General features: G+C 25.5%; 3 protein-coding genes across 3 annotated transcripts; 2 read left to right on the top strand and 1 right to left on the bottom strand.

Annotated features, from left to right (window-relative positions):
• The first annotated feature begins 20,634 nt into the window (after positions 1–20,634).
• Positions 20,635–26,873, top strand: LOC145836955 (uncharacterized). Its single transcript, XM_082944724.1, has 9 exons — positions 20,635–21,232; positions 21,436–21,572; positions 21,880–21,952; positions 22,134–22,210; positions 22,651–22,781; positions 24,779–24,894; positions 25,623–25,804; positions 26,102–26,251; positions 26,703–26,873. The coding sequence occupies exons 1-9, from the start codon at positions 20,662–20,664 to the stop codon at positions 26,871–26,873; spliced, it is 1,608 nt and encodes a 535-aa protein (XP_082800850.1). The 5' UTR covers positions 20,635–20,661.
• A 9,541-nt stretch (positions 26,874–36,414) lies between these two features.
• On the top strand, positions 36,415–46,041 carry LOC145835946 (uncharacterized). Its single transcript, XM_082943717.1, has 20 exons — positions 36,415–36,479; positions 36,766–36,798; positions 37,059–37,115; positions 37,779–37,886; positions 38,060–38,137; positions 38,355–38,471; positions 38,655–38,726; positions 39,594–39,704; positions 39,936–40,010; positions 40,077–40,196; positions 40,774–40,959; positions 41,195–41,260; positions 41,672–41,779; positions 42,034–42,111; positions 42,388–42,504; positions 42,824–42,895; positions 43,455–43,562; positions 43,862–43,936; positions 44,652–44,792; positions 45,964–46,041. Exons 1-20 carry the CDS (start codon positions 36,416–36,418, stop codon positions 45,972–45,974), a joined length of 1,797 nt encoding a protein of 598 aa, XP_082799843.1. The 5' UTR covers position 36,415; the 3' UTR covers positions 45,975–46,041.
• A 1,315-nt stretch (positions 46,042–47,356) lies between these two features.
• On the bottom strand, positions 47,357–59,683 carry LOC145836050 (organic cation transporter-like protein). Its single transcript, XM_082943842.1, has 14 exons — positions 59,505–59,683; positions 58,834–58,937; positions 58,280–58,438; positions 56,889–56,992; positions 56,131–56,285; positions 55,630–55,699; positions 55,116–55,235; positions 54,136–54,262; positions 52,821–52,967; positions 51,625–51,781; positions 50,431–50,539; positions 49,993–50,092; positions 48,627–48,748; positions 47,357–47,863 (listed from the first exon to the last, which is right to left on the bottom strand). The coding sequence occupies exons 1-14, from the start codon at positions 59,644–59,646 to the stop codon at positions 47,791–47,793; spliced, it is 1,689 nt and encodes a 562-aa protein (XP_082799968.1). The 5' UTR covers positions 59,647–59,683; the 3' UTR covers positions 47,357–47,790.
• Between the last annotated feature and the right edge of the window lie 3,564 nt (positions 59,684–63,247).

The raw sequence follows: 63,247 nt of genomic DNA, 5'->3' as shown, positions 1-63,247 counted from the left end.
TTAAAAACTTTTTTAAAGAAACTTTGTTGGCAGTAATGAAAAACTTTTGTTTATTTCTTCAATGACAACAAAAAGTCCTATTTAGGAAATGCATTAAGGTTATAAAGTCGCATTATTCAAATTATGACTTTAATCAATATGTTAAGATGAGAGCACTAATAGAAAAACTATTGCTCATCTGAGAATTTTTATTAGAGATGCTTTTTTAACTTTGACACTTTAGTATAATTTCTTGGTTTAGTTCAAACACGAAGCACAACAATCGGTGAAATTTTACAAGTAAATGTGCAATGCACCAAAAGTTTTTAGAAGTACAATTCCTTCTCTTATTTTTAGTATAAAGTTTAATTAAAGTTTAAAAAGTGTCTTATAAAGTATATCAATATTAAAAAACACTGTTAACCTATTTTAATAAATTTTTAATAAAGAAATGTTTATTTGCTAAATTTTTTGTGTCAAATCGAAAGTTCACTACTTTACATGTAAAAATTGTTTGAAACTCCAGGCTTTTTCAAAAATTCTCAAATTCAAGTTTTTTTCCAAAATTTTTAAGCATAAATTTTCAAGTTCAAAGCTTGAACTTGATATATTATAACATATATTATAACTGAAACTAACACTTTGGGTTGAGCAAAACCTACATCATAAGTTTAATTTGCCACACTTTTAAGCAAAAAAGCCAGCCTGAATTAACAAAAACATTCCTGATATTTTTGTATACAAAAAACAATTCTAGCCAAAAACTTATAAAATGACTTAGTTGGCCTGAGATTTGAAGTCTTCAAATAGTGAGAGTCTGAGTGTGTGTCAATGTTTATAAACTATCCCTAAGTCTAGTTTATATTAAATAGGTAGCTCCAAAAAACAGCAAATGTGTGTATTGATATGCAAAGCATAAAAGTTAACTTAGTTTGACAAAATCAATGTTTGAAAAATCAAAATGTATACCTAACAAAAACTATATTAGTTTATGTCATATATATTGCTCTAATTGTGTCTGTACAAATTTAGATATTACATGTAGAAAAAACAAACTTAGAAAATTATGCATAAACTAAACTTAAACTAACTAAAGTATTTTATAAAAAGTGGTTTAAAATATGAGCATTTTGTTAAGTTGGTTTGCATATAAATTAGTGCAAAGAAAACTTCTAAAAAATTAAAATGTGTCAAAACAAAACTTAAATAAACCTTTTTTTCTTATTACTATGTTATTTTAAATGTTTTTACACTAAAACATAACATTTACAAATAAAAAATATATAAAAGAAACTTAGGTATAAAAAATATTGGAAAGAATATCTAAGCTATAAAGAAATGACACTTTATTTAATTACTGTGCATTACTTTTGATCAAAATGGAAAACATTTGCATTTAGTTTATTTGATAAATTGGTATAATATAACTAACTTATTAAATTCAAGCGCTCTTTTTTCAGAAAATTACTTGCTGTTGTAAAATAGTAGTTATTATGAAACTCAGAAAAATATCCTGTTAGAATGCTAATCTGTCTTTTTCACATTTTTAAATTAAAGTAGTAACTTCTTCTAATTATTTTTAAATGTTATACAGAGACTTAAAACCAAACTAAACAAATTAAATCGAATTACCGAAAAAATTTTTACTTGAAATATATTTTTGCTCAGCGGGCCACTTTTACATGCTCGCGGGCCACAAAATTTTCTTTCGCGGGCCGCATTCCATTCAAAAAAATAACGTGCTCGCGGGCCGCAGATTTACCCTTCGCGGGCCGCAATTGGCCCGCGGGCCGCAGTTTGCCGACCCCTGATTTAGAGCTTAAGTTAAATTTAACCACTAAATTCTTGTCGTTTATAAATTTAAATAAGCTTTATTGTTGTTAATCTTGACAAGTTATTTTACTGATAAAAAAGTTATAGTTTTTGTACAATTAAAAAAGGAAAATACCTATTTAAACTTTGGGTGATGATAATCGTAAACTAAAATATATAAATTAATTAAATAAGTGTGAACTTTTGTTTAAACTCTGTGTTGTTTCAAAAAAAAAAAGTGAAAAATAATGAAAATAATAACAATTTTTGTTTGATTTAACGAAGGAAGTACTTAATAACTTTGTGTTGATAATCTTCTTCAATTGCACTTAAGTAGGAAAAGGTTAAGTGGCTATGAAACGATTAAACAAACTAAAATATATTATTTATACAAGCAAATAATAATATTTGTGCAAACAATATAATATTTGCTCATAATTACGTAAAATAAAAAAAATCTACCAACGCATTTTCTTGCTTTGAAAAACAAAGTGTTATCTAACAAATATATTTAATAACAATAAATGCTTATAATTATAAACTTTTTGACACCAAATTGTTGAAATAACACATTGTTTTACTTTTTACATTTATTTTTAAGAAATTTAGTCCAATTTTTGTTATAAGTAGTTGATTTTGTATGTTATTGTATTCTATGTTTTAAGATTAAATCGAAAACTATTTAGTAAACAATTTTAAAATAAACCAGTATAGCTTCTCAAAATAAAAAGTCAACTGGTAATTCAAAACAAATTGGTTATAAATCATATGATGTACAAAATTTCTACTAAACGCTTTGACGAAATAAATAAACTGTTTTACAACTAAACAAAAAATTATTTGCACCAAAAGACTGTTTTGCAAATATATTTGCTGAAAGATGACTTTTAAATTATTAAATTTCACAAAAAGCAAAAATTTCAAAAAGAAAAAGCTGTTTTGTTCATCAACTGTTTTTTTTTGTCAAGTTCAAGTAGATTATGAAAACAAATAACCAGCTAAATTTAAATAGAAACTTTCTCTGAATTAGAAAGTGGTTAAATAATTAAATACAGATTGTTTTTTCAACTCAAACTTTATTCTATTTTCTTTTATGCAAAATTTTAAGTAGAAATTATTTCAGACATAATAAATTAGTTTTCAAATATTTAAACTCATAAATTCTTTGTTTTCAAATTTCATATTATGTCATGCTATTTCAAATTCAACAAAGAAACCAAGTAAATTGTAAACAGTAACTGTTTGCGACAAATAAAATAAATAATCAAAATAGAGATATGTTGTCCTTTTTTCAAGTTCAAACTGAAATAATATTATGATAACAAAACCAGTCATATTGTGAATGGCAACTGTTATTTGCGTTTTAAGCATATTGTGCCTTCATTTGTTGAATAAACATTGTATTGGGAGAATATTAGTATTTTAATAAGTGAAAAATATTGACACGTACAAAAGTTTAATATGAGTGAATTATGTTTTGTTCATTTTAGTAAGTCAATGTACTGAAAGAGAAAATTAATGTTTAGAAAATAACTTTAAAACATTTACATAAAATAAAAAGTATTAACTTCGTTGTGACAATTGTGAAAATATAAGCAACTTTTCTGCATTAGTTTTAAAAAGAGATAATTTTATAGGAAGATTTTTGCAAAGGCAAATAAAAAATTAGTTTAATAATTCAATGTAATTTTATTCAATTTTAAAAAAATTTTCTAAACTAAAATATACTCACATATTTTTTAGTAAAATAAAGTTTGTTATTAAAACTATACTTGTTTTCATACAGCTCAAAATAAAAAACACAAATTAAAAAGAAATTACCTCATTTACTAAACGAGCTGAACTTATATTCTCAACTTAATCTAAACAATTTGAAATAATTGATTTCTGAAAAACACGTTGAAAAAATCATATTGCATTCATAAATTCACGAAATATGTTTATGTGGTTGAAATATTTGAATGCTGCATTTTATTACAAAACAGCTGAAGTTAATTAAATATTCATTAAGTAAAACAAATTTATTAAATTTCGTATTCTTTATTTAAAAAAATTGAGTCAATTCGCTTTACATCTAAATTTAATAAAAATTTTACATTGCATTTACTTAACATGACCACTTTTTTGGTTAAATTTAATTTTTACAGTCTCAAGAATCGTTTTGAGTTTTTAATAAAATGACCAACGAAACAGCAAATGTCATTTAATTTAAACATAATCACTTTATGTCGTATGCCAAGGTTTAAAAAGCTTTTATTTTATTATGTGCATAGAGCAACACAGTATAAATTATTAATAAAATTTTTTTGTTGTGAATCTTGAAAATTTAATGCAATAATAAGGTTCGTTTTAAGAAATGTAAAATAAAGTTACTATTAAGTTAATATAAAATATTTAAATTTTTTATTTGGATACAGCATTTTTAATTTTTTTTATACTAATCTTAAGATATTCAAAAGTTTTGCAAGTATGTTTAGATGAAAATAATTTAATAGGACTATTTTTAATTTTTTTTATGTCACAACAGCTTAACTATTAACTACGAACCGTCTAGTCTTTTTTTTATTGAAACCGAAACGTAAACAAAACTTATAAAACTTTTTTAATGCTAAATTAACATCATTTACAAAGCATTTACATCTATTGCAATTGCTACTAAAAAAATTATAACTATGTCTATGTTTTTCAAAATAACAAAAAAATTCTAGAAAAAAAAGTTATTATCCTACGTTTCAAGCGATTGTTTTTGACAAAAAGAAAAACTTAAGAAGTAAAAAAATCCTTCATCAAGTTTTTGAATGTGGTTATTTTAATAAATATTTAATTTAGCCTGCTTCAGTCAAAATTTTATAAATTCGAAAAAGTTTTCATAACTTATCAAAATATTCGTTTAAACTTTTTTAGTTATGCAATTTTATTTGAATCATTGAAAATTGTCTTTATATAGGTTTTTCTTAATGGTTCACTTACACTAATATGCATATTGGTTATACTATACAGCTATAAACGTTTTATTTCTAAACTGCAGGTATAAAAAGTAATATTTTTGTTGTGATTTTACTATTTATAAGATTTAGTTAAAGTCAATGGGTACGTATTAACTATAAAACTTTGTTCAAGTAAATTTTTAAAACAAACGGAACAGATAGTGAAGAGTAAAGAATTTACAAAAGGTCAGTTTGCATGATGCTTGAATCGAAGTGCTTACCAGACATCCATTCATCCGGTAAGTAAGAAAGATCACAAAGTTTTTGGTTTTTATCAAAGATTAAAAACTTAAATGATTCTTAATTTCACTTTCTGTAAGATTTTTTTATACATAAAATCACGACTTCCTTATATGAATATAATAAAATTTGACTTTTGTACATTACATACTTTAGTTTTGAAAACTATCAAAAAATCTTTTAGGCTAGAAACATTTTTAAAAACAAAAATTGACAAAAAAGTAAACTGATAATAAAACCGCAAGTAAGTAAATAAGTTTTTCTTTTTTTATTAACAAACACAACCTAAACTACCATAGATACTAAAAATTGTGCAAAAATCCAAAAAACAATACACACTCATCTTTCATCTATTTTTTTTACAAAATAAGCTCAGAAAAATGGATTTTTCAACTGACAGCTTTCGACAATCTAAAAATTTCTCACTTCAAACGAGACGTCATTTCTCAACTATGACGTCAAAATTTCACGCCTTCACACGTCACAAAGCCGACATTTGTTTACTTTATGAGAAAACAGAGGTTTATTAAAATGTTCTGAACAAAAATGAAGTTTGCAGAAATTAAAACTTCAGTGGCGCGTAATCACTGGAGCGTTACGGATTATTTTTTTTTATTTCTCTCGTTTTTCGGTTCTCTCGTTTTCAGCAGCGATGCAGTAATTTTGTTTTTCGATGATTTGCAATTAGATAAACTTCAGACGGGAGTAATTCTGAAGTGTTTTCGAGAAAAATAAAAGTCAGTCTGGGAATTTTAAACTGTTTTGATTTCATGCTAAATTGACTGCAGTAGAAGTTTTTTGCTGTGGTAACAAAGTCTGAGTTTATTGTTTTAAGCTGATTACGTTATACGATGACAAAACTTCTTTCTACCTGGATAAAGTTAAGATATAAACAAAAAATATCTTAAAGCTAAATGACATATTAATAAAAGTTAGCACTCGGAAATGTTAAGCTATATATTATTAAGCTAAAAATTTTTAGTTGACTTGTTATTATAAAGTAGTTTAAACAACTGTGCAAAACTTTATCGACTGTAAAACTTTTAACTACAACAACATAAAACAACCAAACAAAATATTATAACAAAAAATTTTATACTAAAAAATTTCTCACTAATTCAGTAAACATCATAATAGCTTTGCGTGCACTTCAATATGTTCGTCTTGTACAACTGGTTTTAACTTCTTTTTTTACGACAACAAAAGACTTAAAGCTACGACAAAAAATTCTACAATAGAATTATGTCCATAACGCGATTAAGAAGCATTTATCTTTTGTTATTCATTTGATCACAGCTGTTTTTAATACGAATGTTTTATTGTTCTGTTTAATGAGGAAGTATTTAACGTTTTAACAAAAAAAGCAGTTTTTGTTTTTAACTTTAATTCCAAAATAAAAGTTAATTAACAATATAACAAAAGATGAGACTTTTACAAAAGCAAAAAAAAAAAGTTTCTTCAAAATTGCTGTTTCCAAAAAAATAAAAATAAAAAAACTAATTATTATCTTAAGAAATGTAAAATTAAAACTTCACAAACCAAGCCTTATTTTTGCACCTTGAGAAAACTTTATGCATACAATTAGTAATATTTTGAATCAAAACAGATAAAACAGCTTCGAAATAGCCTGAGGGAGTTTTTGTTTATAAACCCGATAAAAAGCGTAACCGTAGCAACGATATTTCGCACAAAATTTGTATCAGCAATTATATTAAATATATAATATAATATATGCAATAAGATTATGTTTTATTTTGTTTTTTATAAATTTGCAAACAAACTAATTTTGTTATAAAACTTAAAGTTGTCTTAAATTTTTTTCTTGTGTAGTTTATTAACTACAACTAGCTGTTTGTTTTTTATTTAATAATCAATGCTTTAAAAAATATTTGTTTTTGCAAGGCTAGTGACAAACTTGAAAAACTTTAATTTCTTTCATCTGGACAAACAGGTTCTGCGTTACATTTCTAAGATAAAACTAACACAACTTAAAAATAAACTACCTACATATAAAATTGTTAATGTACGTTAATCTCCGTATAAAAATACAAAGAGAAAACATAATTAATTTAAATTTAAAAAGTGATCGTCTTTTTTTTAAAGAAGAATAATCTAGTATTTCTTTTTAATGCATTTCATGGGTAAAATCTTGTGTTAAATCATTAATATGTTAGTTTTATAAGTACGAACAGAATCTAATTAAATCACTCTTCAGTGACATACAGCGGTTACTTATTATAAATTTTACGAACAAAAGAACGTAAGATCTAACGCTTAAAACATAAAAACTATTATAGCAAGTTGTTTTGCTATTAAATTTGTTTCAAAATTGTTAGTTTTAAAACTGTAAGTCTGCCAAACCAGTATCAATAAAAAATTGCTTTTTAAGTTTAACAAAATTAGTTTCAGAAAAGTTTTTAAGTATTACTATTTATACGTTCCAAATTGAAGTATTTTTGTAAATAATTTTGTTAACTGTTTTCCATCGAATAGTCTTAACTTTAAATAATACCAAAACCACTTTTTAAACTTTTACAATTACGTTAATTACCTTCAGTCACATAATACATCGCGATGCATTAAACGGTAAAATGCTACCTATATTTTTGAGTTTCATATTTTTTAAGTCAGCCTTTTTCATCATAGAGTTTAATATTTTTCCGTTAAAAGCTAATATTTTAAGATCAACAAAAAGTATATTGATTAAGTTTTTGTTAATCTTTTTCACCTGACATTGTGCTTAGCATTTGAATTAAATAAAAGTCTTTAAATTTTGATGATTTTAAGTTTTAGCCTTCGATAACTTGATCTAACTCAATGTTTTTTATACAATACTATAATAGTATAATTGATTTCTTATTTATATACCAACCGTGACTTAACTAAATTCGACGAAATTTTACTGTATCTTAATACTAAAACTTTATAAAAATACTGTTTATTTATTTTTATATTATAAAAAACCTTAACGCGCTAAAAAAAAACTATATTTTTACGTTTTATACCTTAAGTTTGTCTGAATATTTATTTTTTGTTACTAATCAACTATCTTAAAAGTTTTCGACATTCAAACATAATTGGTAACAACTTTACTAAGGAAGTTTAAATCAGTTGTATTAATAAACTTACAAAAGTATAATATTTGCACCAGTGGTTTGAATAAGTTTAATAATAAAAACATAAGTCACTATTCAATATACTAATAGTTAAAATTTTTGATGTTTATTTTGCTTAAAGTTTAAATAAAAACAATCGTCATTTTTCCTACTCAGATTGCTTGTTTAAAATAAATCATTAAATGTTTTTGATATTTTTCTTATAAACAGAATAATTCATAATAATTTATTAATATTTTTAAACATTTATCTGACAGCAATGACAGGCAACAGAGCGAACAAGCTCGATACCAACGAAACCACGAAACTTGCGGATTTACTTTCACCTGAGCTTTTTTGGTTACTTGCAGTCTGGTCCGCGATTTTCGGTCCCTGCTTCTTTTCCTTTATAATAGGCTTCTGGTTCGCACTCTTCTTTGTCGCTTTCGACTTTTTGATGGTCGTGGTGGCCTTGTTACTAGGCTGTCCGGAGTTCTTAACAGTACCAGTCTTTTTCTTTGGAAGGACTGATAGTTCAACTTTCTTAGGTGGCTCGTTTTTTCGATTATTTGCGGTTTTCGGTCCCTGATTCTTTTCCTTTATAATAGGCTTCTGGTTCGCACTCTTCTCGGGCGCCTTTGAGTTTTTGGTGGTGGTAGCGATCTTGATGGTCGTGGTGGCCTTGTTACTAGGTTGTCCGGAGTTCTTAACAGTACCAGTCTTTTTCTTTGGAAGGACTGATAGTTCAACTTTCTTAGGTGGCTCGTTTTTTCGATTATTTGCGGTTTTCGGTCCCTGATTCTTTTCCTTTATAATAGGCTTCTGGTTCGCACTCTTCTCGGGCGCCTTTGAGTTTTTGGTGGTGGTAGCGATCTTGATGGTCGTGGTGGCCTTGTTACCAGGCTGTCCGAAGTTCTTAACAGTGTCAGTCTCTTTTGTTGGAGGGACCGGTTCTTCCTCTGCCGGCATTTTTTCAAGTCTTCCGTCAACCATAGAAAAATCCTCTTCGTTACAATTCCCGTAGTTGCAGCACTTACATTCGGCTTTTCTGAGAAATAAAAAAATGTAAAGCTGAACGGTTTTGCTCGGAAAAATAAGTTAAAAAAATATATTAAGCCTAAAAAAACAGCCAAGTACATTTATGCACAGAAAATATGAATTACATTTCTTCGTATGAGGTGACACTGGACTCGCCCGGAATAACTTGATCGGAATCGGGATCCAACAACGCCTTGCAGTTCTTGCATTTTGATTCTTTCACACAGCTTCCGTACACAAAACTTTCGTCTGTTTTGAAAAAAATTCACATGTTAAATAAGCTTAAAAATGAAGTTTTACATACGAATTTATGTGATCCTTCTAAATGAGTTTAAATGAACTCAGTAAAGTCTAAAAGATTGATTAGAAGTTTAAGAATTAGCTAGTTTTATTACTTGCTGGGTACAAAATAAATTCTCAAAAGTATTTTGTTTCTAAAAGGGTTGTGTTTTAGTTAAATACCTGAAGAAACTTAGAAACCTTTAAAAGGTTTCTAAAAACAAACTTTACCAACATTTAGTCCCATCTTCCAATGTAAGGTTAGTGCCTTGGATTTTTATGCAGCGTGATTCTCCCCCCGCGCAGTCTACTGTGACGTTTGTATGCACCTGTTTTTCATCTTTGAACATCTTTTGACAGGTCTTTTCCGCATTTAAAGAGTCCGCTAGTAGGAAAGTAACAATCGCGATGAATATCGTTTTGCTCATGTTTGTCTTAGATGGTGGCTATAAAACACACTGTAAAATAATTTGATACTTGTTGACATTTAATTAAAAAAATATTTCTTTAGTAATTCGTTACTTTATAGAGCTCTAGTATACATCAAATTTATTCAACTACTAAGTAACTTCACTTAGCTTTAAGTTTATTGGTAATGTACAAATTTTTTCACCGATTGATTTATTTTAAGTTTTAAGTATCTGCTTTTTATTTTTAGTCTATATATTTCAATGAAAATTAACTTGTTAAACTAAACTTAATTGCTTGTTTTAATAAAGTATAACACTTAGCTTGAATCGTGTATTAACTTTTGTTCATTTACAAACTTTACGCTATAACTCAACAGTTTTTATCATTTCTCTTTCATAAACAAACAACGAGAAAAAATAAATTAAAATCTGCTGTCTTTTAGTTAAAACCTTGTAGCTACTACTATAAAACTACCCATTGTTTTAAATTATAAAACAAAACGAGTTCTGTATGTTTTTTGAACTAAACCTAACAACATCTAGCTCACATTAAAGCTTTATTGTTATATATTCTTTATCGACGAAGCATCAAAAATTTTTTTATTTACTACATCATTTTTTGACCAAAAGTTTTAGCAAATAAACACGTATACAAAATTTCGAGTTATATACAGCTTTTTCGATTTATCGCAAAATTAACAAAGTAATTTTCTACCTAATTAACAATCAGGAAATAACCATAGACTTCCTTGTAAATATTAATAAAAACACTTATCAAAGTATGTTTTAACAAATACCAAATAATGTAAATGTTTATTTAATTATATAAGTTTGTTAAAACTTTATGCAAACTAAATTAACCCTTTTAAGTTTCGAATAACAAAGTTTACTTAAGTCTATTTTAAAAAACTTTCATAAAATATTTTTCATTTTGTTTTGAAACGTGTACAACTATTTTTTCAATTATTACAAGTTGCAATTATTGTTTAAGCTTAGACAAGTTTTAAAAAACATGGCATTTACTACTTTTAAATTTATACATACAATTACTTTAAATAAACAGTTAGTTTAAGTCTTTGTAAACTTAAATTGTGTTTATTAGACTTAAAAATATTTATTTTTAACCTTTGAAACTAAATGGAGTTTTTTAATGCAGTTTTAGAACTTTAAGTTATTGTGAAAATTGTTGTAGTTAGTATATTGCAATGCGCAAATTTTGTTACCACAAAAAATAAAAAAAATCTTTATATGAACCAGCGTTAAGCTAAATTTTATTATTATGTATAAAAAAAAAAACGGTATATAACAATTTAAATTAAACTTTGACTGCAATAAAAAAAGTAACATATTATTTCAAAGTTATTAACTTTTTTTAAAATTTTTAGAAGTAAAAACTAGGGTTACATGTGAATTCAAACTCAGTTAATTCCAATTCCGACAATTGAAAAAAACATATAAAGGGCCACAACTTAAAATGTAAAACATACTTAAAAAAAAACTTATTAATAAATCAAATTGAAAAACATTGTTAAAGAATATACTTTAGTCTAAAATTTACTATATTTCAGTACTTATTTTAGCCATGTCTAAAATAATACTTTAAGTTCTGCAAAAATTCAAAGTAATAAATAAGTATACGATAGTATAAAAAGTAATTTAAATTTGTTTTTATAAAGAGACAACTGAAAATATTAAAATGTTGTCGAAATTTGAGTTTTCGAAATTAAACTGTTCGAATTTGAACAGTCGTCCACCCAAAATTTAGTTATGATGAGCTATATTTTCTAACTGACAAAAAATTGTTTAAAGCATTAGATTGTAACTTTATCACACTTTGTTAAAACCTAGGTTTTTTACCACTTTGAAAACTTAAAAAAATGTTGTTCTATGCTTTTAATTTCATAAATTTAATAATACAATATGTTTCCTAATTCTGTTGCTTTTATCTATGGTTTTTTTAAACATAATAAAAAAATTCTAACAACGTTGAATATTTTTCGGCTATTTTTTTGTACAATTTTACTATAGCTCTTACTAGTTTCTACTTTTAAATGTAAAACATTTCATTCATTTTTTTTTACCTTACTTAATTTTAAAAACTAAAAACGATAATGTAAGCTATATTCTAAGATAACAATAAAATTTCAATTTGTTTTCTTTGTTCAAAAATAAAAGTCTTTGTATATTCATTATTATAAAAATAACAACAGTTGAATTAAAGCTTAATGTTTCTTTATAAAAAAATATTTTGAAGTATAAAACTTTAAAAGCATCAATTTTACAATTTTAATGTCCTGTACAAGACGTTAAAAAGTATCCGTAGTGAGCGACTCGATAATCAAATAGTTGTTTGTGTACCAAGTCTTAGGATCAAATATTTAGAGCGTATTTGTAAAAACATTAATAACTAAAACTTTATTTATAATGAAAAAAGAGTTGAAATATGTGACTGATTGATTCTAAACAAGGGTGGGCAATGTACGGCCAGTTTTTCAAAACTAAGCTCAAATATGGCGTGTGAGAGGCAAAAAACCTGACCTGCGGAAACCAAATGTCGTATTTTTCGATCAGGCCTAGGTTTCAATTTATTTTCAAGACAAAAGAAGAAAGTTTAGAGAAGTTGTGGCAGTTAAATATATTAATTGCGATTTGTAAATGCAAACTACCTAACTAGTACAAAAACTTGAAGTTAAAACAAAATTTTTATAACTCAACATTGAAAAGTTAAAGCTTGCCATTTAAAAAACCTCGTAGTAAAAATAAGTTTCATTTTGTAAAGAACTTTGATACTGCATTATCGTCTAGACTTCTTATTATTAAGAAAAAAAATTAAAAATAAGAGTTTTATTTATAAAGTTATTAATTAAACTATTTAGAAAAAAACGTTTTCATAAAACTTTGTGCTTACATTTCTTAAGCTGACTAGAGTTTAAAACTAGTGATCTACCAAGTCTAAAAATTTTGGATTTGGCCGAATCCGAATCTCAATTTTGAATTTTGGATCCGGCTGAGTCCGAGTGCGAATCCGAATATTGCGATAAATTTTATTGCTTTTGAATCCTTAATGTCCCAGAGTTTCATAGACTTAAAAACATCAAGGCTAGTTTGTCCGATAGATTCAAGCTTTATTTTCTTCGGAGGTTCGGGTGCAGTACAACTTCTATCTTTGTCTATAGATACACTTTGAGACTTTTTATAACTCTTCGCTGTGTTGAGTTTTAAAATGCTTGTGCATGGAAGAGGTAGTATAAGACTCAGACTTGCTACTTCCTCTTTTTGTCGTAGCTCCGCAGATATTGCACACTGCAATGGAGTTATCTTCCTAACTTATAGTAAAATATTGCCAGAATATTAAAGACATTATTAATACTGTAATATAAAAAAACTATATAGTAATAATATAATAGTATTGTAAAATTAAAGTACACTGAATATTAGTCTAAATAGTAATTTAGTTTCTCTCTTGTGTAAACTATACTTTGATAAAGCTGTTAATATAGGTCGTAATACTTTTCTTCTTAAAATATGTTTTCATTTCAATAAAACATTTATGGATACTAAAAAAAAACGAACTTTAAACTACTGTGCAAAACATGGTACTATAAAATACAAACCAATATATTATTAAGCTGATGCTATTAAAAAGCTCAAGCTTTTTTATACTAACCAAGTGAGTCAAACTTGTTTTATGAAATTAACAACTTAATACATTGTATTTTAGCATTTGTATGTATTTACATTCCTAACAAAAATAAAAATAATCAAATATCAGCATAATAACATAGAGCTAAAAGTATGCGTAAATCTGCGTCAATATATTTTGTTCTTTTCTTATTTTTACGATTAAATTTATTTATATTTTTTTGGTATAAATGTTTGACTTTAAGTATAAACAAAATGTTGTTTCTAAACTCTACTAGCAGAATCTCCAAAATGGAAAAATTAACAAAATAAGCTTTGTAAAACTGTGAGAAAACAAAAAAAATAAATTTATCATAAACAAACTACCAACAACATTTACATTATTCAGGTTTGTCACTCTTTAAGTCAAAAAACTGCCTTGAGTGACCTTAAACTGTCCTGAGTCCTTAAACTGTCCGGTTTTTCAAACCCTTAGAAAAAATTTAACATATTGTTTCCAACAATAAAAATCAAGTTCTTAACAAAATTGGTTATAAAACAAAGTATTGAAACTAAATCAACTAAATCTCATTCGAAATGTATCAAAAACTAGCCTAAAATTTTAAAGTCTTAAAACTGCCCTATGATATTTATCAAAAGTTAAAACTATCCTAAGTTGCCCTGAATCTCCAAGAGATTTTAAAAGTCTTAGAATACCCTATGTTTTCCTGAGTACCCTGAATATTTGGCTACCCTTAAATTCAAAAAACTTTCAAAAGTTACTCACAATATTACGCTAGCTATATTAACATTAAAACAAGTCATTTACCTCGATTTTCAAACTAGATAGTTTATTCTTTATGTTTGAAAAAAAGAAGTAAGGAACTTTAATTTGAAAATATATATATATTAAGAAATTAATTAATAACGTTCTTTAAAGTGTTGGCCACGTTAAACAAGTTTACGTTTTTAAAACAAAATAAAATTCATTATTTTTCATTAACTTAAGACGATAAAAATAAGTATTATAAATAAACTATTAAAGTTTTTTTACAAAGACTTTTAAATGTGATGCTTAATCAATAATTTTTGACTTAATTTAATTGGTTATCAAATATATTTGATACTTAGCTAGTTTTTTATGAAATCAACAAAATATAAACCTTAAATCATTATTTTTTTGTTTGCTACTGTAAAAAAGTTTAAAGTTAAATTTTGATTAAAATAGCTTTAAAAAGTTCATTATTTTTTAATGATTGTCACCCACCTACGTTAGATATATATTAGTTAAATGGCAACAGGTCACAAAAGCTTTTTTTGTACAAGCTTTAAATGTAATTAAGTATATTTAATTATACTTTTAAGCTTTTTTCTTTAAGACCTTGTCTTTAAACAAATACACTACTAGTTATCCAATTCATTTCAAAATTGGACATAAGTCTCGGTTTGTGCAAAAGTGACGCTTATGCATTTCTGACTATTTTGTATTGTGTTGTGTTTCAGTTGAAAATGAAATTTGTTTTAATTTTGCTAACATTAACCACTGCATCGTCACGCTATTAGAGCAGGTTTTTGAAAATTTTACAAATAGTACTGTTAAGCATGGCTGTATCTTGTGTTATAAAATATAGACCTGTTTACTTTTCTAATATTTAAACTTTTAGTTGGTAAAAGTTGTTGAAAAGTAGCACTTGTCTGTGAAATTTAACTTTTAAAAATAAACTTAAGAAGAATATTTTGTCTTAGTGTTAATCTCAGCAATTTACTTGAGTATTTTCTTTTTGAAGCAATTAATAATACAATAATTTATAGTTAACAAAAATTTTTACTACGGTTATATAATTTCAGTTGTTTTTTACAAAGTAAGGTTGTAATAAACCTTAAGTATGTTAATGAGTGTGGTTAAGTATTTTTTGGTCAATATCAATTAATATTAGCTATGCAAAAATCTGTTAAGTTATTAATGATTAATAGTTATCTACATTAATATCAAACTAACGCTATGTTTGTTTGATACAATGATTAAGTATACACAATTTTTTTTCAATAATTAACGAATATTTTATTTAATAAAACTTCAATCATCAAACAGATAATGTATTGGGTATCACAAAACCATAAGCTTCTAAATAAAAAGAAAACAAATTCAGAAAAAAAAATTTACAAATTTTACCAATTAACTTTTTTTGCTACTAGTTTTTTTAAACTTTAATTTTGTTACTGTAGTTTAAGATTTTATTGTTGTTTAATCTCAATGTCTGAAATTTGAAGTCGACTACATAATTTTTTTAAGGATTAAATTTATTTTTACTACACAATTTTTTGAAAGTAAAAGATTAATTTGCATAAAACCTTCAACATGACAAGAATAAGTATAAAACTCTTAGTATTTACCATCTAAGTCAATATAACTTATAGTTTACAGACTTTCTTATCAAAAACGTATAACAAACTAAATTAATAAACTGTTATGATATTTCGAGTAAAAACTGGTGTTTTATCTACAAATTGAATCGACAAAATGCAGTATATCGATCCAATTAGAGATATATCAAATGTTTAAATGACGAAAATTCGTAAAGTTACAAAACTTTTAAATAATTAAACAACTCTTTACCATCTAAACTTGTTAACCTTCCAGAAATTTTGATTTATGATATTGTAATTAATTCAATTATTAATCTAAGTAAATGTTCTTACAACTTTGATACTTAATAACATTTCCTGAAGCAAAAACATGTATATTGGTCTATAAAAAAATTTCACAAAAGATTAGCTAAAAGTTTCTTAGTAAAGTTTCAAGCTTAAAGACGATCAACGGTATTTACAGTTTAATCTTAATCTAAATGATTATAAATGTAGAATGTGGGTAGCTGTTTAAATTGCACGAGTGCACAAAATTGCACTAGTGCACAAAATTGCACGAAGATACTTTTAGACGAGAGGATAAAATTGCACGGAGATACTTTTGCACGAAAGGTCACTTTTGCACGAAGACACTTATGCACGAGCAGACATTTTTGCACGGAGACAATATTACACGGGTTAATTTTTTTTTGTATTTTTAGTTTTTTTTATCAACTTAATTTTTTTTTATTTAGTTTTTTTTTTCTTATCACTGTTACCCTAATCCTTACCCTCGGTCGGTAAGTTTTTATTTTTGTTAAAAAGATTTTTATTTACTATCACTCTTACCCCTAACCCTTAATCTCGTTCGGTAGTTTTTTTTAACTAGTTATTTTTTTTTATTGTTATAGTTTTTATTATTTTGTTTTTGTTTTTATTTTTACTCTTACTGTTACCCCTAACCCTTACTCTCGATCAGTAACTTTTTTTCTTTTTTGTTTTATTAAATTAATTTATAGTTTTTTATTTCTGTTCATTTTTTAGTACTTTTTTCTGTATTTTATACTTTCGTGCAAAATAGACCCTTGGTGCACAATTGTCTTCGTGCAATTTTGTTCCCTCGTGCAACTTTGTGCCCTCGTGCAAATTTGGCTTCGTGCAATTTTGTGCACTCGTGCAGTTTTGTTTGCGTGCAATTTAGTCCCCTCGTGCAATTTGTGCACTCGTGCAATTTTGTTCGCGTGCAATTTAGTCCCCTCGTGCATTTTAGTAACCTCGTGCAATTTTGTCTTCGTGCAACTTTGTTCGCGTGCAATTTAGTCCCCTCGTGCATTTAAGTAACCTCGTGCAAATTTGTCTTGGTGCAATTTTGACCCGTCCCCGTGCATGTATCATGCAAACAAACTTTGTAAGTTATTTGATTTTATTAGAAATAAATTATTTTTACACAACTTTACTGTTTTTTAAAACTTTTGTTTGAAAACTGCATCTAATCTATATTTTAAACTATCTAATATAAAAGTTATCAGAAACAAGTTCAGAACTAAATTGTTTGTTTAAAACTTTTTAATGTAAATGGTTTGTATTGCTTAAGTAGCATAAAAGATGTCAGTCTTTAAAGTATTAGGAAAACTAAGAAATAATAGTTTAACGAACTATACATATAAATTTTTTTTCAATTAAAGGTTACTAAAATCTTAACTTTTTAACTTTCAATTGTAGCTGAAAAAATTTTAAGAATTCTTAGTTGTGTAAATTTATTTATATATTACTGATTTTAGTATTTAAAAACTATAACAGCAGAATTTAGTTGTTTTTAACTAGAAAACAAATATCATAATATTTTGCAAAACTAAGTGTCTTTTTAAATAGTTTATTGTATGGCTTTGTTAAGTTTTGTTAAGAACTATAAATAAAATTGATACAAAAACTCTTTGATTTTATCTTTTAAACTTTTAACCTCAGAAAAACATAAATCAAATAAATAAAAGCGTGTAACAAACATTCAATTGGAAAATTTAAAATTACAAACACTTAAGAAAAAACATACCACAAAATATAAATAATCTTTTTTAATTATTGCTTTCATTTACGAAAACTTTTTGTTTGTGATATATTAATTAAAAGACAGTTATATAACATAGAACATTTTTTACTTAATGCTCAAAAACTTCAAGTTAAGCATTTAATAACGAAACTTGTATACTTAACAATAAGTGTTGTTTTAGTTTATATAAAACTAAAAGTTTTTAATAAAGAATTTAGAAAAAAAAGTTACGACTTTACTACTTTACTTAAAACATACAATAACATTTAAGCTTACAATAATATTTATTAAAAAGTTTAATTATTTACCTTAAAGTTTTTTTTCCTAAAGTTTTTATAACGTTTTGTAAATAATCTTTAAAATTTTTGAGTTATATATATTTTTTTATCAATAATAGTAATAATAGTAACTTACCGAAGATATTTTTTTATGTACTTTTCAGATAAAGCTTAAGCTATTTAAGACTACAATAAACTTATTTTTTGTTTGAAATTATCGTTTAATCAAAATATTATATAATTTGCAAATACAATTTTATAACGTTATAAATTTAAAAAATCAATAAATACAGATAAGCGAAAAAGAACTTCTGTTAACACTTAAGTTTAAATAATAAACTTCATAAAGTAAACACTGAAAGTTATTTCAAATGTTCAGTCAACAAACCTAATCTTAATTGATAAACTGAAATTCTATCATTGACATAAACTCATCAGTTTTTAGACAGTAGAATAATGGTAGAATAAACCCTTATAAGATAATCCTGTTTAAAAAGTTTTTTTGTTTAAAAGCTATAATTCCAAAGATGCCACTTGGCTTTGATACAATTGAAATCTAATTTATTTAAAAAATTGTGTACTCGATAAAATTCTTTTAAGTGTATATATAATGGCTTCACTAAGAGACTTTAAAAAAGATTAATTATGTTTTTAATAAAATTTGCGCTTAAAAGTTATCGCAAGCACTTTTTAACGACCGCATTCCAAACTTGTTTTAAAGTCAGAATATGTCGAAATATCTGCCTTTTTCTGTATTTCTCTTTTAACTTTAATTTTTCGTCTTATACCGTTTATGGTTTTCATAATCTAGTTGTGTTTAATTAAAACAAAGCATTTTGAAATTATCAAACTTGATAAAAAAAATTTTAAACTTAGTTAAATTTTGTGTTTGTTCAGATGTACTTGATTGTAAAAGTGTTTTTTTTTTGTTCATCAAGTTTTTCAAAAATTTCTTACTTTTTGTTGTTTAAACTTAGAGAATCAAAATACTTAGTTTTTGATATGAAATAATCAAAATAAATTAGATTAGCTTGAAACAAAAATATGCTTAACTTTAAAAACTTTATTGTTCTTTGAACCACAATCTTTTCAAAAATCTATAAATGATATATCTTATTTGACCATAGAAAAAAACAAAACTTACGTAATAAGATTTTAAAACATTAAGTATTTAACGATTTTTTGTTGAAGAGAAAGAAAAATAAATCAAAGGTTTGCTGTATGAAAAATAGTTTTAATACAATTGTTTGTATACTGTTTAAGTTATAAGTTATATCTACTAAAAGTTATTGTATTTTTATCTTTAAAAGTTTGGTTTACAATAAAAAGATTATAGTTTTTATATTTTTATAGTTTAGTATTTTGTTTACTTTGTTTAATTGATGTAAATAAGAAAAACTAGAGCAGTGTTAAAATATTCAGTTTGTTGCGTTATATAACTTTATTCGTTAAATTTATCTCAATGTTTTTTCATTTATATAAGTTTCTTACTTATAAGTTTCAACATATGGCCTTTAAAATAAACTTTTCAATTTAATATATTTTCTTAGCTTTTTCAAACACATCGTATTAAGATTTGTAAAACAAACTTATTCATTTAAATTCAGTCGTATTAATTGTATCTATATTTAAAGTTAATAAAAAATTCACAAATATTACTAGTAGTGGTTTTTATGGCAAATTTCTTGTAGTTATCAAAAGTATACGCTCTTACTATTTGTTTAATTAAAGAAAAATCCTCTGTTGTTTAATATCAAAGAACGTGTTTAAAACGAATAGTATAATAAAAAGTGTATAAAATGTTTTTTTTTAAATGTAATATTCAAACTAAAAGCATTATTTTTATTAGAACTTTCCATATATACTTTGAAATGGTTTTAAAAAAATAAAAAACAGTTTCATAAGTATACTAACTAAGGTTATATTTAATTTTGTTATTTCTACTATTTAAGTTACTTAAATGTTGTAAATAAAACTTAAAAATACAAAAGTATTTTATTTGGTTGTTAGTTTTATTGACATTATACGAAAAAACAGTTTAACGCACTCTAACAACTTTAATTAAAAGTCATTGCTAAATGAATCTGCGAACAAGTACAAAGTCTACTATGTATTTGATTGGTTAAATCTTATTTTGATTTAAAATCAACCAAAATTAAGTTTTATTTTTGCTTAATTTAAACTTATTAAAATCAAAATCATAACTAGAAATATTACTGAAATAAAAAAATTTTGTATACTCATTTTGCTACTGTGATAGTTTCATCATCACTTTAATAAAAAAACTATAAAAAAATAGTATTTGGTCCTAGTTTAAAATATTTGGTCTTATGACCTGGTGCACGAAGAACCTTTCGGTTATCGAGTCGCACACCACGGATACCTTTTAACGTCTTTACCTTACAATATAACTTAAATCAATAACATTCTTAAATCGAAAATATAGTTTTTTTAATTTGTTTACTTAACATATTTTTGATTTAAAACAGAAATGTTAATTTATTCAAATATTTCAAACCACATGACTTGATGAACGGCCGAAACAGACCTCTGCCGAAAGTTCCTGCGCAACCAAGCTCAAAAGTTCCCGCGAAACCACGATCAGCAGCTCCTTTGAAAGTGAGGAGGAACTTTCCAGCGAACACGAGAGGTAAAGTTCCTGCGAGATCGCAAACAAGAAATCAACAGGAACTTCCGTCGAAAAAACACGCAACGCATGGTGCACGCAAAACAAAAACTCCCCATCATAAAAACATCGGCGGGAAAACCCCCTTAAATGAAAATGTTAGCTCAAACTCTCACGCCAGAAAACCGAATAAAATTTCCCCTGCACCGAAACCCGCCAAAACTTCCCCGCTGCGGCAGTACATCGCCAGCCGCCGGTCAATGGGTCGCTGCCAGGCGGTGCTGGCCTTCCTGGCCGTGTGCGGGGTCGCCACCCTGGTCCTCACCCTCGTCTTCTACGCCCGCGCCCGCAAGCTCAAGCTGGAGGAGAAGATAAAGGTGCAGCAGTCGACGACGGCGTCGCCGCTAGGTGGCAGGAGCGAGCAGGAGTGCAGCGAGGTTCTGATGAGCGACCCGGATGTGGTTACTTACAGGGGTGAGCTGACGTAACAATAAAATATACAAGTCAAACAATGGCAAATAAAAATAATTGAGTTTGAATGAGAACTTAATGTATAAACTGTACGGGGCGCTTGAGTGAATTTTTTGTATTCATTGAGTAAACAAATTTTATGCATGATATTATAAAAAACTGGTAATAAAAGCTTGTACTAGTGTTAATTGTTGTTTTTATTTCAGGAAAACTGGGCAAGAGCAAGATATCGACGAGGTTCGAACCGTCAGGAGCGACAAGGAACGCTCATTGGCTGGTTGGGCATGAGAGGAAGGATGCGGATACCGTGAGGAAGATCAAAATTGAGGCGTGTCAGGATAAGGTTGGTTCCTTAATTATCCGGTCCTCACTTATCCGGCTCCTCTTTAATTAGCATTTATTACAGATAATAACAACAGTTCCATTAAATACAGTTAATATAAGTTGCTCGAAAGTTTTTCTACCGTATAATCATATAGATTTGCTTGCTAATCACAACTTCTATGTTTATAACTCATACAAGTAATTTATATAGTCTGGACTACACTTATACATCTGAAAAGGTATAAAAACATGAATGAAATATTTAACGTGAATGTTTAAGTCTTGTATAATCACCTGACTCATAGTAATTAATATTTTAATAAAAGGTTCCACTCATTGTGTTCGATATGCGGCCAGCGGAAGGATTTGAACTGAACAATCAAATGGAAAAGTACGAAGGTGTGATAAGATTAATTTAATTAATATTTGTTTATTAAGATCCAGTAACAAGTTTGTTTGTAGATATTTATACTTGAATTTTTTATTATACTTTGTAGCTTTGTGGTTTTGATTTAAAAAATAAAAAGCACACTACAAAAACAAGTTTGTTAAAGATTAGTAACAACTTGTATTTTTATAGGTTACAAACCCAAGTCTAATGTTACATCATGGAGAAATTACGACATAAAACTTTCCAAAATCTTAAAAGAAATTAAAGTTTGTTTTTTTTTTATTGAAATTTAGTTTCAAGTTTTTCAATGATTGCTTCAAAGTATTTTCGAGTTGCTGAGTAAAAAGTTTTTAAACTTGACAAACTGTTTCATACGAATTGTCTAAAAATATGTGTAAATAGATTGATAAATTGTCTTATTAAAAGAAAAAAGCTTGCTTATTCAATAAATTTCGAGTTCATCCGTAAAAATAATGCTTAATATTTAAACGCTTTTACAAAAATTAAGTTTTAGTTACATTAAGTTTTTATAAACTTAAACTTTAAGAGAAAATAAACTAAAGAAACCTTGTAAAAAACAAACAAATTACAGACTATTTTGAATTAAACGAAAAAACTTTTTTTATTCATTCAAAAATAGTGTAGCTAACATACAAATTTTTATATATGTAATCTCTTTAAATTAAATATTGTTATAAAAATCTAGGACATTTCTTCAATAATCGTAATGGAGCCAGCATTGCTAGCGTATGCAGTGGATATGAGAAATATGCAGTTTAAATGGAAAAATGACAAATATATTGATGAATTTCTACAAAGAGTATCAAATATTGTGTTGTTAGTTTTATATTTATTGATTTAAATTATGTATTACCTTTTAATGACTCATTTTTGTTCTGAAAGACAACTACATAATATTATAATAAAATTTTGTCAAAGTTTAAACTTTAGTTTTAACGATAACAACGTTTGTTAATAAATAAATACTACTTTTGAAATATTTCACATAAAATTACAATTCAAAAAAACTGTTATAACAGTTAACTAACATTACAATATCTTAATTATCATAAGTTTAAAAAGTTAACTTAATTTGTTTTAGTCATCTCATAAACACTTTTTCATATAACAAAGCTGTTGAATGTATAACAACAACTAAATTAATTAAGAATTTTAAAACGATATATCAAGCTTCGTATATTCACTTAAAGCTATTGCTTTTTGTATTTTAGACTATCTTCGGCAGTTTAAGTATTAATAATATGTTTTTGAAATAGAAATAATAGCGTTTAATAATATTATTTGAAGTTATTGTTTATCGTTTTGTTAAACAATGCATGATCTTAATATAAAAAGTATCTCTAGTTAGTTTCTTTAGCTATATAACTATCTGGTTAAAATGTCAAAATTAAAACTGGATATTTAGAACTATTAAAATTTTTGAAAACTATGGTTACTACTTTCCTTTGGAAAAAGTTTTTTTGGGCCTTAAGTTTTTATACTAAGTATTTCTAAACAAAATGGTATTATAACAAAATTTTCAGCTAAGCCAATTAAGAACTTTATTTTTACATCAAACCACTTATTTGTATATTTATCAAACTAAAATGTTTTAAATGTTTGAAACTAATAAATACATACCATAATGTAAACATCAATTAATCTTCATAAACATTATGTTTAATTAAAACAAGTTTATCTTATGAGGTATACCATAGAAAATATATAATTTTGTGGGTAAAACGTTTGAGGCGCTTTTTTGATTCATTGCAGGTTTTTAACCTCAGTCTAGCTTAGAAATTCTTTTTTTTTTTGATCTTTTGCAGATAGATACTTAAATAATGTTTTTAGTATACTTTTTCATGAGTAGTCATGTCATACTTTTTTAAACTCGTATTTTAAATGGTCACTCGAATAACTATATCAGTTTGTTAAATTTGATAAAATGTTTAAAAACGTATAAAAAATTATAATTACTACGGCAAACTTAAAATATTTTATTTATTTTAAATCTTTAACAAAAACAACTGATTGAAGTAGTTTAAACTGTCTGTTTGTGTTAAAACTCGTTTTATAGCCGCTAAAAGTCTTGAGGTTTCAGGTTTGTTATTTTTAATTAAAGTAGTGTTTATTTTCTCATGGAATTTTTCACCATAATTAGTCTTGATTTTCTTACTTGTTTTGACTTGTAAAAGTTTTCAATAGTTTTTAATGTTTAATCTAAACACAGTAATTTTTTATAAAACTTTTAGTTTCTCACATAAATTATTGCTTTTTCTGCTCAATGAGAAAGTAGTTTATCAGTTCATGCTACATTTAACCTAAAAATTTTTGGTATATTTTTATATTATAGTGACGATTTATAGAAAATTTTACAAAGGAAAATGAGCAAGCTTTGGTTTACATACTTTATGCTTTGCATTTAGTCTCTATGTCTTACTGTTTAGTTTTACAAAAGTCTAAAACCTTTTGACTCAGAAAACTCCTTTTGTTAATATGATTTATGCCTTGTTATTCTTCTTTTTATTGAGCTTCAACTTTTAAGCGTTTTATGATAAAGTGATCTTTCAAGTAGTAATTAGAGAAAGTCTCGAAGTACATTTTTATATTGGTTTTATTTAATTGTCACAACTTTCGATATGATCTACAAACTTTTCATACAAAAAATTGAGCAAGTATTTGTTGTTTTCATATTTTTAGTCTAAATTTTACTGTCTAAGTTTACGACAATTTATTTTCAAAAAGTATTTTTGACACCGTATATCAAGCAAGTCTAGGTTATGTATTTACTTGTTTGTTTATTACAACATTTCTTATTTTGTGAATGTTTTCAGTAAACTGAGCAAATCATGGGTTTATATCGACGTCGGCAACCCATATATGGTCGAAGAAGACAGGTCCTACGTCACCAGACTTTCCACGCAACTGATGAGGGTACCTGGTATCAGAGGTAACAAAACAATCAGTTTTTTTATTAATATTCTGATGTACAAAATTTTCAACATGCTAGTTTTTGAAAAGCTTATTTGTGTTGTGTGAAACTCAAAAACTTGAAATAGAAATAATACTTTGTGAAATTTATTAAAACTTTATATAAGATTGACTGGTGAAAGCTTACCTGTCCTGAGAAGTTTGTTTGTTTTTTAATTAGTTTTGTGTATTATAAATATATTTAAAAAAATAAATCTACAAAAATTATAATAAGCATTCACCGAGCGCCATCTTTAAGTTTGTTACGTCACAATGTAACCTTCAGACGTTTCAAACATGAAAAGCGTGTTTAGTCGCGACATTTTTCAATCAAGTCAAACACGAATTCTGTCAATGACGTCACAAAGTGTTGTAATTGCTTTTAAAACAAGTTTTGTAATATACTAGTCTTCTATAAAGTTGTTCTAAATTCTCAAAAATAAAGTTTTAGTAAGCAAGTACACTAATTTTCTTTAAATTCGTAGAAGGAATTAACAACAATTAAGTTATTAGGCCTTTATTATACTTTTATTACTACTTTAAACTTTTTTATATAAGAATTCACAATGTTGAAATCTGTAAACATTTAAATTATTATCCTGATTTTATAAGTATAGCATCAAGCATTATATAAAAACTGCAGTTTTTCTTAAATTGTTGCATATTTCGACTTAATTTCTTTTGCACAAACAACAATTTATTTCGAAGGGTTTTCAATAAACACGATGAGCTACGCGAACGCGACCTACACCGAATACGTGGCCAGGTCCGTGTACTGCAGGACGGGTCTGCACTACATAGTGGACACCAGCAGGAACAGGGGTGGTTTCAGCAAGCAGGCCGTCCACCAAATCGACAACTGCCTGTACGACCCTCCCAATATTGAACAGGTTTGTTTGATGTTCTTTGGTATTTTGTTATAAGTTTGCAAACTGTTTGAATTTATTTACGAAGTTTATTATATTATTAAAACATGCATATTTTCCACGAATAGAAGCTAGATTGCATGAAAATTTTTCTGTTAATATAAATTATATTGCATGAAAACTTTTCGTGCTTAAAAGTTATATAAAGCTGTATTTTATATTGAAGTTTAAAATAACAAACATGGCAATGTACAATTATAAATACAAATTAACATTTTACCTAAACTGAGTTATATCTAATTAGATTTAATTTCTTTTTAGGGGATAGTACCGGGTTGGACTTGGGGCAGCAGGCGGAACCCGCAAATACCACCCCAACCCACCAAAGCCCTGACGACCGAGGACGCCACCAAGCGGATGAAAAGAAACGTCAGGGCTTGCACCAAATCCAAGACCACCAACATTGCACAGGTGAAATTAAGTACCTAATGTAAACTACTTAGGCCAAGACTATTAATACTGCGTAAACTTTTAAAAAATTATCAACTTTTATTTAAACACTTTAAGTGTATATTAGGTAATAACTTACAAAGGTTGCTTACTGATACAGGATGTTAATTTTTTTCTCAACTGTTTTAAAACTTTGCTAAAGTCTAAAATTAAACTCAGCTTAGCCAAAATTGATAGTAGATAACATTTTTTTTCAATATTTTGCAAAGTTTGCTACGTTCACGCTAAGACGTCAATGATCAGGCTGAAGTAACTTAAATCAGTACTCAGCCTTAAATTAATTAAAAACTTTAAGTTTTCCGAGACTAAATTGATTTTTAAAAAACTTTTATTTTCCAAGACTAAATTGATTTTTTTTAAACTTTTATTTTCCAAGAGTAAATTGATTTTTTTTTTAATTTTATTTTTCAAGGACGCCAACGTCTGGGTGGGGACGCCGGGTCTTAGCGACGGTCGGCTTTTCGCTTACGGGGAATACCACCCGTGTCTGTTACGTCACAGTACACCGTGCGACGACTCGTGCCCCATGATAAAGTACCACGGGTTCGCCAACGACCACTACTGCCAGTGCATTGATTTCTAAATTAAAAAATTTAAATTTTTATGAAAAAAGTAAGCCGATTAAGAAAAAACAAATCTGATTTTGATTTTTACTTCGAGTTATTTTTTGAACAATTTTTAATTTGTTGAACTGCTTTTTCAAGAGCAAGTTTTTTGAAAATAATGTTTGTTTATTAATTATTGCAGTTTTTAGTAGAATAAAAAATACTTTTCGGCACAAGAAGTAACATAAATAAATATATAGAAATTTTTTAAATATAGTTAATAAAATATTTCATTGCATGCTAAGATTCTTTATTATAAAAAGCTTTTATTTTTTGTACTAAAATTAATTTAAAACTATTTAATAAAACTCAAACTTTACTAAATTGCTATGAAAAAAATTATTTAAATTGTTTCAAAAATATTAATGGTGTTTAAATACATATAAGTTATGTTAAAAAGACACTATTTGTTATTTACCATGTTATTAAATTATATGTTCTGAACTTAATAAGTATGTAATACTTATTTCAATCATATTTACTTGAAACTGTTTTTTGTTTTACAACAAGTTCTTCTATATTTAAAACATTTCATTTCTTTTTAATCATTGTTCTAGTCTTTATTGAAACTTCCCTGTTTTGTAAAAATTAAAAACACTTTTGCACTTTTAAAGTACTGTCACACTAATTTTTGTTTATAAAACAGTACTTATTTATACAACACTGTTTACTGTATACTTTTGTATTTGTTTTTGTTGCAATAAACAAACTTCAATTAGTCTTTTTTTTTAACCAAAGAAATGTGTAAACTCAATAAACTATATTTAAAAGTTAAAACCATAAAGAAATTCAATAATATTTAAAAAAATCTTAAGTTATACCAATTTTAACTTAAGTTTTTTTTAAACTTTTACCAAAACCAACTACTTTTAATGAAAATTTTTGACGGTATTAAACTTTCTATCTAAACAGTTTAATTTTTGATAAACTCTTATGAACTTTGTTAGTCAGAAAAATGACCACATTAGTTTTATATCGTACGACTTTATTAATGTTTTTTTATTATACCGTGTGACTTATACCACGAGAAGTTTTATTGCTCCAAGCTACACGAGCAATGTTTTGTCCAATAAAAACGTTACTAAGAAAACAAGTGAAAATAATTATTTATTAAAGCATAACTAAATGCTGTAAACATATGAGCAAATTATGTTTGTACTAAAAAGTATTGCTTTTCTTTTAAGTTTTTTAGTTTTAATCGTTATGTTAAACTTAATTTGTAATTTAGAGTAAAAAAGTAATATGTTTAAAAACTATCAGTAATTTAGAAAACAGCTGTAAGAAGTTTAGATTGTTTTTCAGTCAACAAACTTCCTTCTTTTGTTGTATAAAAAAAATTATTCTATTAAAAGTATTTGTATGTGTCATTTTACAACTATAGCTTTATAATAATGAATTATAAAATTTTCAAAAGTTAAAAATAAGCTTAAAAACAAAGTAGACTGACTTTAAGCTCAAAGTTAACAAGGATTTTAGTATAAAAGTTAATCTTAAATGTGTAACAGTTAAGTTGTAAGTATAATTTTACAGCTTCAACTTTATAATAATTAATTACACCATTCAAGGAAAACATTAATCATGAAATCGTGTCGAATTAATCGGGTGTGTGAATATTTCAAATATTAAATTGTGGTATAACATCGTTTGACTGACATTTACTTTAAAGCTGTTGTGTATACAAACACGCTTAAAAGTGTTTTTACAGATAAAACTAAAACTTGAAATTAAGAGAGTCACGTAAATTACATTAAAATTTTCTCTGATTTAAAATTGAATTAGAGATGGTTAATCTAAATACTTATTTTCTTATGTTAGGTTTTTCTAAGAAAACTTATGGAAAAATAACAAACAGACTATCTTGTTTTTAGTCATAAACTTAACAGCATTTTTTTAAAAAAACATCTACCTTTGGTTATTGTTTAAATTTCAAAATTTTTAAATGTAAACTATTAGTTGAAAAACAAATTTTTATTTATGTATTCTCTTAGTAGGACAAACTAATTTCTTTGGTAGGTTCTTTACAAACTTCAAAAACAAAAATATTTCACTGCTGGAAACCTAGTCACAGAATGAAATCTAAACCTGATTATACAATTTAAACTGAACAATTAATTACAATTGTAAAAACTATAAAGATTGGTTTAAGATAATTTAATTATGATGGTCATTTTCATTTTCAGAAATTTTTCAGAATTTTCCAATTATTTTCTTGTTTATGCACTTAAAAACTATTTTTATTTTTCATCAGCAACTAAAAACACTCAATTAAAACGATGTATTAGAGTTCGTAAAATTAAACTTTCAAGCCTTTAGTAAACTAAATACAAAAAAATTGAGGTGAAAAACTACAGTAAGTTTATGTAAAAACTTACACTTTTTGTTAAATTAATACAGAAATATAATTTAGAGGTTGAGTTATATCTTTAATATAAATTAAAGTTTTTTGTCAAAACACAAGTTTAATGTTAATGTTTTCTTAAAAAAACAAGACAATTAAAAAGCTGTTTTTCTAAGCAATTTTTGCTTGAACATGAAATTCTTGAAACATACGTTAAAAGTATAAAGTTAACTTAAAAATGTATTTAATTTAATTTTTACCATTCATTTTACAAAACTTTGTGAAATTTGATATTACATATATAGGTTCAAACACTTATTAATTAGATTTTGATTCTTTCAAAAGAGTTTTTAAAGTGCTTTTTTTAATAAGATAAAGCGGTTTTCAGTATAAACACTCTTAATTGACTTTTAAAGTTTTTTCAACCCAAGAACTTCAAACGCATCAAAGAATACTTTTCAGCTTAGTAAGCCATTCCGTTAATTCAATTCACTAAGCGGTTTCAATAAACCTAAGTAAATGCTTATAAGATTTTAAGACGTATTAAAAGAAATACATAACTGAAGGCACTAGAATTTATTATTAGCGCCACCCTAATAAGTTTTATTCCTCTAACTTATTATTTATAATATCTTTTTAAACACTTATGTTTATATATGAATACTTGCATTAACCTTAAATTGAAAAATTATAAAAATTATGTAGTTTAAAAACGTTTTTCAAGAACAAATATGTTTTTATATCGAAAACTGTTAATTGGTTGTGCATAAAGTACAAATAATAATGAAAAAGGAAAAATTCAAATGTTTTATCTTGTTTTTCACAATTTTATTTAAATTTCTATTGTAAAAACTTAAATTAAGCATGATAAAATTAAATAATTTATTAGTTAACATTAGTTAACATTCAAAGATATTTGTCATATGTAGGCCAATATAAAATATTAAAATACTAATTTTAGGAATTACTTAGTTTTCTTAATAGCGCTGTAAAAATTACATTTAAGCTACAATAAATTTAAATTATTGTATTTAATAAAAGTATAAAGTTTTTATTTCAATATGACCAATAGTGTACGAAAACCTGAATTGTTAAACATTACCTGTTTAGACTTAAAATTTAAGGCAATTAAAAAAAACACTAAAATTAGTTTTACTACATTGCTAATTAAAATTAAAATTAACTGTACATTATTTTAGTTTTTCCAAGAACTAAGTTTTGAAATAAAGTAAGGCTCTGAAAAAATTTTTGATGTAAGTCTGTCCTATAGCTTTTAAACATCGTTAAATCCCAAAAAAAAACATTTTTGTAAATATGTACTTTTAAGTGTGCCGTAAAAACAAAATTATATGTATTATAGTTAATATAATCAAAAATTAGTCTAGTAAACTTTTTTAAGGCTTAAAGCATACTTTTTTTTATTGATTTTTTTAAAGTTTTATATTATCTTAGTATTTTATACATAGAATTTAGACTTATAATTTTGAATATATATAAATTACATCAGTAACATTTATTAATATTAATTTTTTAAAGAAAAAAATTAAAACCATTGTGATCTAAAACATCATAAGTAATCATATTCAACTGCCGAGTCTAAATTTTTATTCAAGTTTTTATACTAACCTTTTACTAAAAATCAAATAGAAACATATAGTTTTAACAAAATTCTTATCAATAAATATCGCACTTTTACAAAAAAAAAGCATTTAAATAATTTGTTAATGCAATAATACTCAAATCAGCAAACCAAATGCAATCAACAAAAAATATACATAATGGTAATAGTTCGGATTAATTAAAAGTTTATTATTTAAAAAAGGATGTTTATCAGCCCATCTCAAAGTTCAGCTTCAAATTTGTTGCTGCATAAAAACCGCAGACAGCAAAATTGATGCAAACAAAATCAAATGCAAACAACACGAGTTAATAGTTTGACAAGTTATCACTTTGAAAGCAATCAAATTAAAGTTCAGACTTTAATCATTTTAATAATTTGTAAATGAATAAACACCCTAGACAGCAAATCGGAGAGTATTACTGCAAACAATGATTTTTGTGATGTAATAAACAATCAATTTGGTATAAAAGCAGTTCGAACAAATAAAACTCATAACTCATAACATTGCTGTACTGGTAAGTAACATAGTTACTTTTCTATTAGTTGTTAAATATATTCTTAAAAAATAATTTAACAATAGTTTTTAGAACTTTAATATCATACTTGCTTCTCGAATATGGTCGTATATGATTGATATTGAAAAAAATACAAAAGTTTTTGTAAACTTAAACAGTATATTCAACATCCAACGATGAAAGCGACACTTTTAATTTTCGCCCTCATGGCCGTCTTTGCCGCTTGTTCGGGGAAGCCGCGGATGAACGAGGTCATGGTGAGGAGCGTGAAGTTGATGAAGAAGTGCAAGAAGACGGAGTGCAGCGAAGCGTGTCCTGATCAGAAGCCCGCGGGAGCTAAAAACTGCAGGGCCACTTGCGCGGGTTCGGATTTGTTGTCATAGTAACAGTGATTAGTTAACTAGGGGTTGGGATTAACAATTATTAATTAACTTGGGGTTGGAATTAACAATTATTAATTAACTTGGGGGTTGGGATTAATAATTAGTAATTAACTAGGGGTTGGGGTTAATAATTATTAATTAATTTGGGGTTGGGATTAATAATTATTATTTAACTTGGGGTTGGGATTAATAAATATTAATTAACTAGGGGTTGGGATTAATGATTATTAATTAACTTGGGGTTGGAATTAATAATTATTAATTAACTTGGGGTTGGGATTAATAAATATTAATTAACTAGGGGTTGGGATTAATGATTATTAATTAACTAGGGGTTGGGATTCATAATTATTAATTAACTAGGGGTTGGGATTGATAATTATTAATTAAGTTGTGATATTGAAATAAAAGTTGCGTTAGTGATAACAATAACAAAAAACATGAGTTTTGTTGTACTCAAAAGTAGTTAACTTTCATTCAATGAAAAAATTTTAACGTACACAAAACAATTTGAGCACAAAAACAAGCCATTCATCTATATTAGAAATAAACTATTTAATTAATATTTAATTCTAATACAGCTTTATATTAGCAACACAATTCAGTATTTGGAAATACAGCTGAAAGATTTTACCGATTAAGTTGCAAAATAGGTTAATAAAATATGTATTTCAGTATTTTTTAATAAAAAGAAAACATATATCTAAGGTTTATGTATATTTTAACTGTTTTGTTGTAAATTTAGCTTTAACTTTTAAAACCTGTTTTATAATAATTATTACAAAATGTCAAGCATATATCGCCAACTGTTAATCTTTTTATTTAAAAAATTATCAAACTAAAGTTTGAAATTTTGTTTGTTTCACTTGTAAATTTATAGTTAAAATCATCTTTAATAAATTATAACTCTAACACATTTAAAAAAGTAAGTTTCCTTTTTTATAAAAATTTGGCTTAAACTGTTTTTCTAGTAGAAGTTGTAGTTGAAATTTATCTCAAATGTAAACTACGTAAAACTTTTTTACACTTAACATAACAAAGCAAACATTATGTTTTCTTCAACAATAAAACTAAATTTAAAAAAGAAATATTGAAAGCAGCTTACCATGGTTTTGTTATAATTATTTACCCAAAGTTTTTTATATTTTATCTAAAATAGAAAAGTTTTGTAGATATGAGGTAGTTTTGTAATTTTAATAATAAATGTATTTTTTCTACAAATTGTAATACTTATATAAAAAAAAGAAATTATTTTGATAATAAGCTCAAGTTTTTTTATTAATTATTCGTTTACTTGCACTTTTATTTTCTACTAATCTTAAGTTCAACACCATTTCTCAAGTGTAAAACTGAAAAACAAATGTTTAACAAAAGCATATATTGTTATAACTTTTTCAAATTTCAACACCAGGCTCACCGGGTGGCGCTGTTTGCAGAGATTGCCTCGTCAGGAACGGACTTCCGGGTGAATGCTTCGACTGCATCAAAAGCTGCACTATGAAAGCGTTCAGGAGACAATAAGAAACATATTTTGAAATTTCGCTTGTCATGTAATAAACTTGATACTTTATTCTGCTTGTACTTTAACTTTTGTAGTAAATAAATTAAAAAAAAACTTACTGGTTTTATTTGATTTGTTTTTGAAAAAATATTTCTTTACATTTATAAAACCATTTGTCTAAAATTACGAAAATCTTCATAAAAATTTGATAGAACTTAAAAAAATCAACTTTGTGCTAATAGGTAGAGTTTACATCATCACGAAAGCTTTATCTAAAACTTTCATTTTTTTAGTTCTAAAAGATTTTTAACCTTACAATCTTAGTTATCAGTGTTTAGTAAATAAAAACTGAAGTCTTAGACAAACCACCTTTGCAGACAAGTAATTAATCATATTTTAGAATTGTACGTTGTACCGTAATTAGTTTCTGGTTTAAAGTTTTATGAAACAATTTTATGAAACGCGTTGATGTCAATTAATCAAGAAAATATTTCAGTTATTTTATTTCATGACCAATCTATAAAACGTTTATAGAAATTGTTTAAATAGATTTTAAATATTTTGAAGCTTGATAAGTTAGCTTATAAAACAGAACACTTTGATGATAATGTAAAATTAGTTTTTGCTTTTATCTATATTTTATTAATAATACATATTTTAGATTGGTTGTTTCATTAGGAACTTTTCATCAGTACAAAAAGTATAAGGTTGACAGAAAGATTTTAATTTTCTAAAATTTATAAAATACAAAATTATGTTTGAACATAATAGTAAAAAAACTATGTAATTACCTTTTGTATGTCTACAACTTAAATAACAATAAATCCTATATTTACAATAATAAAATTACAATTGGTAAAATTTGCCAGCAAAACAAACGTAGTTAGTAAAATAAAATTAAGCGACTAAAAATTTCATATAATTGTTTTTAATTTTATAGAACTTTATCAAATTATTCTACTTTATCTTTATCAAATCTAAAAGTATTTGATAATGTAACACACTAAACAAAGTTTTCATTTGATTTAAAAAGATTAATACCAAAATATGTTACTAATTAATAAACAGAATGTTAATTTGATTTTTATGTAGATAATTATTAATCATTTAACAACTTATAGAGGTTTTTGCAAACTTAACTTTAAATGACTTTGACCAAAAAAATTCTTTAATGTAGTCGTTAACATTTTTTAGATTCTTTTTTACTTTGCGTAAGAGTATTTTAAGGCCTTAAAAAACAATAAGTCTTTTAGTTCAATAAAGTTAGTTTATCTAAAACAAGTTTGAGAAAATTTTAAAAACTAAATATTAAATGCTGAGTGTCAACATTTAGATAAAAAGTTTATTTAAACTACCTACTTACAGACTTAAAATTACAGATAAAAGGACTCCACAACTAAAATAACAAAAAAAATATAATTTTCAAATACTGTTGTTAATAAAAAGTACAAACTTGAAAATTTGTAAACAATTAAATGATAGAATTTAAAATCGTGGTTAAATTTCAAACATTTAAGAAATTTATGAAAAGTTTAAAAGCTTCAAGCTATTAATGAAATATTTTCCCTAAACTAGTAAATACATTAAAACTTGATATTTGTTTTTGTTGAAGCAAATTAATCTATAGAACAAATAATTTTTAATAATATAAAGCAGAGAAACCTATTTTAAAATTGTCCGGTTATTAATAATTTACAGCGTTGTTTTTATTTAAATGTGGACTAAACATTACAAAACAATTGTACCATAAACATTTGACTACTAATAAATTGATACAAAATGTTTTAACAAATATTAAGCTTTATAATTTTAACTTGATTTATAATTCTGTAAAAACGTTAAAGAAAATGATCATTTTTTCAATTTTTTAGACTTTTTTGTTCAAAACAGATTGTAAAAGTTTTATTGTGACAAAGTTTTTGTGGTATTTTAAACTAAATGTATATATTTTATAACATAATATTAACTTTGTTCTTTAATACAGTCATTTAAAAAAGTTAAAATAAATTTACTGCTTACACATGTCCAAATGTAAGTCGTTTTTTTTTTTAAATTTAGTTAATACTTAATGCCAAAAACATTTTTGGTAGGAATTTCTTACATGGAATTAATTTTGTTGTCTGTAGTAAAAAAAAAAGTTTTCTGTACTCAATTGCTTGTATAAAAACTTACTAAAAGTAGTTTAACTAAAAGTATTTTTTCTAAGCGAAATAAAGTTGAATGTTATACAAAAGTTTCTTAATATTTTGTTTTGTTGTTAGTTCTTTTATATTAAAAGTTTAATTTTTATTACCTAAGTAGGTACTTAAGTAAACCCATTTTTTATGTTGTTTACTAAAAGTGATTAGATTCTAAAATTATATAAAAATACTTTGTTAAGTTCTGGTTTTATAAATTAGTTTTTACTACAACAAAAAAAAACAAATAAAAGTTGTATTTGCTTTTAAGCTAGTCTTTTAAAACCTTTTTCCGTAAATAAAAAAAACACGCCCTTTTTATTTGATTGATATCTCTGATTTTTAGATCTTATCTCTGATTAAAAAACTTTTAAGGATGTAAGTTTTAGATAAACGTCAAAAAGCTTTTGTTAATGTTTTAATTGATTATTTCATTTATTTTTCCATGGTTTTCAGCCAGTTTTCTTCATAACACTTTTCTATGATGTTTTTAAAATAGATTAAAATACATTGTACCCTAAATACATTACCTAAACAGTATTTTCTATTTTAAATAAAAAACTCAGTATAATAATTAAGTTTTGTTTCAAACTTTATACTAAAATATTAAATTTCTTTATACTTTAAAATAGATAAGACTATTCATAAAAAAAAGTTAAGTTTTAATTAAGGTTGTAAATAGAACTAAATAAAACAAATTTTAGATAATTAATATTTCCTAATTATATAATTAAAACAATAAACATTCAAAAAATTTAAAAACTACAAAATCAAACAAATCATCATTTTCAATATTTTTTAGTTATTTTAAAAACGTATTCAATGTGAAAGTATGTTGATGGATAATCAAAACAAAATAAAATTTTAATTAAAAACTCCCGGTCAACGCAATATCCTTTGTTTTGGTTATCCTACACATTTAATTTTAATATATAAACCGTTTGAAGACCAACTTAATTATCAAATAATTTGAAAATAATCAAATATGAAGTTCTGTATATTGATAGCTCTTTCACTAGCCTTTGTGGCTACTTCTCAAGCTAAAGCTGGTTAGTTTTGTTGTAATAATCATTAAAGTAAAGTGTCTTCAAGAAACATATTCAATAATTTTTCTTAAGTTTTCAGCAAAAAAGTTGTAACAAAATAGTTAAAAATGTGTAAATAATAGCGGGACATTATAAGATGTTAAAGTAAATACTGGTAATTAAGTTTTGAAAGTAAATAAAAGTAGTTTAAAAATGACAAAATAAAACTTATAAAAATGATAGTAAATAAGTTGTATGTTTAAAACTTAGCATAATTTTTTTAAATGAATAAACATTAAATTTTTTACAGTGTCATCCGATAAGGCACAGGAAAAAGCTGATGGTAAGAATTTTTGATATAAGTTTAATTGATCAACCTTAAAAGAAAAAAAAAAGCTAATAATTACATTTGATAGTTTTTAAGAACTTTTTGCGACTACAAAACAACTAAAGTGAAATATTTGTTTTAAAATATACTTTTAACTTTTGAATTAATTCGAATTACGTTTATGATATGTTTGTGTCAAATGGTTAAAGACTACACCAAAAAAACATTTGAAAAAACATATACATTTAAAAATCGATAATAAATGTAAAACACAGATCTCATTGCGAAGTTGATTGCAAAGAACTTACAAGACGGAAAACAAAACAACGACTGTTAGTTTTTATTTTCTACTTTTCAAATTTTGAAAACAATTTTCAATGTTGAGTTTCTAATGGCAAAAGTTATTATATTGCTTACTTTGGTTAAGTCAATTAAAACACTGAAATTTAAATTTATTTTTAAAATAAAGTTTTACGCCCGCCTCAAGGTTTTAGTTCTTAATAAGTTTGAACTAACTTTATACAACAAGTTATTAATTTAGTTGAATTCAAAAGTTGTAGAACATCTCTGTAAGGTTTATACTAAAAAATTCAGAAATGATACTTAATCAAAGTTGAAAAACTTAAATGTTTGAAAAAATTTAGTACGTAGAACCTTGACAAGTATTACTTTATATGTAACTTACACCTTTCCATAAAATTAATAGATTAATAGGTTTCCATTAAAAAAAATAAATTTTAAATAAAAAAAAATGCTTTTTATTATTGAGTAAGCCTTTACTTTGGGTTTTTGCTGTTTGAGAAAAAAAAAGACCAAAGTAAAAATGTTTCATACATTATTCAAAATTAACTACATAAATGTTTGTAAATTCAAAAAAAGTTTATTTGATTTATAGTGTAAAAAAAGTACACTAAACGATCAGTTTCTAAACTTGTTATAAGTCAGTAAGGTTAAGTTTATCCAATAACAATTAAAAATTTCAAATTTTTTTCCAGTCATCTTTGGAATTATTCACCACGCCATCAGAGGAGTAGCTGGAGTTGCTCATCACGCAATCGGTGCTGTTAGAGGACTCGGTCATGCCATACTCGGAGATGAAGAAAGTAAGTCTGGCAGTAGTCTTAGAAATATCTCAGTTAATCTATATAAGTTATGAAATTGTTTTCTAATCGCTTAGTAAAAAGTTTATTGGCTTAAAATAATACTTATAGTAGTAACTTAAAATGTTTTATAAATTTTTTATAAAATTTTATCAAATTATAATTTTGAAAAAAAGGTAACAAAATGGCAAAGGATATTACTGATGAACTTCTTAAGCTTTCAAGTTTGGAAGACAATAAAGAAAACAGAGATTGTTAGTTTAAAAATAGATAAGTTTTATTTAACAGATAGTTTTATTTACTTTTTTTTAATGTTATATGAAAAAAAAGATAAAAAAAAATAAAAAAGTAATATGTATTACTAAAAACTGTACGAGCAAAATTAATATTTAAATAAATTCTTTCGAAAACATATTTCTCTTTAGTTTAGTTTATTTGTCATGCATATAGTTTTTTTTTAAATTTATCAAGTCATTTTTGGAATCATTCACCACGCTATCAGAGGAGTAGCTGGAGTTGCTCATCACGCAATCGGTGCTGTCAGAGGAGTCGCTCATCACTTGCTCGGAGATGAAGATAAACAAGACTGTAAGTTTCATTCAACTCTTATACATTTTTATCACGCTGTTTAAGTCAACTTGTCTTCAAAATATTTTTGTTGCAAAAAATTGTTTAATAATATTATTACTTAAAAGACTTAATTGTAACAACTTGATTGTTTTGAATTCATAAAAGATATTTATTAATAAGTATACTTTATTTATTTTCCAGTCTCACAAGTGTTGGCTAAACAAATCGCTAAAGACATTGTTGAAGCTAAAGATAGCAAAATCAAAAACGATTGTAAGTTTGAATAAAAATACTGTCTTAGTCTCTTTTATTTAAACTTTACTACTGGTTCTTAAAATAAACATTATGGTTAGTATATTAAACATGTTTAAAACTAACATTTATAGGCAATTTTTTAATTATAGCTTTATATAGTTGAAGACTGTGTTGTAAAGTGATAAAATTGATAAAATAAAAGAACGTGAAAATTTTCAATTAGTGATTTTACCTTAAATAGTAACATATATGTTTAGTACTTTACATAGTCTCAGTATATCAGACTAAATCAAATTAAAAAAAAGCATTATAAAAGTGAAACAAACCTTTATTTTGAATTATTAAAAAAAAATAATTCTAAATTTTATGTTAAATTAAGCTAAAAGTATTTGAAATATATAACTCTTTACAAATTTTTTTAGCATTAATGTTTTACTGCTTAGTATCATATAAGTTTTTATTTCTGTATTTTACTACAATCATACTAGAATATATTAAATTAGTTTCTAAACATTATTATTTTTGTTAGATTAGGCTAACTAAATAAACTATTTTGAAGCATTTTGTTAATTTTTGATTAAGTACAAGCCTTACCTGACAGTTTTAATAAATAAAGCATGAAAAAGTTAGACAATGAATGAGATTAAGTTTTAAAGTAGAATTCTAAGCAAGTTTTAATACTTTATACAGTTGTTACCTTTTATCTTAGTTTAAAAATTAACTAAAAGAAATTCGATGTCTTTGAAGAAAAATAAACAAATACTTTATAAAAAGATGATTTTATACGTCTTCGATACTTTTTGAAAACAAACTGTACTATTTCTTATCTTAAGTTGTTACATATACTTTTTCTTTTAATTTTTCATTGCATTAAATTTTTTAAAGTCATCTTTGGACTTATTCACCACGCCATCAGAGGAGTAGCCGGAGTTGCTCATCACGCAATCGGTGCTGTTAGAGGAGTCGCTCATCACTTGCTCGGAGATGAAGAAACCTGTAAGTAAAATAACTTTAAAACAAGCTTAAAAACAATCTAAGATGGTAAAAACTAAAACAAAAATCATTGAAAATAACATAATAAAATACGTATTAATTAAATAATTTCTTTTTAGTGAAACATCTTATTAAAGGCATCGAAATCTAGTTTAGAATTTGTTTTCGTTTCAATAAGTTGTTGATAAGAAGTTTTACGACATTAAACTTTATTTTCAAAACTTTTTTTTACAGTGAAACAACTTACTTATGACGTCATGGACAAACTTTCTGAAGATGGACTCGAAATTAACGACAAAAACAGCGACTGTAAGCTAATTAAACAATAATAACTTCCAACGTTTTCAATAAACATATACACAATAATTTTTTTAGTCATCTTTGGACTCATTCACCACGCCATCAGAGGAGTAGCCGGAGTTGCTCATCACGCAATCGGTGCTGTCAGAGGAGTCGCTCATCACTTGCTCGGAGATAAATTGTCTGAAGACGACAGTAAGTTTAAAACTAACTTAAAATAGCTAATTCGTTAATGCTAGTGTTAATTACAAGTTTCAATTTTTTCGTAATTATTTAACAAGCTGTCGAGATAAACACATTTTATACAAATTTTTAGTAAATTTTTTTTAAAACTGTCTTAAAAGTTGCTTATTACTTAATCAGTGAAACATAACTTCCTCAATCATTTTGAACTCATTCTTAATTTTTATTTTTATCGGCGGTTCTTTATTATATTAATGAGATAGTTTTTAATCTTAACTATACAGCAGAGTTTCCCAATTTTTTTTATCATTAAGCCCCCTAAGAAGAAATTAAAAAAGCTGTGGCCCCTCCGTTACAATTTCTTATAAAAACTAATCTTAAATACGCCTCAGACCTTTCTTTTGTTCTTGACCATCAACTCCTGAGTATTTAGTATAAGTTTCTGATTGTGACCCTGCTGTGGTCACATTGCTAGCCCTGTCACCGCTTTGAGCCTCTGAATTTCTGAAACATCTCCCAAGCTTTAGGAAACCCTGATAAACAATGATTTTTAGTTTTTTTCAACTTTAAGCTTAACTTTTTTTTCCAGTCCTCGGATTGATCGCCCACGCGGTCGGAGGAGCTCTCGGGGTGATCGGTCACGCCGCTGCACAAACCATAGGGGTCGCCGCTCATCTCCTTGGAGACCAACCCAAGGAAGACGGTTGGTTGCTCCTTGGAGACCAACCCAAGGAAGACGGTTGGTTGCTCCTTGGAGACCAACCCAAGGAAGACGGTTGGTTGCTATGCAGTATTTTAATAATGATAACTGATATTATTTTAGTAAGTTTTGTTTAAAACAGTATTTTATATCAACTAGCAAGAACGATTACTAATATGTATATCTTATTTCATTTAACAAACAATTTTTTAGTTTAATTTCAATTAATTAATAGCGTTTTGGCTCAAGTAGCAAGAATGGTCACTAATTTTTTTTTATTTATGTTTTAAATAAATTAATATTGTTTTAGTTCAAGTAGCAAACATGATCACCGACATGATGATGAAAGACTTAAGCAACGAAGAAAACAGAGATTGTTAGTTTATTTATTTCAAAAATTAAATATTGTTTAAAATAACTTGACAAAATTTGTCAACAATATAAAAAATTCAACTTAGTTATGAAGGTTGTTCTGTGTTTTTAGAACTTTACATTCTGATTGACCAAATTTAAATTTTCTCACTAATTGCGTTTTGTGTAAAGTTTTATAATTACGTTTTAATGTTTTTGTATAACTTTTACATTAATGTTATTCATTTTAAACATACGAGCTTGAACATTATAGAAACAAGCTATGCGAAACAGTTGTTAGGTTTATTTTATACATTACATTGTGCAATAACCGGTTAAACCTGTTTAAATGTGCTGATTGTAAACTGACTCAGTAAATTTAATACTACCTAACATAAAAATATAAAAATATACATTTTTTTATATAATTTTCCAGTCCTCTTTGGAATTATTCACCACGCCATCAGAGGAGTAGCTGGAGTTGCTCATCACGCAATTGGTGCTGTTAGAGGAGTCGCTCATCACTTGCTCGGAGATGAAGAAAGTAAGTCTGAGCAATTATCTTTGCAAAACAAAATCTTTAGGTATAAATGTTTTAAAGTCAGTTTAAATTTGTTTAATGATATTTTAGGGTAATTTCTAAATAAAGACATTGAATCATTCTTAGATGTTTATCAAAAAAAAAAACCTTTTGTTAATCGAATTTAAAACATTGATCTAAAAAAACAATTTGTTTTTTTCCATTAAAAAAAAGAGTATACATATTTGTACTTTACTATATTTGTTAATAAAAAATAGGTAAAAAAATGGCAAAGGATGTTACTGATGAACTTATTAAACTTTCAAACTTGAAAGACAACAAAGAAAACAGAGACTGTTAGTTTATAACATTATTATTTGTGTGTTATTATAATGTATGTATAACTATTTCAATGCTTCGTTTAACAAACTGTTTATCTGCTATCGTTAAAATAAAACTGTTTTTTTTTATATTTAGGATGAAAAAACAAGAAAAATTCCTTCTTATTACTTGTTTAAACTTTTGAATGATTTTATTTTATGAAAACATATATTTGAAATCTATACTTGTTTTCATTTAAACTAACTTTATGCCTTAATAACAAGAAATTATTTATGTTTTTAATTTTTCAGTCATCTTTAGTCTTGTTCACCACGCCATCAGAGGAGTAGCCGGAGTTGCTCATCACGCAATCGGTGCTGTTAGAGGAGTCGCTCATCACTTGCTCGGAGATGAAGACAAACAAGACTGTGAGTTGTAAAAAAATCTTGAAGTATTAGTTAAACTAAAGGCTCTAGTTTTTTTTCTTTGTTAAAATTCTTTTGTTTCGTCAATTTAGAATGTATAGGGCAACAACTGTAGTTTTTGTTATTGACTAAAACAACTGTTTTTGTGCGCGACTTACTTAAAATATGAGCATATCTATAATTGTACAGTCTCATACTTCTAAATAATTATTTTTATGATTAAGTTATTTTTAAACACGACTTAAAATCGAAACTATAGTTTATTACATCTTATTATGTATGTATAAGTAAATTATTTTAAATATTTTTTAAAATTAAACAGTCAGCAAAGATTTGGCCATGGAAATTACAAATGCCTTGATCAAAGACAATAGTGAAAAAGCTAAAAAAGATTGTAAGTTTTTAAACAAAACTATTTGTTTAATTTTCTAAGCATTTTTAAAATATGCCTATAATGAATTTTTTTGTAATTATTAAGAACTAACAAAGGTTAAAAACTACAGTGAAGAATATTTAAAATTGTAATATAATGTTGCATTTTGTTCTAATGCTTATGATATTTAAAACTATAAAAAAAGCTAAGAAGTAAAGGAAAATTGGTAATTTTAAGTAGATTTCAAAATGTTTAATATATTTGTAAACATAATACTTAAAGATCGTATAAAAAGACTTTAACTGTTCTAAAAAGAGTGAAGTTTGTTTAGTGAAGAACGTTTAGCTTGAAAACTAAATAACAGTAGTTATTCAAATTTATATATATATCCAAAAGGGACTTTTTTGTAGAAATAAAATGCAAAAGAACATTTTATCAATAAACTTTTACAAATTTTCTAATAGATATACTGGTGTATTGAACGACAAAAAAGTGCTCAAAAATTTGGTCTTTGATCATAGTGAACGAAACAACCATTTCAATAACAATAATGATAATATAATAAATGTATACCTTTCAGTCATTTTTGGACTTATTCACCACGCCATCAGAGGAGTAGCTGGAGTTGCTCATCACGCAATCGGTGCTGTTAGAGGACTCGGTCATGCCATACTCGGAGATGAAGAGCGTAAGTTCTTTAAAAGTTTTGAAAGTCTTTTTTAAACAGCAACAATCAGAAAACTGTAACTCAATAATAAACACAAAATGAATGATTGAGACAAAAAGCCACAAGTTTTTGTTAATTACATTGAAATTTAAATCAAATTCTGGATGCATATCTAGCAACATAATTATGCATTTATGCCGACAAATAATTTTTTTGCCTGCGAAAAATATAACAAACTTCTGCGATTATCTAAAATACTTCTCATAAACTAAAACACTACCGGTAGAAATCAGAAAAATAAAATTTTTCTATTTTAACAGTTGATGCCATGGCAAATGAAGTTATGGACAAACTTGTAAAAGAAGGACTTAAAGTTGATGAAAACAAACAAGACTGTTAGTTTGAAAAAATTTAATAAAACAGATTGTTGATTTTTAAAAATAAAATAAAGTAAACTATTAGTTTTATAATTTTAATAAGATATATTGTTAGTTAGTGAAAAATTTTAAAAAGCAAATTATTACTTCAATAAATTTAATACAATTTATTGTTAGTTTGCCAAAATTAGAAAAACAAATTGTTTTTATATAAACTTAATAAAATTTATTGTTAGATTTCCAAAATAAGAAAAACAAATTATTATTCTATAAACTTAATACAATTTATTGTTAGTTTGCATTAACTTATAAAACAAATTATTATTTTATAAACTTAATAAATTTTATTGTTAGTTTGCATTAATTAAAAAATAAATTATTATTTTATAAATTTATTAAAATTTATTGTTAGTTTGCAAAAACTGTAATAAAATAAATTGTTAAATTGCAAAAAAAAAAAGATAAACTATTAGTCTGTAAGAATATTGCTATTAAACTTATGATCAAACTCATAAGTAAGATTTCAAAACTATTTAAAAAAAACTTAAATACTTAAAAACCTAATATAAACATGTAAATATGAAGTTAATTTAAACACTTTTAAACTAAAACAAGTAACAGTGCACTTGCATTATTTTTTACACAATATATTTATAAAAACAAAACTAGACTTTGTACAAGTCAATTATCTTTTGAAACAAGTTGTAATTATATTTAAATTTCAAAAACACAGTCATCTTTGGAATTATTCACCACGCCATCAGAGGAGTAGCTGGAGTTGCTCATCACGCAATCGGTGCTGTTAGAGGAGTCGCTCATCACTTGCTCGGAGATGAACATGGTTTCATTCCTTTCTCCTGGCGTCGTCATGGCGGTGAGTTTCTATTTGAGAAATGTTGCATGATCGAAAGCGAAAAAATAAAAGTTATGAATCGAAAGGTTAACAAGAAAAAAAAAGTAGGAAGTAAAATGTAGAAATCTAAATTTTAAGTAAAAAACCAAAAACCTTCAAAACAAAACGTTGACAATATAAACTTTTAACTTAAAAGTTAAAAGTTAAGACTTGCTCGCATGGCTTATATACGTAATATTAAAATATATAACGATGCTGATGTCATTGATGACGTCAAAGTATCAGATACGTCATTAGTGGTGACGTCAGAAGTTATTGACCCTACAATAAAAAACGTTATGTTTTTAATATACAAGGTTAATACACAAATAATTAGAATCAAAAAATAGTTAAGTAGAAAATAAATGATAGTTATAAACAATTGCATATGAATATTTATAATCAAATATATGCTCGAGCACATAGTTCGGTTGAATAATAATCAAATAGAAAATAATGATAAAACTAATAACATTAAAGACGTATTCGTTGTTGTTTAAAAAAAAATGTGATAAAAAATATTTCATTTGGTTTAGAAATAATAAAAGTAGTAAAAAAGCGAATTGTAGTTTAAACTAGTGTTTGTTTAAACGACAATTTGCTAAAAAAAAATTAATAAGCTAACAGCTACCAATTGAAATTGTGTTGAATTGTTAATATATGTAGTAATACTAGTTGTAAAAACAAAATAGTTCAAAAAACGCGGGTTACTTCCTTAGTTTTTCTCACTGTTTATTACGACGTATCAGTAATAACTATCAATACGTAATATCAAGCAGTTTTTAAGGGTTCAAACTGTGGTTTTGAATATTATATATGTATTCTTTTCGATAATGCTTCATCACTTTGAATTAATGTTTTACGGTGAAAAATAAAAATTGAACAGTATTTTTTTCAAGTAATTTGTTTAATAGTACAACTAGCTGAATGCAGTAAAAAAAATTTTGTTTAATGTAGGCTTTATAAATATAAATAACTTACTTTTGATTGCATCTTTTAGTCGGTTAAATTGGTTAATAAAAAAATCATTTAACTGCATCTTGTATAACTGATAAAACTGTTTAAAATGTGAATATAAAACATATTTGTATTTCAATTTTATTGTACTTAAATACTAATAATTTTTAATTAATTAACTAAATATTTTTTTCAGATGAACAATAAGCCTAATGTCTTTGCAGTGAGTTTGATAAAATATTTGATGAATTTTTTAAACATTTAAACCATAACAACTTAAAATATAAAAACTGTTTGGTTAAAACTTCTTCTTTTATAAACATAAATAAATAAAAATTATATACTAGCGTTTATGCGAGAAAAGTTTTTTTTTGATAGTCTTGCTCTTTAATATAAAATAAAATATATTTTATTATTTACTTGAACATCAAATTCACGATTGTTTTTTATTCGTTGTTTTTTTTATTAATAAACAGTAAGCTGCACAAACTGAGTATTATTATAGTAAATCGAAATAAATACCATTATACTATGTAACTATTTAATAGTTTTATTCGGTCATAAGCATAAAAGTAGCTTGTACAAGAGATATGTTTTAGTATAAATGATTTAATTTTAAAATATACGTTGGTTATACTCTCGTAACAGAATACTTTATAAATATTAACGATTTGAATAAACTTAGTTCAAAGAAGTTGATATAAATATATATTTAATAAATTAGCTTTAATGTCATTATAAATAAACACATTATCGAATTAAAAAAAACAAAAACATTCGTAAAAAATTACAACTGAAAGTTATACCATTATAACAATTTCTCGTCGGGATTCAAATTATTTTATTTATTCAAAAAAAAAATTCACGTCAAGAAAATTAAAAAAATGTTATAGACCATATTAGAAAGAGTTTCAAAATTTTTATTATTAAGTCTTTATTATGTTCCTGACAAGATGATTTTATCAACAAATTGAAGTTTAACTATTCTGTTGTCGGTTCATTATTTTATAATTTTAAATTGCTTATTTCAATTAAGTATATGTTAAGTTTTAAAATAAAACTAAAGAACTTTAAAAAAAGTTAGAGTTAGTTGTACTAATTGTTTAAAAAAATAAAAAAAGTACTAATTCATTTGAAATATACAAATAATTCGTTGTGCAAACATAGATAAAACTTATATAAACAGTTAATATAAAACGGTTTCACATAGTTCAAAGGTTTATAATAGATTTCAAAAAAAACTTTTAAATGTTTATATGATTTTAAAAGCTGAGAAGTTAGAAATAAAAAGTAAATTTAGGTTCTGAAAACATTTAAAATTCAAATATAATATACTAAGTGAACATATATTTAAAATAAAACTAAAGATTTTCAATGGCAATAAAAACTAAAAAGTTTTAAATCGTTCAACTACTTGTTTGTTTATAATTACATGATAGTAATTAAAACAGTTTATTGAAGTATAAACAATGAACATAAATATTCAGTTTATTAACAAAAACTAACAATTATGTTATTAAAGTTTCAGAAAAAATAGTTGGCAGTTATGAAATTTTTCTTTTAAAGTTAAAAAATTTAATAAGGATACTTAATAATCTTAGTTTTTTAAAACAGTGTTTAAAACAGTATGATAAAATCTAAAAAAAACATATTCAATGCATCTTTTGAATAAAACTAAGTGCAAATATTAAGTAATATATTTTACCAAGTTTAATTATTTTTTACTCTGATAGTTGAAAGTAAATACATTGAAGACCTAAAATGATATTAACAACTGTTTGTAATTTTAAGTAGTTTTAGAACATAATGTAAAAGAATTTCAAAAAGTTTTTACTAATTTAGTTTGTTGAACAAACAAATAAAAAAACGAAAATTTGCTCAAAAACTTTTGGTTCAAGGACCTTGGTACACAAAAAGGCCTCTCGGTCATCAAGTTGCATACTTAATTGCTGTTAGATTTATTTACCCAACTAGTAGTATTGTTTCAATTCCTAATAAATTTATAAACAGATGTAATATAAATCTAAGTTTCCAATAAATTTGTGCTGTCTTCATTTTCTTTTTTGTTGTTGTTATTCGCATCATTAATTTCAATGCTGTAAAAAAAATAATTTGTTGGTGAATTTTCGTTAAAGAAATTATAAAATTTTTGTTTATTATCATAATTTAGCTTTAAAATTATGTACTTAAACACTGAGCTAAACTTTAAAAATTTCATGGATAAATATTGCTTCACATAGTAAAAAATTAAGAAGTAAACAATGAAGCATGAACTTAAATTAAAAATACTTTATCAAAATTAGAGGGTTATGGTTAACTTAAGTTGAGCACCAATATCAAGCTGAAATTATAATACATTTGATTTCTTATTTAATCATAATTTTAGGCTAAAAATTTATTTTTTGAAAATACAGGAATAAAATTAAACTTAAATATTATAAAATAATAAACTTAAATATTTAATTGCTTTTATTTTACAATATAAAGTGATTATATCAATACAATAATATATATTGATTATGATATTGTTAAATAAAACTTGTTAAATATTTTAGTTTATAATATATTACTTTAGTTCTTTCAATGAACTTATATAGCTTGTTTAAAACAAAGTATTGTTTTTTTTTAGCCTAAAATTATGGTTAAACAAGACATCAAATGTTTTATATTTTCAGTTTGATATTGGTGCTCACCTAAAGTTAACCATAACCAATTATAGTAAACAACACAACAATCTTGTTTTTTGATTTTTGATTTTATCACCTTGTATCAGTAAGTTAAATCGATCTTTGAAAAAAAATAATTACAAATAACTGTAAATAAAAATCAAAACTGAAATATTAAAAAAAAAGCACTAACGTTTTTCCGTGCTGGTAAAAGTAAATGGTTTCTTCAACGGTTGAAAGCATTTTGGTGTCTTTCGTCTCCGGCATCGAATAAGCTTCAAATGCAGTGAGGAGCGACAAAACCCCGACTGAAATCTGAGATAAAAAAATGTAAATTGTAGAAAAACAAAAATACAAAAGTTTTATGTCTAGTTACATTGCAATATGACTGAGTTTAATTAAGCGAGAAAACAACATTGAAAATACTGAGGTTTTTAATTAGCTAGTAACCGATAGATTTTTGAACAACTTATAAACTTGTCACAGAAAATTTGTTAATACTTTTATTTCAACCAAAAACAGTATATTTGTTATAATTTTTATTGAAACTAAAAACAAAATTTTGTTAATACGTTCATTAAAGTTAACAACAATATATTTGTTAATACTTTCATTAAAATTAACAACAATGTATTTGTTAATACTTTCATTAAAACTAACAACAATATATTTGTTAATATTTTCATTAAACTAACAACAATATATTTGTTAATATTTAACATTAAAACTAACAACTATATAGTTGTTAATACTTTCATTAAAACTAACAACAATGTGTTTGTTAATACTTTCATGAAAATTAACAACAATGTATTTGTTAATACTTTCATTAAAACTAACAACAATATATTTGTTAATACTTTTATTAAAACTAACAACAATATAATTGTTAATGTTTTATCAAAACTAACAAAAATGTATTTGTTAATATTTACACTAAAACTAACAACAATATATTTGTTAATACTTTCATTAAAATTAACAACAACATATTTCTTAAAACTTTCATTAGAACTAACAACAATATATTTGTTAATACTTTCATTAAAATTAACAACAATGTATTTGTTAATACTTTCATTAAAACTAACAACAATATATTTGTTAATATTTTCATTAAACTAACAACAATATATTTGTTAATATTTAACATTAAAACTAACAACAATATAGTTGTTAATACTTTCATTAAAACTAACAATAATGTGTTTGTTAATACTTTCATTAAAACTAACAACAATGTGTTTGTTAATACTTTCATTAAAACTAACAACAATATATTTGTTAATACTTTCATTAAAACTAACAACAATATATTTGTTAATATTTTCATTAAAACTAACAACAACATATTTGTTAATACTTTAATTAAAACTAACAACAATATAGTTGTTAATACTTTCATTATAACTAACAACAACATATTTGTTAATACTTTAATTAAAACTAACAACAATGTATTTGTTAATACTTTCATTAAAACTAACAACAACATATTTGTTAATACTTTCATTAAAACTAACAACAATATATTTGTTAATATTTCTATTGAAACTAACAACAATGTATTTGTTAATACTTTGGTTGAAACCAGTCAGAAGCGGGCTCAACACAGATGCAAGTCTGGCCCCAACAGATGCCATACCGCTAGCTGTGTTTCTGTAAAAAAAAAATTGCTGTCTGTTTTATAGCGATGAAAAATGACAGAAATTTTTCAGGCTATAGTAAACGTTTGTGTGTGTATAATAATAAGAAATTTGGTAACAATTTACAAAATCAAAATTGTCACAACAGGTTTTAAAGTTTTCTCATTTTAAATTTTATTCTTTAGTAGATTTTTAAATATGAAAAATACATTCTTTTTAAGTTGCAAGTGGTAGATAAATAACTTGTTAATTTGTTAACAAAACCTCAAATAAACAGGAAATAGTTTGGTGATGTACAAAAGACGAAAAGACTGAAAATTTTAAATAAATTAGTTTATAAATAAAGGAAACCTCAAGTCAGTGGGAAATAGCTCAGCGATGTAGACGAACAAAAGATTGAATGAAGGACTCATCGCCAGCTTTGCAAGCATGAGTAGGACTACTTCAGCCGTTTTAACTCCTGAAGTTTAATAAAAAATATGAAAAACATGTTTTATTATTTGTATTATTGATTTACTTTTACCCAGCTTTGCAAGTATCAGTAAAACTACTTCAACTGTTTTAACTCCTGAAATTTAATAAAAAAAAATTCGGAAAAACATGTTTTATTATTTATATTATTAATTTACTTTTACCCAGCTTTGCCAGTATCAGTAAAACTACTTAGCCGTTTTAACTCCTGAAACTTAATGAATATTTTAAAAAATGTGTTTTATTACTTATATTTTCAACTCCTGAAAAAACAATATTGTATTTTTTAGTTTTTGTTCATTTTAGCAATTAAAAAATTTATTTAATTTCTAAATTAAAAAGTAAAACTTCCACTTAAACATTTATTTTAGGAAGCTGTTCATTGAAGAGGGTGACTATAAATTTTGACAACAAACTTTTCTGAAAGTGAATGAGTAGTATAATCAAGTGTTTAAACTATAGCAATTTAATAAGTTTCAAATGTTAGGAAATCTCATACTTTATAGAAGCTTGTTAAGTTTTTAGCAGATGCAGTAAACAAAGACAGTTTAAAAGTACTCTAAGTGTTGTAAAATAGAAACTGTTGAAATAACATATAGTCCTTAAGTTAACTAGTAACAATAATAGTAAATTTATTTTAAAAAATATCATTACCGTCACTATCACAGGTTGAAAATTTTACAACTCCTGATCACATAACAGGAATATATAGTTTTGTATGAGAAATATTATACTTAAAATAAAGTGTTATAACTATCGCTTTCATAGCTTGCAAGCTTGAGAATGTCTGCTACAACTTTGAGTATAACTACATCAAAATAGTTTTAATTTCAATTAATTGCTTTCATAGCTTGCAAGCTTGAGAATGTCTGCTATAAGTACATCAAAATAGTTTTAATTCTAACTAATTGCTTTCATAGGTTTAAAGTTTTGAAACTTCAATCAGCATAAAGAAAAGATGTTACAACATTTTCACCATCACTTTTATCAGGAACTAAATTGAGGTTTTCTGATGATGAAAACAAATAATAGCTCATCTCTTACATAATAACTTAGATATCACAATATACGTACCATCGCTCTCATTGGTTGCAAGCTTCAATATTTCCGCGGAAATCAGGAGAATACCTGATGACGTCAGCCCCCCGATAGCCCATTTTCTCCTCCCGAATCTACCTACTACTGGAAGGACAATGAGGCAGGGAACAAACTCCACTAACCCGCTGAACACCTTTGAATAATTTAACAATAAATTGTTGTAATAAAGTTATGAACTCTCCTAATACCCTTGATATTTTGATATTTTTTAAAATAATCCGTTTAGTAACGTTGAATAAATGTTTATTCAATTTTAGTTAAATGTTTTAAAATTGTTTTTCCTTCCGTGGTTACCCTTTATTGGAAAAACAATGATGCAAGACGCAAATTCAAGTAAGCTGCTTAATATGTTTGATAAAAAATAATAACTTATATTTGAAAACTTGGAAATTTTATTAGAGTTTATTTAATTGTTTTTGTTGGACACATTTATACTTTTTTTATTACGTTTTATTTAACTTTTGTTGCACGATACTTTTGAAAATTGAAAGTTTATTAGTTTTCTTTTAATTACTTATTAATAAACACCTCAAAAAATTAATAGCTTATAGTATTCTCTGATAACTTAAAGTGTTTCAATATTTTATACATTTTCATATATTCACTCAGGTATGTCACAACCAGGCCACTGAGAACTTTTGGAGTTTTTTTTAATTCAATACATTTTTGTTAATTTCTTATAGTATCTGTTAATAACTTTTGGACTGTACTACTTGAGTATTTTGTTGTTTTTTACTTAGCAACTTTGAACATATATCACATGTTGAGGCATAAATGAATTCATATAGATTTTTTAAGCTGGCTAAGGAGTAAATATAAGAAGTTAAAAGGTTAAAAAATGTTTAAAGATTTTTTGTCTTGTGAGCTAATAAAGGTGGTTGGTATCTGACATAAATGTGATTTCGTTTTAAGTTTCTCAAAAACGTTTTCTAAAAAGTTACTGTTAAAATAGAAACCCTGGTGTTTAAAAAACAATTTAATGAAACAACGTTTAATTTGTTTTGAACGAATTATTATTATTATATCTTATTGAGGGTAAACGATCCAAACAAAAAGTTATAGGAATATAAAAAAGTAGTCTACGACACTTTTACTAATGATTAAAATATTTAAGCAATTAGTTACTTGTATTTAATATTTATATATATATATATATATTATACTTGTACTACCTGATTCAGATGGACAGATCCAAACATCTCGCCGACGTTGAAAGTCAGGAAGAAAAATACGAGAGAAGAAGTGAACATGAGCAGGAACGATTTCAGCACCATCCGCACAATGGCGCCGTTGAGCAGTAAAGCGAATGGTGAGGTTTTCTGTAAAAAGTGACTAAATGTTTTGCATGAAAATACATCCGCTAGAAAGCAGTGTTGAGAAAATACGGAGTTTGATTCATATACGGAGTTTACATATGCTTAAGTGAGTTTTCTAAATATATTTCAGCTGTTTTTATTTTGTTTTAATTTGTTTTTAACACTTACCCAAACGTTTATACCAACCCAACCCTCATTTAAATCAACTAGTACCAATAACCTACTTAAGCATAAAACTGTAGAAAAAAAAAACAAATTAGCAGACAAGTTTTTTTTTTAAGTTTGTTCTGTACTGATTTAGAAATTAAAACTAGTTATGGTATTAAAGTTTTAAATTACTAGCAGCAGTTTATGAATTTTCACGTACTGGATAAAAATATTAAAGCTTCGTATTTTACAAACTTATAACTATATATAGCACTAAAAGCAGATAAGCAAGAACAACTTAAGTTTAGGAGTTATTAAAGAAAACATATGTATCTTATATGTATATATATATATAAGAAGCTTTATGTACAATTAACAATCAATAAGGTTACCAAAAAATTAAACTTCCATTTAGTTGTTGGCGTCGTTTCTTGCAATAACATTAATTTTTGAACTATTTAAATGTTTGTTGAATTCGATTATTCTAAAGAAGTTTACGGTAGGTTATCTAAAACTAAAGTTATTATAATAAGTAAATCAAAACATTATTAGACATTATACTACTTATAAGTTATAAAACTAATTTTTTTATCACAAATAAATTCATTTAAGTAAAACTGTTGCCAAAAATATACTTTTGTTAGTGTATGTAAAACATCGTTTTTTACTTACCGAATTTACGATGAAAATATTCAATTATGGTGTATAAAATCAAAAATAAAATGCTAAAGTAATCTTTAACTAATAAATAAAAAACAATAAAAGCTTATTTCATATTTATTATAATTATATAAACCTTTACAAGTAATATTAAACATCAATATATAAGAACAATTAACGGGATAAGCATTTTAACGAGATTAAAAGTTAGTGTAAACTTTAAAAATTAAAAAATAATATTATTCAGTATTTTCTACACTTGAGAAAATGTATATACGTAAATTTATCACACTTGGTCCACTTAAGCAATTCATGCTATTTTCATAAATTACTAATACTTTTGCTATAAATAATTAATTCTAACTTGAACTACACGTTTTTCTTCAAGTGCATTTTTCCAGTTTATTTTTTTTAAATCTTTGTTATTTATTTTTCCAATTAGCCTACAAACATTCTTTCCCCGTTTGTTGTACCTTTTTGAAAACAAAAACCTGTAAAAATGTTCAAACATTTACTAAAAGAAAAAATTTTAACAACTTTGTTAATAAATTTTCCTAATTTTATATGTGTTTTTAAATTTATTTTGATAGAAAGTATATTTCTTATTAGAAGTATTTAACAAAAATAAATAATGGTTTGAAAAAAAAATACGTTACTTGCTTATTGTAAAGCGTATTTATTTCAATTAAAATATATAATGCTTTTTCAAATTTTAAAAATACTTTTAAAATATGATAGATTATATAGCATGTATCAAAAAACAAATAAAGCATTTAGAAGAAAAGCTAAAAAACTTAAGCAAGCTTTCAAAACACTAGTGAAAATTCCAGTGCATAACTTATCTTAAATTTCTAATAAAAAAAAGTGGTTTCATTTTACATATCCTGATTGATTGTTAATAGTTGTAGTATTTTAAAAAAGGTTAACGCAAATCAACCATAGCATAAAAATATAAGGACTTTAAAATTGGTTGGTGGTTAGTGAATTTTGGCGTTTTAATTTAAAAGGGCTAAAGTAAGCGTGTATTTTGATGGATGATTGTTTAAGTATAACAAAGTATTACCTAAAACACAAAAATGTCTTTGTTAAAACACAAAAGCGGTTTTACGCGTGCATATTGAGCTTGATGGTACTTTGTGAAAATTTTTGTTTTTAATAGTTTGGTAGAAAATACTAAACAATAAAATTGCTTTAAAACAACTAGTTTAAAAATTTACTTTACAAATACAGATCAAGAAGTTTCTGTGATGCGAACAACCAATAAAACAAAAAAAAAGTTTCAAAGTAACGTAATAATTTGATACTATAAAAATACTAAAATAAAAAACATTAATACTTAAAAACCTGGGTGATTCAGGAATAAACACGACAATTATTATAAAAGGTAGGAACGACAACGCTATTGCCAGTTGAAGAGACCTCCAGCTATTGAAATAATAAGCAAACAGAGATAAGTTGATGTATCTGTTATATAAGTTTTATGTTAAAAATATTACACACTTTGTTCATTTCACAAGTTCGAAAACTCAACATTAAAAGCATTTTGTCTAGCCCTTCCCTATGTCGATTAAATATTGCTCGAAACTAAATTAAGGAAAATATAATGAAACTAATAAAAAAAACTAGTCATAAATACGAAAATGTAAAACAAGCCTGTGTTAATTAATTAAAAGTTAAAGAAAAAATAGGACGTATTATGTACCGGTTTGAAGTTTTGTTTAAAATTAGAAATCGATGCAACTAATAACAGATCAGGGAAAAACTTAAAAACAGTGAATTAATTATTAAAACTCACGAATAACAAATTTAAAAAATAATAAAAAAATAGTAGTATAATGAAGCTATTGAAAAAACTTACCCGATTCCATTCCAGACTCCCAACATGATTCCGATCATGGGTCGGTGTTGGGATCCCACAAATTCAGATACTGTGGAGAAATATTTACACATTAGAAACTTTACTTGTTTATAAAGTTTTGCATTAAGATTAAACTTATCATTTAAAGTTGTCTATGAAAAATGATGAAGTGTAAAGCTATTTGTTTATTTATTTTTACACAAATGAATTAAACACATGTGAATATAAAACAAAGCCAGTTAAGTTTTGAAACGTGTGTACTATTACGTCACAGTAGGCAGCTTAAATACATAGGCTCAACGAGAAACAGCTTATTGTTAGCATTTTTAAATCAAAGTTAAACTTTTAACTTAAACATAGTTTGTTAGATTACAAAGCAGTTTATGCGTTTATATTTTTAATTTATTTTTTAGCTAAAAGTAAAGAACATCCATAGGCTGTTGTACTTTTGTCACTTTTTATTTATTGACTTAAAACTTCGTATAACATTGTATAACTAACCATGTACAGTGACGCAAAGAATGATGCTCGAAACAAAAGACCCAACAAAAAATCTGCATAGAAAAAACATCCACAGTTGTGAGCTGTAAGAACACAAAACTCCAAAGATGCTGGCGAAAAATAAAGAAAACAACCAAATTTTTTTCTTCCCATGTCTGGTATAAAAAATATAGTTTATTCTCTGAATTAAAGTTTAACTGAAATCCATGCTAAAGTTTTTTGCTTTCTCAAAACTGATAAAAGTAAAAAAAAAAGCTTAACAATTAAATACTACAACTAAAGAATATAATTGTGTTGTTTTATAAGCAAGATAATGATATAAAATCAAAGTTTAACAATATATTACGATCAGTATATATAACCGATAAAAAATATACACCTAAGGCAGATTATTTTTTTTTAATTAAGGTTAATTTTTTAAACATTTATACAGCTAGGTCAAAAACTTTTATCTCTCAACAAAATATTTAATAAGTTTTAGCACTTTTAAGTTTTATATTAGAGCAAACTTCACGCATAAAGTTGATTTATTTTACTATTACTATATTACTGACTCACATACAAGCTAGTACTCTTGCGGTAATTAAACTAACAAATATTAGCTTAAAACAAAGTTTATTAATGTACAATAGTTTTTATAAACAACATATCAGCTAGATCTTCATTAACATAAATCTTAAATTAATTTTTTTGTTACTGTTAGGACTTATTTAGGTTCCAAAACAAACTGCACTTATTTATTTAATTAATTAACTAACATATCTGCCATTACTCCGGCTACAAAACCTCCGAGCATCATTCCAAGACAGAATAAACTGATCGACACCTTTTTCAGAAAGCTTCTGTCGCACACAAGGTCGAACTGTGCAACAATTTATTTGAATATCAGTACTTTTGTGCTTAGTGTTGTTTAGTAAGGTTATTATATTTGTTTTGGTTAAAATAGTTTAAGTAAATCGTGCAAACAAGAAAGCACGGTAAAATTAAAACGTCAAACGCCTATTCGTTTTCTCTATGCAAAAATGTACTTACATCTGTGAAAACGTAACTAACTACTAGCTTAATTCACTGAAAAAACTACTTAATTTTTTGTTAGTTTTAAAACAAAAACAAATTGCAAGATAAACGTTAACTAAAACAGCTGTACTTGAGAAATATACTAAAATGAAATATAATACGTGACAAAATATAACATTCAAATCTCGGTAACGACAGATTTACGTGACAAAATATAACATTCAAACCTCGGTAACGACAGATTTACGTGACAAAATATAACATTCAAACCTCGGTAACGACAGATTTACGTGACAAATATAACATTCAAACCTCGGTAACGACAGATTTACGTGACAAAATATAACATTCAAACCTTGGTAAGACAGACTTACAAGAAAAAAAATATATTCAAACCTCAGTAACGACAGATTTACGGTGACACAATATAACATTCAAACCTCGGTAACGACAGTTTTACGTGACAAAATATAACATTCAAACCTCGGTAACGACAGTTTTACGTGACAAAATATAACATTCAAAACTTCAGTAACGACATATTTACGTGACAAAATATAACATTCAAACGTCAGTAACGACATATTTACGTGACAAAATATAACATACAAACCTCGGTAACGACAGATTTACGTGACAAAATATAAGATTCAAAACTTCAGTAACGACATATTTACGTGACAAAATATAACATATACAAACCTCGGTAACGACAAATTTACGTGACAAAATATAACATTCAAACCTTAGTAACGACATATTTATGTGACAAAATATAACATTCAAACCTCGGTAACGACAGTTTTACGTGACAAAATATAACATTCAAACCTCGGTAACGACAGATTTACGCGACAAAATATAACATTCAAACCTCAGTAACGACAAATTTACGCGACAAAATATAACATTCAAACCTCGGTAACGACAAATTTACGTGACAAAATATAACATTCAAACCTCAGTAACGACAGATTTACGTGACAAAATATAACATTCAAACCTCGGTAACGACAGTTTTACGTGACAAAATATAACATTCAAACCTCGGTAACGACAGATTTACGCGACAAAATATAACATTCAAACCTCGGTAACGACAAATTTACGCGACAAAATATAACATTCAAACCTCGGTAACGACAGTTTCTAGCATGACAGTTTTCTTGTGAACGTAGCCTTCATGGCAACTCGACAATTGTGAACTATTACTTGCAAGTTCTTCTGTGTAGCAAGTCACATTTCTTCCTGCACACTTGCTTGTGGTGTATATTTTACAGCTGGTACTTTCCTATTATAGTTTACTTAATTTTGATCATTGTAATTTAGTAATAGTTAATTAATAAAAAGGTCGTGCAAGTCGATTTGTTAAAAACAGATATAGTGCAAGTATTTGACTTGTTAGTAGTCTTTTATTCTTTTGGTAAATACTTTTAATTTTGTTGTTGGTGTTGTTATTTTTTTTTACCTTCAAAATTTTACTTCAAAAGGAAAGTATGTTTTTTTTTTATACAATCAAGACTGAAGGCCAAAATTTATCAAACACTTAAATTCTTTTACGTTGTTTATTGAAATGAAAACTTAATATTAGAACATCTTTGCAAAGCAACAAAGTTTCAAAAATAAACCTAAGGTTTTAAAAAATTGTAAGAAACATTTTTGTAATACAAAACAATTGAAACTAACAACCGCGTAACTGCTGTTTTGGGGTATAAAAAGCTCTGTTAGATTATCATGACTCAAACTTGTATGCTCCAAAGGAGTTCTACACCTTCCATACTCGTGAAAGGCTGTTAAATATATGAACTTGTAAAATTGTTTACAATAAGTTACAGGTTAGTTACATCTAATCAGTGGTGTGCAACTCGATAAGCGAAAAGTTTTTCCGTACACCAGGTCCTTAGACCAAATTTTTGAGCGTTTTATTTTTGTCGTTCAATAAACAATAATAACATAATCAGCTTGTTCATGTTAAAAATATTTAAACTTGTAAATCAGAAAAAATATTATAATAAAAGGAGAGATCAACTAAGAAATAAAGATTTACGGTCCTTAATAACTTTATCTTCTTTGACTAAAAAATGCTCAACTTTGAAATAGTGAAGTTTTTTACAGTATACTTAAACAGTTAAAAAAGATTTAATAAGTTTTAATGATCTTGACTGGTTTAGTTGTAACAACTATCTGAACTAAAATCATCAAGCAACTTATGTTTTAAAAATATACATTTTAGTTAAAATTTCTTTAGATAAAATATTTGCAAAGTAAACAATTTTCTCTAAACAAAGTTTATTAACTCATTCAAAACACTTTTAATAAAAATTAATAAATACCTTTATAGTTTTTTGTTCACTTACAGAAAAACACTCCAGCGGGAATATTCGACGCCCCTGGTAGGATTGTCAGGAACGAGGCAATGATGAGCAAAAATTGAAAACGACCAAAATCTCCAACGTCGTCGATTATCTTGTTGTAGTTGTACTTGTCTTTGTTTATCATATTTCAGCTTTAATCCTACTTTAAACAAGTTGTTTTAATGAAATAACTGAAATATTAGTTAAGGATTTTTTAGAAACAAAAAATAACATATGAATACTATACATTGTATTACTTTGAAATACTGGACAGTCTAAAATCTAAACAATTTAACAAAACTCAAACTGTTTTTTATAAAACTTTGAAAATTTGTTACTTTTGTATCAATCAACGTCTAAACTTAAACGAGACACCTTATTTAAGTGCTTTTATTCGAAAAAAGTATTTTGAAGAAACCTTTCTTTCACATTTTTTTACTACCAAGATGTGTGTAAGAAAAAAATTTTATTTGTTATACAATCAATTCCACGCTCTTCAAACAAAAATTTAGCTGTCAAAACAACAACATTAATAAATCTGAAACAAAACAGCATTATCAAAAAGCAATTTAATAAGAAAATTTTTCTAAAAAAATTAAAATGTAAAATGTCGAGCTGTTGGTCTTATCATACTAACAAGAGTTACAACACGTTTTAATGCGTAGCATGACGTAAGTCTTTAAACAATTTTTAATAAACGTTTAAAAACTATCTTACTTTTTTAATTAGTTAGTTACTAAATATACAATCGGTTTACATTTTTTTTATTTGTTTTGGTAAACTAATTATTTTAAACTGTAGTAATTTAAAACAAATGCATGTTACAATAAACTAAAAACATTAAAACTATCAACTACTCAAATATTTATAAAGTTAAAAAAAAACTAATAAAAACAAAAATAAAAAATAAGATTTATTAAAAAACTACCATGCGACCTAGTTCCAAGGTTAATAAAAAGTCTTATACAATTATTTTCCATATTTAGTGAAATAAATTTTCATTATCTGTATAGATACTTAAATCCACAGTTAAACTTATAAATAAATTCAAATACTATACAGGAAATCAAACACAAACTATTTGTCAATTTTTTGATTAAACTAAAGTAAAGTATAATTATATAGTGAAAATTTTTTTATTGATCTTTTTAACTGTGATTATTTTTTTCCTTTAACTAATTAACAACAAATTTGCTTGTTTACACATTTTGTTTTTCATTTTATGTGATAATAACTCCTAAATAACAGCTTTTTTTTAAACAAAAAACATTTTACTAAACAAAAATGTTATACTGTTATAAATAAATATATCAATATTAATATATTCTAGATCGTATATATCATTTTAAACAATTTGTAACGCTATAACATGACAGTTATACATATATTGGCAAGCTTTATATTTACAAACTTTAATTATTAAAGTTTCTTTTTTAACTCTAGTTCTAAAATCAAAATGTGAAATAAATTTACCTCAATATCTTATATTTAGCTGTTGTAAATAGAAAAACTACTTAATGCCTAAAAATGTTAAAATATAGTTTTTTAAGGTTTTTCTAATTTTTTTTTCGTTTATGTTTTGTACCGTTTAACTCATTTTGAAATTATCATTAATAAAATACAATATTCATTTATAAAAAATCAAAAACTAAAACTACAAAAAAAATTATGAATTTTTAAGATATTGATACAAAACACTGATTAAGCTTTTAAATAGAAACATGTAATCAACTATTTTGCAAAACAACAAAACGTCATATTCAAAGTTTAGTTCAATGGTGACGTAACAGCACGTAGCTACTCAATTCCGGTGTACAAAAAATTGAATCAAACAAGCTAAGTTCATACTAACAACTTAAAAAAATAACAAATAAAATTAAAATACATAAAGCAGCTACTTAAAGTATATAAAGAAAAAAAAGTTTGTAGGATAAAAATTACAATAGAAAAAAGTGGTTTGAGATCAATTTACGAATTAAAACTTTTCCACGTTTAAGCAAATGGTGTTTACCTTCTGAATTCTATTTAAACGTTACCAAAATATTGTTACAAAGTTCGTGTACAAATAGAGTTTTGTTCTAATTACATCTGAAGCGATAAGTTTCCATTAGAACAGTTTGAGGCGTTTTCAAAAGTTATATAAGTAGTTTTTTAACATAAAGTTTAATAATATATTTAATATAGTTTAGCACCAAAAAGTATGGGAACAAAGATATTTTTGTAAAAATTCATAAAAATTGTTTTTGAAAACAAAGTTGTGTATATAATATTGTATTGTGTAAACAAACTTAATAAATATATTATAAATGAACTTTAACATAAAAAGTAAAAAAAAGTAATCGTGTTAGTATTAAAGTTGTTGATTTTAATTTAGGCAGCTACCAATTGGACAAAAACTTTGCTAAACTTATTCATGCATGGTTTTAAAGTTTATGTTGTCATCGATTTTATTTTAATCAGTTTTATATACTACGTTATTAACTAATTAAATATGACCCATTGTTGAAATGCTGTGTTGAGAAATCTTTGTTTATTGATTTTAATTGTTTTCTTGTTATTTACTTGTACTGCAGTAAGTACAAATAAATATTTATATGTTTTTACAAACAAAACCCAAATGACTTATGTGCTGATAAAATTAACTTCAAAACATTAATACGTCATAAATATGTTACAATTTTTTCTCAACTTGTTTCTTCTTTATTCACAAATTGTAATTCTGCATTCATTAAATAACTAATTTTCGGTTCTTTAATTCTTGTTCGTATTTATTACGCATTTTTATTATTGTTTACAAAAAATAATTTTTACAATAATAAAAAACTAATAAGTATATTAAAAAGTAAACTGTTAATCAATGAGTATAAAAATTACTTATAAAAGTTTATTTTTAAATGAACATATAAATTAATTTTTTTTATCATTTCTACATGCTTTATATTTCAAAAAGTTTTATAAAAATAATGGTGCTCACAAACCTTATAAAAGTTTTTATTTAATTTTGATGTTTTTGAAGTTATTTAAGCTGTGTAAAACACTTACATATTCTAAGTTATATGACTTATCAATTAAAACGTAAAAATTAAACTTTATTGGCATTAAGAAATTATGAAAACATTTTTGTATCATTTAATTTATTATAAAAAGCTATATATATTTTTTTATGTTGAATAACAAAAGTTAACCTTTAAGTTTTTAAGTATAAAGTTTCAAAAAAACTATCTAAGAATATACTAAGAATACAAGTTTATGTTTAACTGTTTTATGCTGTATATGTTGTTTTTTTAAACAAGTAAAAGGGTAAAAACAAAAACTGTTAATTTATTTAATTTAATCAAAAATGTTTTTTTTTTATACTCAGGCCATACATTACTTACATTCTAAAGCGAAAACACTAAATAAAAACTTGTAAAACAAAACAAAAACTGTAATACCTAAAACAAAACTTGGAATCTAAGTTGATTTTTACTATATCACTCATTGTAAACATTGAAATTTTAACAATTTGTTTTTAACCATGTTTATGCTGTAGTAAATAAAGTATAGATCCATTTAAACCAAGTTTAAAACAAACCATCAACACTTTAAATAATTTTCTTTCAACTTTTTTTTGCAAAAAAAGAAAACTTAACTTGATGAAGTATTGTATTGAGTAAGTTAAAGCACGAATATGTTCTCTGATAAACTATTTGTTTTTCCAATCGCTGGCATTAAATTATGATAAATTATTAATTTTAACCACAAAG

The sequence above is a fragment of the Thalia democratica genome, chromosome 5 (genome assembly GCF_965202585.1).
Source record: "Thalia democratica chromosome 5, ktThaDemo2.hap1.1, whole genome shotgun sequence".
Taxonomy (NCBI): Eukaryota; Metazoa; Chordata; class Thaliacea; order Salpida; family Salpidae; genus Thalia; species Thalia democratica.
The sequence above is the reverse complement of the archived record's forward strand: the minus strand, read 5'-3'. Positions and strand labels throughout refer to the sequence as shown.

Bases quoted from the DNA above. Each gene is read 5' to 3' on its own strand.
- LOC145836955 (XM_082944724.1), top strand. From the start codon at position 20,662: ATGAACGGCCGAAACAGACCTCTGCCGAAAGTTCCTGCGCAACCAAGC. The intron at 22,782-24,778 runs GTTAGTTTTATA...GAATGTTTTCAG, and splicing joins AGAGTATCAAATATTGTGTT to TAAACTGAGCAAATCATGGG. The intron at 25,805-26,101 runs GTTTGTTTGATG...ATTTCTTTTTAG, and splicing joins ACCCTCCCAATATTGAACAG to GGGATAGTACCGGGTTGGAC.
- LOC145835946 (XM_082943717.1), top strand. From the start codon at position 36,416: ATGAAGTTCTGTATATTGATAGCTCTTTCACTAGCCTTTGTGGCTACT. The intron at 40,960-41,194 runs GTTGGTTGCTAT...ATATTGTTTTAG, and splicing joins AGACCAACCCAAGGAAGACG to TTCAAGTAGCAAACATGATC. The intron at 42,505-42,823 runs GTGAGTTGTAAA...AAAATTAAACAG, and splicing joins AGATGAAGACAAACAAGACT to TCAGCAAAGATTTGGCCATG.
- LOC145836050 (XM_082943842.1), bottom strand. From the start codon at position 59,646: ATGATAAACAAAGACAAGTACAACTACAACAAGATAATCGACGACGTT. The intron at 48,749-49,992 runs GTTAGTTTCAAT...TTTTTATCTCAG, and splicing joins GTATTAACAAATACATTGTT to ATTTCAGTCGGGGTTTTGTC. The intron at 47,864-48,626 runs GTTAGTGCTTTT...TTTTTTTTACAG, and splicing joins TTTTACCAGCACGGAAAAAC to CATTGAAATTAATGATGCGA.